Below are 63,197 nucleotides of genomic sequence, written 5' to 3'. Positions count from 1 at the left end.
AAAGTTTGTCCATGATAAACGGAATGAAGCAATTGATAATACACCACTCACATGTCTCAACTTTAGAAATAACAGCATGTAAATCGTCTTCCAGTTTCAAATTTATAAACACAACAAAAATAGTATTGGCAATCACGTAATTTTCATAAGAAAAACGTCGAAAATAGTTTCGGGAAATGTAATTTAAGGTAAACTCTTTAACATTAGTTCAGCCTATATATAGATTAGCGAGCTTTCGACCTATCGACATCGTAAAATAACAGCATCGAGCAACAATGTGAACCTTTTGGGGACAAAAATCGAAAAGAGCCACATAAAAAGAGCCAGCAACGTCCTCAATAATGGAAGTTCAACAACAGTGATAATAAATGTTCTTTAAATGATGGGGATAATTAAATTTTCGTTTTTCCTGTTAAAACATTTGTATATAACTGGTCTTTTTTTTTCTGTTAGACTTAAATTGTAATTAAATGAGAAGCGTTATAGCTAAGTATAAATCGAATATATATAAAGTCCAAAGTCAAGGTAAAAGTTTAAATTTTGTATAGTAGAAAGAAATATAGATAGACAAGACAATATATTTTAGAGTCCTATCATGTTTATTTATATATGTATAATTATTTAATTGGTTATTTTAAACAAAATATTTTAAGAACTCATATCATTTGAAAATTAAAAAAAACTATCTAAGGGTATGCATGATATGGTATGAGGAGAAGAAAATAATGTATCTCGTAATTGAATTCACATTAATATACATTTTTTTTAGGGCATGTCACTTAGATATATACATGATATATGATGACCAAAAGCCATAACAACAACAAAAATAGAAGAATGGTTTTTGAACGGTGATGGTGTTGTTTAGGACTGAATGTTGGCTCAACATGGGTAGGCGAAATAAATAGAACCCCTTAGTTTGCATAAACGTTTAATTTGGCGTTCGGAGATCTTTCTAAAGGATGTCTTAATTTTTAAAAACATTCAAGCGATAAATAATCGTACAATTTGCGTTATCAAATCAAACATGTAAATGTTTTCCTGTTCCCACACCAGAAGGATGCGCTACGGATACTATATTGTAAAATATCATATCATATACATAAACAACACGTGTAAATTAATGGAGAAAATCCGGACATGTTTAGGTCAGTTGTGGGTGGAAAGTTTTAATCTAAACTGGTACAACTGTAATTCACTTTACGACCATGAATTGATTTCAATAAGTGTATTTTTTTTAAAGAGTTAAGCTGGCTAATGGTAAAAGTTTATAGCGTAACTATTTGTCCCTATGTGAAGGATTTGATGAATACAAGCCCCATATTTATCACTGCAATATGTAGGCTAACTGAAACAACTATTTCCGTACTTAAATGTATACCTTTCTACAAAGTTTATTAATTTAACTGTATGCATTAATTTCTTTGGCGGTATTTTGTTCAAGATTATGGTTGTCTTCCTGATATTGTTTGACATCTAACTTCCTTGTTTAATAAATTAGCATTTACCTTGTGTCATAACTCAAATTAATTCGGTCAGATTATAGATATAGGAAGATATGGTATGAGTGCCAATGAGGCAACCCTCCATCCAAATAGCAATTTATAAAAGTATACCATTATAGGTCAAGGTACGACCTTCAACACAGAGACTTGGCTTACACCGAACAACAAGATATAAAGGGCCCAACATTATATTCATGTGTCTTTTGTAATATATCATTTGATTGAGTAATGCCATTTCGATTGATATTATAAAGTGTGTCTTTCTATGTTGGGAATTTACACTATTGTTTCATATAAGATGAAGGTTGGAGCCTATCGAAATTATTAGATCCGCTTCATTCATATTTTGACTGTCCCTTTGGTATCTTTCGTCCCTCTTTTCTTTTGTCACATTAGGACTCATACCACTCCTTCTTATATCGAAGGATTTTAAAAGTCTCGCAATGTTTTCTTTTGCAGAGAGTAGCTACTAGTAATATGTATACCTCAAATTTAATGATGGTCGAGCCGAAGCTATTTACATGACCAAAAACATGATAAAAACTTCGCAGACCTGATAAAACCATATTTCATATCTTTGTATTTAAGGAACGAATAAAAAAACTCTCCGAAGAAAATTCAAAAGGGAAAGACCTTAATCAAATGGAAAATCAAATTCCTATACACATCAAACGAATGTATTATACCGTAGACAAAACGAACTTATATTACATTTGGTTTGATTTTTCTTGTTTCTCATTGGTTTACTTGGTCACGTATTAACCACTATATGTTTTGTATCAGGACTTTCAATCGGTCAATATGTTATATATGGACCTTTAGATTATATTAAACCTGAGACCTTGTATTCGATAAATATTATTTGAACAGGTCCATTTATAATGCATTGACCTCGTCAAAAGTCTATAATTGATAAATATAAATACTTTAAACAATTTCTATGTGTGTGAGATAGGGGTTGACTCTGTAGTAGTTCGTTTAAAAATATGAACAAGATATACTCTAAGGACAACTCAATATTAGATGAAAATAATCGCTCTAATATATGTATAAATTTATCTTACCTCCTATAGATTAATAGAGATATGATTGGTTAAAGGACTACACGTAGAGACTATGTAGATTTGGTATAGGGCGCCCTTAAAAATACATGGTTAGTTACCATATAGGGTAAGCATACTTCCAATTTCTATGTAAAACCTGCTAGGATAAAATAACGGGACAATACAGGGATTCTAGTTTATCATTATATGTTCCAATCCTCGGAAATTGACTTCAAAAAGATAGACGAAAGTTATCATAGGGTGATTTAAACTCATAAGTGATCCGTAAAAAAACTCGAACCCCACCAAAAACTAGAGGTGATCTTAGGTGCATCAGCAGGATAAGCAAGTAGTGCTCCGTGTATGACAGTTTAATCATTTATTTGGCCTTAACACATTGTTTAAATCTGTATTATAAAAACATTGGAACAACAAAAAACACTGTGTCACAGGAACTATTCACTTATCTGCCCTAGACAAGGTGTGTAAATCTGTGTTACCAAAGATACCAGACTGACAGTCAAACTCATAAATCGAAATTAAACTGACAACGCCATGGCTTAAAATGAAAAAGACAAACAGACAAACAATAGTTCACATGACATAACATAGAAAACTATAGAATAAGCAACACGAACTCCACCAAAAACTAGGGATGATCTCAGGTGCTCGGGAAGGGTAAGCATAGGCCCATTAATGTTTTCATTCTGAATTCTATTTAAGTTCTGATTGAAGGGTAATTGGAGAAATAAAGCAAAAGCAAATAACTGCAACGCTTTAAATATCATTTCAGAAAAAATGCTCAAAGTATATTCTTACATCAATCTGTAATTGGCTTATGAACTTTAAAAAACAAGTTGTGCTAAGGCATACATAGTAATATACTGCTATGTATGGTAATTTTGTTTTGTTTATTTCATTTGGTGGATGGTAGTTGTCGGGGCTGTTTAATTAATTGTTTGCCAATTTCTGTGTACTTCAGTGTCCTCTTGGCTTATTGTATATGTAAACTACCACTACCAGTTTTGGCTTGAAGCCTCATTTCATATATTGATTATCAATAAATGAGTTACCACTTTATCAGAGTCACGTGTAAGAAATTAAAATATGCGTTACAAGTTAGTCGAAGTCACGTGCAAGAAGGAAAACATTTTCCGGTGGACGTGTATAAAAAGAGGCGATATAATAAAAGTATGTATAACGCGTCTAGTTTTCATAAGTGAGACTGACAAGTCTGACAGAATGAGGCTCGTGTTTATATTCATAACTGTTTGCATTGTGACTGCATATGGCAGCACGTTAAAGTTTGAATCCTCTCCCTCTTCAGTCGATGATGAAAACGAGGTCGAGGCTCCGATGCCAGATGTAGCCCCCTCTTCAGTCGATGATGAGAACGAGGTCGAGGCTCCGAAGCCAGATGTTACCCCCTCTTCAGTCGATGACATGGAGGACGATGTCGATGATCCGAAGCCAGATGTAACCCCCTCTTCAGTCGATGATGAGAACGAGGTCGATGATATGGAGGACGATGTCGAGGCTCTGAACCCAGATGGTGCCAACTTTGAGTCAAAAGGTGAAACGGAGAATGAGTTTCAGGCTCTGAAATCAGAAGTATCTATGTTGGAGACAGAAATGAAAGAAGGTAAGTTGATTTTTTATTGAACGAAGACCCTTTTTTAAACATATATTGTTGTATTTGTCATTTTTTTCAAAGATCGGTAACTTCCAATTTATGTTTTCGTAGTTTTATCATATTTTTTCAGTTAAATGTTATCATGATTATTTTGTACTATGTATATTGATGCGTGTATATATGTATATTGATGCATGTTAGTGTGTGTGTATATAAATATACACTTGTATGTGTGATAAAATAATACAATAGTATTTGTTTTACTTATTTCAATCTTATTGAATGCTTAAATATAGTTACATAATATGTGCACCAAAATCAAATTTTATTTCTTTTTTCAGTCCGACGTCGTCATAATCACCGTCGCAATGCTTGTAAGTGTTTATTTATCATCAAGTCTGTTTACATTTAAAGAACTATACTTTAGTCAGTATTTGTATCAATAATTTCTTCTGTTTTCGGATTAAGAATCATCCGGTCCATTTATCGCCGAAGAACAAATACACGGGTCCTATAAATGATTACAGAAAACAAAAAAAGAAGTTATAAAGAATTATCTTTCATTTTTTTTTAAATAAATAATTATGTTAGAGAGAGAAATGACAGAAGGTAAGTTGATTTTTTATTGAACGAAGACCTTTTTTAAACGTATATGGTTGTATTTGTCATTTTAACGTACTTTTTTTCAAAGATCGTTAACTTCCAATTTATGTTTACGTAGTTTTATCATATTTTTTTCAGTTAAATGTTATTATGATTATTTTGGACAATGTATATTTATGCGTGTATATATGTATATAAATATGTATTTGTTTTCCTTCTTTCGATCTAATTGAATGCTTAAATATAGTTACATAATAAATGAACAAAATTTAAATTTGAATTTTATTTCAGTCCGACGTCACCGTCGTCATCATCATCGTCGTCATTATCACCGTCGCCATGGTTGTAAGTGTTTATTTATCATCAAGTTTGTTTGTATTTAAAGAACTTTACTTCAGTCCGTATTTGTATCAATAATTTCTTCTGTTTTCGGATTAAGAATCATCCGGTCCATTTATCGCCGAAGAACAAATATACGGGATCATAAATGATAATAGAAAACAAAAAAGAAGTTAAAGAATTGGCCGTTTCAGAATCTTAAGCATCATGGGTAATTTCATTGTTCGTACCCCAAAATGAAAATAACGTCACGTCATTGGTTAAATTTCCATTTGTTTCGGACACATTTAACCAATCAAGATGTTCTGGTGTACACTTTTGAGTGGGTAATGCTTATTTGTTTAAACCGATGTAGAAGCACCTACATGTCGCTCAATATTTTAGTTTTTTATGTTGTGTTTTCAGGCCTTGTGCGAGTTTTTTTGGAAGAAACTGTTTTTTTTGCTTGGCATTGTCATTTTGTCTAGATTGTTGAGTATGACTATCCCTTAGGTGTATTTTGTATCTCTTTTGTTAGAACCCGTTGTCAAAATCATAAACATATCAACAGATTTTCACCTCATATATACTAACGACTTAATTACAAACATTTATAATACATAAGCGGTTTAAAGTATACTTAATTTTTATTAATGCACGTACCATCTTATTCGGGATGGTCTTTTTCTGTATATTAAACATCAATTTTTCGATTCTCCAAAATATTTATCACAAGAAACGGTAATTTCAGGATGGTGAATTGGATAATAATTCATTTCTAAACAGGAAAGTTACGGGAACGCCTTTCACTTCTAAGCGTGCTATTGAAGTTTTCCCACTCAGTATGGATTATAACACCGACTTGAAGTGCGATGTTTTGAGTCTGTTAGGGTATATAATATGTTATGTCATTGGACATTATCAAAACAATCTCATAGATTTTAACACATTTTATTCTTCTCGGTGACATAAAAAAATATTTCATAATTTACCTACGCTGACCACCAGTAAATATAACCCGTCACTAAAAGTATTAGAATGAATGTTGTGTAATCTATGTTTGAGATCACTGCTATATATCTTGTCATAATCAGCCGTAAGAAAGATAAGTACACTACACAGCTACTTTTGGATAGGTACTACTTCTGTACCAAAAATCTGTAGTACTGGAAATCTACTTTTGATGTTCAGCACTATTTTGTTACTGTTAAAGAATTATTGTAGTATTTAGGTACCTGTATTTTACAGTATCTGATTTGTACTTGAAATTTAAGTACTACAGATTTTTGGTTGCACGGTTACATTTTCAGCAATTTAAAAGTTTGTCCATTTCAAATATCTTAAAGTTATGATGTTCCACCATGGAATACTGTGATAATTTTTTTGTGGTATTATAACAAATCAAGTACTGGAAAATACAAGTACCTGAATATTACAATAATATAAGTAAAGAAATAATACTAAATGTTAAAGGTTAATTTCCAGTACTATAGAATTTCAGTACAGAAATAGTACCTATGCAAAAGTAGCTGTGTAGATATTAAATTAGTAAATGTAGAATAGACTGAAAATAATCAAAAGTCGTTGATTTTATTACCAATGTACACTAGTTTTTCACTCTGATAAACTTTATTCATTTTACTGCTTGTAGGCGTATCTGGAACTGCACAGCTTGGGTATTCGGGTAGACGAAACAAACAGCGAGTTATGTACATACGATTTCGTAGACCTTTCCGCAGGACACCGGCTTTAGTGGTTGGAATGACCTCACTGGATACCTACAGGGGAAAGAATGTGAGGATAACTACGAATGTACTCCATCTGTCCAATCATGGATTCATTTTGCATATTAAAACCTGGGGCGGCTCGATTACCTACAATGTTGTTTACACTTGGATGGCTTGTCCCAAGTAGACTTTCACATAATCATAGTTGTACCTATTCCTCTATGAGTGTTTTCCAATTGTAACTTTCTACAAACCTCCTGTTTCGTTCTTTTTATTTCTTCAGAATAATAAAACTTCAAACAAAAGTCTTTTAAATCTTTGTTAATTAGTTACTATCGGTAGAAGAAAAAAAAATAGTAAACTATTAACAATTACTAGTGCCATGCTGAATTGTTTTCTTCGTGTATTTGCAAAAATATGCAAATTGAATGCAAATGAGGTTTATTCTGCTGGTAAAGCATACTGATTCCTTTTATTTTAAGGGAGGGGAACACGCGGTGGTGTAGTTGGGGTGAGGAGGCGGGGATACATGGTGGGAATTATCCCCAAAGTTGGTCATCAGGTGCAAAAAGCGTCATTTGAACGATTTTTTTGTTCTATTCATTGACACCAAAGACCGAGGGATGCTGATATATGTATCCATCTGTAGTCTGCATGTAGAGTGAACCTCAGTTAACACATAAATCCCGAAGAGACCTTAAGTCGGAGTAAAATTTATCTAGGTTTAGCAGTCTAAAGAAAGTCATTTAGACCCAGCAAGACGGAATTTTAAGATTCTTTTTCGATTTTTGACTTCGACTGGACCCGAAACAGGAAGTAGTTGTTTCCTATGCGTATTTCAATAATAAAAACGATCAGAATTTATATGGCTGCTAGTTTACATGAATTTTGTGGTGTATCAGCTTATCATTAGAATATCGCATCTGACCTGATTTATACCATACTTTTCTTAAATTCGCTGTTCAAGAAATGAATTTGACTATTCTCTTAAGCTCAGTGTAGTTCCTAATGATTGTACTTTTTTCATCAATTCATTTATTTTATTAAAATCTACAGCTCAAACACATTAAATAAAGGCAACAGTAGTTTACCGATGTTCAAAACTCATAAATCGATAGAAAAAACACAAATCCGGGTCACAAACCAAAACCGAGGGAAACGCATTAAATATAAGAGAATGACGACACAACATTAAAATATAACACACACAGAAACGAACTAAGCATTAGACAAAATCCAATGAGAATAACAAATATAACATCAAAACTAAATACATGAATTTGGGATAGAAAAGTACTGTGACACGTCTTATAATAATGTAAATTCACACTCAAATATAAGAGGAAACAAACGACACAAAAGAAACACAACGTTAAAATATAACACACACAGAAACGAACTATAATATAACAATGACCATATTCCTGACTTGGTACAGGACATTTTTTTAAGAAAAAAATGGTGGTTTAAACCTGGTTTTGTGCCAAACCTCCCTCTTTTATGGCCATGTTAAATATAACATTAAAATGACAACACAACATTTCATGACAACAATACAAATAAATAGAAGAACACAATTGACAAAGAAACACACGAATAATAGCTAACAAAAGGCACCAGGTTTAAAAGTTAATACGCCAGAAGTGCGTTTTGTCTACACAAGACGTACTAGTGACGTCCAGATACAAAAGTTTGAAAGCCAAAACAAGTACAAAGGTGAACAGCATCGAGGACCAAAAGTTCAAAAAAGTTGTGCTAAAAACGGCAAGGGTATGGATAACAACTGTCATGTTTCTGAGTTAGTACAGGCATTTTCTGATAAAGAATAGTGAATTGAACCTGATGAAATAACTAGCTTAACCTCTTACTGATGTGACAGTCGTATACAGTTTCATTGTATTGACACTAATGTGTGAACGAAACAAACAGTGATAATAGAAAATAATAAAAACATAAAAAAGTACCCAAAAAATAAACGTTGTTTGGCAAACACTTTTTTTTAAGAAAGTTCGTAGAAAAGTGTTTCAAGAAATTTAATTTGTAGTTAAACTCTTAAACATTCTTCAGCGATATGTACAAATCATCGAGCTTTTGACCTATTGACCTACTAAAATATCAACCTCGATCCACAATGTGAACATTTTTGGGACAAAATCTAGAAGACCAGTTACGTTTGATAATTTCTAAAGTTAAAATAAGTAAGAGGTCTATTATCAAATGCTATATTCCGTTGATTATGAACTAACTTTTTGATCTGAAAAGACATGGCGGTACGTTTGGGGTGCTTTTTTGTTTCAATATGTAGTTAGTTTATAGTCATATCATTAACTGACCATATGCTTGGGAAATGAATTATTGTAATAAATCTAACTTTGAAGAACGCATGGACGAATAAGCTTCAAGATACAATGTCATTCTGACTAATCAACCTGGTAAAATAGCTGTATTAGGCAAAAACCTTTAGAAAGTTTTGGTCATCCATGTTCTTCAAGTTCGTACATCATTTGGCCTTTTTAGTTTTTCATGTTTCAAGCGTCACTGACGATTCTTTAGTAGACTAAACGCGCGTTTGGTGCAAATACAAAATATCAATCCTGGTAACTATAATGAGATTATTCATTTTTGAAATTGCAAAAACGTATTGAATGGCCAGCAATGTCCCCAAGAATGGAAGTTCAACCATAGGGGTGATATTGTTTTTGTTCAATCATTGGGACAATAAAACACGTGATTTTCCATTTAAAAACATGTGTAGATAACTGATCTTTTTTTGTAAGATTCAAATTGTTATCTGATGAGAAGTGTCATAGCTGAATATTAAAAATATATATTTGTCCAACGTATGTATGTACGTAGATTCCTCCGTTTTTGGAGCACCCCTCAACAGCTTCAAGAGTACAGTAGAATCCGTGTACACTCCCTTTCGGGAATAATTGAGAGTCAAAGTGAAAGTTAAATGATTGAGAAGTAATATGGAAAAATATAAATTTAGAATTGTGTATCTTGGTTATTTTAAAAACAAAATATTTTAAGAATTCTTATCCTTTGAATGATTTATGTTTTTCATCTTTAAGAGTATACATGATATAATACGAGGAGAAAAAAGTGTGTCTCGTATTTTTAATGAAACTTATATACAGTTTCCTGTGTGTTATAGTATGTCACCTAAATATATATATTGACCAAAAGCTTTGCCATTATTCATAAACACAAAACTTTGATAGTTCTAAAACATTTCCAAAAAGGAAGGATAATATTTATTTTATGATGATGGTTTACTTTCAGAATGAAAGTTGGCTCAATATGGACAGGCAATATAAATTAAAGTTTTCATAAATAAAGGTAACAGTAGAATACCGCTGTTCGAAAGTCATAAATCGATTGAGAGAAAACAAATCCGGATTACAAACTAAAACTAAAGGAAACATATAAACTATAAGAGGAAAACAACGAAACGACAGAAATACTGAAGTGCAACAATAAACTAAACGACAATGCAACACACAAAGAAACGAACTAGAAGATAAAAACTGCCATTTTCCTGACTTGGCACAGAACATTTTTAAGAAAAAAATGGTGGGTTGAACCTGGTTTGTGTCTAGCAAAACATCGAGCTTTTATAGCAATAATAAATATAACACTACAATGAGAACATTACATGACAGGACTACAGTACAAATAAATTAAAGAAATTCAGGACAGTGAAATACATAAATAAGCAAGACAATACAATAGTTTATTTCGAGATGCTAATAGTTATCAAAGGTACCAGGCTTATAATTTAATACGCCAGACGCGTGTAACGTTTACAGAAGACTCATCAGTGACGCTCAGGTCAAATAGTAATGAAAGCTAAATAAAGTCGAAGAGCATTGATGACCTAAAATTCCAAAAACAATCGTGACAAATACGGCTAAGGTCATCTGCCTCGGATAAGAATATCTTAACTACATAGAATAATTCATACATTTGCAAACAGTAAACATATAAAATTGACCATAGGATAATATACATGTCAATACCGAAGTGGTCACTAACCACAGAATAAAAAGAAACACGTAAAGCAACCTAGGTCAGCACAACAAACAGCTAAGCAGAAACACGCATTGTCTGCCACACGACTGGATCGACGCACAAAAGTGACGTCACAGGTATTTTTTTTTTAATTTCTAGAAATTAGATATAGTTCAAGATGAGGTTTGTAATTATGATGTTCGATGTTATTTAATAACAATAACAATTACAGTACTATTGAAATAGTAGAGGGGTTAGTAATAAGATAACAAATTGTTATATCTAGCTATGTCGATATTTCTTCTTTATCAAACTTAAACAAATACATCGTTTACACTTAGTTGCTTAAATTTTTTAATTTGACGTCTATAGATCCTTCAAAAGGATAACTCCTATTTAAAAACACGCAAGCGATTAACAATCATTCAATTTGCGTTACTTAATCAAACATGCAATTGTTTTCCTGTTCCCCCACAATAGGATGCGTTACGGATACTGTATTGTGAACTACCGTATTATATACGGAAATAATATATGTAAATTAGTGGGGGGAATCCAGACATTTTTAGGTCAGTTGTGGGTGGAAAGGTTGTAATCTGAACTCGTACAACTGTAATTTACTTTACGACCATGAATTGATTTCAATAAATACAACTCGTTTTTATATAGTTCTACTGACTTATGCTAACACTTTATAATGTAATTTTGTAAAAGGTACCCTACTATGGGAAATTAATCAGACATTAACATTAGGTAAACTACCCTCCTTTAAGAGACGACTAGTCCGACAATCTCTCTGTCTCTTGGATGATGCTACTTCGAAAGGAGGATAGTATAACTGACCTAATAATGATTTCACGGTTTAGCTAACCAGCAATCTAACCAAAGATATCACCTTTGCCTGCACACTCAATGAAATCGACTGTAACTCACGAGTAAGAAATGACCTAAAACCGTAATGGCTGAAATTTAAAAACGAAAAACAGACAGAAACCGTACATAATGCACAACATATAAAAATAAAGACTGAGCAACACAAACCCCCGCAAAAACTAAGTCTGATCACAGGTGTTCATGAAGTGCTCAAAAATATGACGCAGGTTGTGTTGCTGACGTAAGTATAAAACTGGTGATAAGTCTAATGCTATATGTCACATTCGGGGGTAAAAAGGGATAGGATTGTTGTTACGACAAGGTTTCTGGTATTTAAGATGTCTAAGCAATACTGATCCACATGTTGTGCCTAATGTGTTGTTCATGTAAGTATAAATGCAGATAAAAAAAACTAACAAAAACATACCAAATTATGTATTTTTAGCAAGAACTATGAGGAATCAGAGGCAAACTTTTCAGGGTTTCCCATATTTGAATACTAAAAACAGTGTATTGCTTTGATATTTACAAAAAAAACAGTTGTTTGAAAAATATTAAAAAAAGTCATGCATTAGTTATATCACTTTCAAATATTAACTCTCAAATAGGTACTTCACTTTAAGTATACCACAATGCGATTGTACTAACTGAATATTTTACCCTGTGCACTTAATAGATATGTATTGAGTAAAGATGTATCATGTTTATGCTACTTGCTTTATTTTTTTTAAATTGACTTCTTCTTCTTCATTAGTCCGTATTTATACAAATAAACTAGTATTAATACATTTGTTAAAAACTGTTGAGCATGGAAAAAAAATATAACTTACATATACCCAAGTCTTACAAAGCGGAGCGCAAGAAAACCACTTTTGAATTACGAAATTGGTCTGTAATGAATTTTACTTTTAATCCTTTCATCTGTATACATGTCTTATAGGGAAAGTTCAATGAACAAATATGGGACAACTAAAAATATGTAAAATCTCATCTCAAAGTATTATCCAATGTAAATCTGTTATTTGGTTAATAAATTAACGAGTTAATGCTAAGGCGTACATTTTGATATATTGCTGTTGTATTCGTTTTTTTTGTGGGTAATGGCTGTTTATTTACTTATTTGTCCATTCTAGTGTATGTCTACGTTCTCTGTAAATATATTCTAAATGCAATTTTTAAACTCACACTACCAGTTTAAGCTTGAAGTCTCGTTTCATACATTGGTCAATAGAACTTGCGTTACCAGTTTGTTGAAGTCGTGTGTAGGAAAATAGAATATGCGTTACCAGTTTGTCAAAGTCACGTACAAGAAGGAAAACAATTTTCGGTTGACGTGTATAAAAGAGAGGCGATATAACAATAGTAATTATAACGCGTCTAGTTTTCATAGAACAGCCTCAGAAGCTTGACACAATGAAGTTTGTGTTTATATTCATCACTATGTGCATCTTGTCTGCAGTTGGCGGGAGTGTGGAGTTTGAATCCTCTCCTTCTTTAGTCGATGATATAAAGAACAAGATCGAGGCTCCGAAGCCAGATGTTGCCCCCTCTTCAGTCAATGATATGGAGAACGAGGTCGAGGCTCCAAAATCAGAAGAAACCAAGTTGCAGTCAAAAGATCATATGGAGACTGAGTTTCAGGCACTGAAATCAGAGGTATCCGATTTGGAGACAGAAGGTACGTGTACTTTTCGTTGAACTCAGACACACTTTTTAACATCCATCGTTTTATTTGTCATTTTAACGTACTATTTCAAAGGTCGGTAAACCTCAATTTATGTTTACCTATACGTATTTGTCATATTTTATTTTCTCAGTTAGGTGCTTATCATTGTTATTTTGTTAATATTAATAAATGTATATATGTGAATATTGGTTGTTTAACAATACATTATTATTTATTCTCCTTCCTTCAATTTCATTTAATGCTTTATATTGTAACATAATATGTGCAATTAAAATGTTATTCTTTCAATTTATTTCAGTCCGACACCGACATTACCGCCGCCATGGTTGTAAGTATTTATCTATTAGTTTTTTTTGCATTTAAAATATACTTAAGGTGGGTTTGAGATGGGGGTCTTAGCTTGGGGGCAGTTACTGTTGTATTGGCTTAAGTCACTCAAATGTGGTTTTTTGCTTTGATAAGTTTAAAGTATTTCATTTTACTGTTTGTAGGCATTTCAGGAACTGCACAGCTTGGGTATTCGAGTAGACGAAACAAACATCGAATTATGTACATACCATTTCGTAGACCTTTCCGCAGGAGACCTGCTTTAGTGGTTGGAATGACCTCACTGGATACCTACAGGGGAAAAAATGTGAGGATAAAAGCGACAGTACACCATCTTTCTGGACATGGATTCATGTTCAAAATTGTATCTTGGGGCGGCTCGATTACCTACGAAGTTATCTACACGTGGATGGCGTGTCCCAAGTAGACCTACAAAGAATCAGATTTGTACCTATTTCTCTATGCGTGTATTCCAATTGTGACTTTCTACAAACTCCTTGTTTTTATCTTGTTATGTCTTTAAAATAATAAAGTTTTTCTCAAATACTTTTAAATTTTGTAAATCAATTTCTATCGGAAGACAACATATTAAATATTACAAACATTTCGTGACGCAAGCGATTTGTATTTTGCGAATTTCGCAAAAAAAAAAACGTAAATATAAATCGTTGAAATATAGAAAACTTTAATCTTTCTTGATTTCAAAAAATCAAGTAAATTTGAAAATTGCAAAATCAAATCGCCGTTAAGTGGTCTATGAGCATCAAACATGAAATGAGGTGTGAACAACAGTATGCAGAGTTTATCAACTAATTATCATTTTATCGCTTCGGACCTGATTAATGCCGTACTTTTCTTGAATTTTGTGTTCGTAAATTAAGAAATGACACTGACCATACTGTGGATTCAGTTGTTTTCGTAGGTACCAATTTTCGTTGATGCAGTAAAACTTGCATATTCGTGGATATTTAATTTAGTGAGTTTGCCAAAGTCTGTATATCAGTTGGAACAAATTTGTTATTCGTTGAACATTTAATTTCGTTGTTCACCTTTACCAACGAAATCCACTAAAATTGGTACTCCACGAATAATAATAATGAATCCAAAGTAAAAGAATTTGGCTACTTTTCAATATCACTTTATGACATGTACTTCCCTATGTTTCTACTTACTACAATTTGATCGTCCTTGCCTTTCAAAATCTTTAAGATTTAAGATTCCTGATTGAGATATATCTAACTGTGTTATATCTTTTATTACAAGTTGAAGATATATGGAGGTAAACAAAGTTTCAGATATTTAACCTAAATACGCATGTGTAACCTATTAGAGGAACTGTGCACTGATACAAAATTAGCAAGAGGAAAAGGGGGAGGTAAATAAACTCAACCAATCTAGAAGAACTAAAAAGTAATAGGTTAACTTTAGGCTGAAGAACTATCACATTTTCTATCTGCAAACGTTATTTTTTAGTTTAAACATATTTTATTTGCCTAAGTATGCAAAAGGGATTGGACACAATTTATTCAAACTTATATACTAGTAGTCATATATACGTTAAATATAAATGCATATGGTAAAACAAACCATTATAGGTCAAGGTACGGTCTTCAACACGGAGCATAGTCTCACACCGAACAACAAGTTATAAAGGCCTAAAAAATTACTAGTGTAAAACCAATCAAACGGGAAAACCAACGGTATAATAAATAAAAAAAACGAGAAACGAGAAACACTTATGAACCACATAAACAAACGACAACCACTGAACATCATATTCCTGACTTAGAACAGGTGCAAACAATTGCAGCGGGATTAAACGTTTTAATTATAGAAAACCTTCTCTCTTTTCTGAAACAGTAATATAACATCACAACATAGAAAGACAAGTCTGTACAAAACCACAATCAACCGCGGAGTGAACCTTTATTGGAATGACAGTCCTCTGTACCTAAGTTCTATCTGATACGGAGTGGTCCCTTTTGGATTGACAGTCCACTTGTAATTACATGCAAATGGCAGATATGGAGATACAACATTCTCGCTTTGCAGGTGGGGAAGAAGACGACGGTGAATTATCTTCTGGGTTGGGTTCTAAATGGTTTACTTACATGATATGAACAATTCAGACTTGGGCATACTTACATGATATTAACCAATCAGAATTGGGATTACTTACATATGAACCAATCAGAATTGGATATACCTACATGATATGAACCAATTAGAATTGGGTTTACTTACGTGATATTAACTAATCAGAATTGGGTTTACTTACATGATATTAACCAATCAGAATTGGGTTTACTTACATGATATGAACCAATCAGTTTGTTATGTTTATTACGTAGAGTACCTAAAATTGTTTTACATGGATTTCGATTTTCACCTAATAGAGCTGATCAGTATTAAGATTATTATTGCACCCTTGTAGATTTAATTTTCGAAAATTTGTCAGATTATGGTTTCAAATCAACTAATGTACAGCTGACAAGACAATAACTCAGTATTTGGAATGAAATATGCCGAAACTGTTGACTTTTCCGCAGTTCATATGTTATACTTAGTTGTTTGAAAGGTGTTTATGATCTGTTTGTGTAGTTTGTGACTGTCCGTTGTATGTCTTCGTGTGTTTTCGTCTGTTCTTTTTCGACTGGGAGTTTTTTTATTAGTTCGTGTATTCTTTAATTTAACCAGATATTTTCAAAATTTAATTTATAAAAGTTATAATCATGTTCAGTGATTATGGTGGACAGTATTTTTCGTTGCCAATGTTTTATGCACACCCCGACGGGAACATAATGATTTGATGTAAAGATGAACCATACTTTGTTTACTAGACTGACATGGTGAGCATGATTTTTACGTCATATTTACCAATTAACAGTGAATTTTTGGAATATTAATGCTTTTCTACCCCATGAATATATTACCTTAGCCGTACTTGTCAAAACATTAAGAATTTTTGTCCTCAAAGCTCTTCCTTCAACTTCGTACTTTTTTTAGGCCTTGTCAACTTTTTTGGATTAGAGCGTCACTGATGAGTCTTTTGTAGACGGAACGCGCGTCTTGCGTAAATACAATATTTAATCCTGGTATCTATGATTAGTTTATTGACAAAAAGAAATATTTCACTACTTGGTCAATTTATCCATCCGACAAAGTTTTTAGTTTTCTTCTATAAAAAAATCAAATCATAAATAAAATGCAAACATATACATTGCATACATTAGTATAAAAGTCAAGTATGACAATAATGCTCAATACAATTTTTTAAAAATAACCGTAATGACATAATCAGTTTTCACTATTTTTATCAACAGGTTGACAGACTAAGTCGTTTTAATCATTTAATGTCACGTCATTATCAAGTTTTGAATTAGTGATAACCAATTTAGAAAAAGCTCACCAACATGTTGAAAATAATAAATAGAGGTTTTTTTTCCGTGAAAAAGAAAATTAATTTTTTGCTGTTAGAATGGTCCTCATTTATTCCATATTTCTTCAAATTACGGTAATACAGTCCTTAATTTATAAATTGCATATTGCTTAGTATTAGTATTTCTTATTCAAAGTATTACAAAAATGTATTTGTTTACTTTATAGTGTGTAAATTCATGCATTACATTCCATTGTAATTAGTTTTGATGTTGTTAGGATTTTTTTCCAACGGCGTTGACAGTGTCGCGTCGGCTTATAAGTTTAAAATGTACCTTAGTATCTCCCGCTCTTTTTTTCCACATAATTTGTATATCTATCAGACTGAGTGTCGTTTAAGACGTAATTATCATGATTTTGTTTAGGAAACACCATGCTGTGCTTTGATCGCACATGTTGAAACCTTTTTTTATAACTAGAATGTTTTGTGTAATATTTTTTTTTTGTCGATTGACTTACACTTGACATCTGCTTTCATTTCTGTTAATGAATAAAGGCAACAGTAGTATAACGCTGTTCAAAATTCATGAAAGAGGGGCAAAATATACCAGAGAGCCATTCAAACTCATAGATCGAAAATAAACTGAAAATGCAATGGTAAAAAAAGAAAAAGACAGATAAACAATAAAACACAACACACAGCATATAAAACTAAACACTAAACAACACGAACCCCACCAAAAACTAGGTTCATCTCAGGTTCTTATGATTGGTAAAAGTCATTTATAAAGCTCTAAAACGCAACAGATTATGCCAAATTGTCTCGTTATTCCAAAGAGACTATCTATATATCTGCAATAACCAATAAATTATTTATTGGACTGATAAAAGAGGGACGAAAGATACCAAAGGGACAGTCAAACTCATAAATCTAAAACAAACTGACAACGCCATGGCTAAAAATGAAAAAGACAAACAAACAACAGCACACACGACACAACATAGAAAACTAAAGAATAAACAACACGAACCTCACCAAAAAACTAGGGGTGATCTCAAGTGCTCCAGAAGGGTAAGCAGATCCTGCTCCAAATGCGGCACCCGTCGTGTTGCTTATGTGATAACAAATCCGGTAAATAGTCTAATTCGGTAGGTCACATTCATGAAAGGGAAGGGGATTGTAATTACGACGTAAGGAACATATCCGATATCATTTGTGAAACGGTTATTCCATAACGGTCAACCAACTCGTGATGGCGTCCGTAAAATTTACGAAGGGATGATTTCTACTTCACCATTTGGAAATCTTGGTTTAATAGCTTCCTTGTGAGCAGCAACCCTCTATCAAGAAAATCATGATAGGAAATGCAAGCACGGGAATATCGTATCAATTGGGAGATATATACCCCGTATGCAGGTGCTGCTGGAATGTTGCTACTTAGAAATGGAAAGTTCACAATTGGAAAGCTGAAATCATCTCTTTTGTCGTAAAGTTTTGTTTTCAACCGACCCTCATTGTCAATTTTTAGATGTAAGTCAAAATATGAGGCCGACTTAACTGTATCTGTAGTATCCTTTATCTCTAGCTCGATTGTATAGATGCGTTCCACATAGTCACCAAATTTTGCATTATTTAGTGAAAGAACATCATCTATATAGCGAAAAGTAGAGTTAAAGGATATTGCTAACTTCTTATCTTTCTTCCTAAGAAGTTCCTGCATGAAGTCAGCCTCATAATAATAAAGAAACAAGTCGGCAAGTAGAGAGGCACAGTTTGTTCCCATTGGAATGCCGACAGTCTGTTGAAAAACACGTCCTCCGAACGTAACAATTATGTTGTCAATCAAGAAATATAATATCAGTTTCAGAGAATTTTTTGTTCGAATCAGAGTGATCCTTTACAAAGTAGGATTTATCCCTTCCTAAGACAAGATACTTGTATCTACGTTGGCCATTCTTTTTTACGAAGCAAAGCGATAAAAATACCATGACAATACTTTGAATGATTTATGAAATGACGTAATCTCGTTGTCAATAAAAGAACATATTTGACAGACCAAAACCATATTTCTGATAAGTAAAAATAACGTCACTTCATTGGTTGAATTTCCTAATGTTTTAACTAATTACAAAATGTAAGTGTACTATTTTGAAAATACTACCCCGTATGCATCAGATCATGAAATAGCGAATTTTATATTTCCTAACTTTTGTGTTGAGTTGTTTTGCTTCAATACTGCAGATTGGTTCAATTTTTGTGTGTGTAATTATTGTGCTTTTATTTTGTGCTTTTATGCTTTGTAACTTAAGAAGGCGACTACTTAGATTAAAGTCAAAGTTTTACATTTGATTATACATAGTTTTTTGTATGATTGTAATTGTCGGGTTGGCTTTGCAGCGGTCAGCAAACTACATATCACGTCCATCAGGACACCACATTATGGGTTAAAGGATAAAATCTTCAATGGCTGGGACATTCAACAACAATTAAAAGTCGATATTATATTGAGATGTTATTCTCTATTTTTAATTGATACAGGATTATCTTTTTTTCGATCAAAATTGTTCTCTGTCTGTCTGTCTGTATCACTTTCTCTCAACATTTAAATCTTTGACATTCACAACACTGAGGCAATTTAAACCATCTGCGACTGAATCCTTTTCCTGGACAATAGGTCCATGCTACGTAGCCCTTGTAGTTCGATGGTGTACATCGGTAGTTTTTAGCAGGACATGGTAGGCCTTGGCATGATTTTGTTCTACAAATATACAGTAAAGAATAATGTAAATTACGTTTTATTTCCGTAGGGAATTGATGCAGATATATATAAGAAAATACAAAAACAAATGTTAAAAAGGTTCATTTCCTACAGCTTAAACTTCTTAGTTATAAATCTTTTATCTGTACAAATTTATTCTATCAACAAATCGAAACGATAATTTATTGCATTATTCAATTACGCAGTTCAAACAATATATTTTGAGGTTTTTATTTCTTGTAAATACGGCCTGTACTTAAAATTAAAAGTAATTTAAATGGGGGGTAAAACGACTGACACCAGTTGTGTGTGTAGATATACATCGGTTGTCTTCTCCTGCATGAAAACCTTTTAATAAACTATCCGTCATATTTGTACTTATGCACAAACAGCGTATGAACTCGGAGTATTTTAATACATTTTTATTATGTTTGTACTTACGCGCAAACAGCATATGACGGCGGAGTATTTTAATAAAATTTCTATCATATTTGTACTTGTGCGCAAACAGCGTATGAATGCGGAGTATTTTGATAAAGTTTCTACCATAATTGTACTTACGGGCACACAGCGTATGAGAGTGGGGTATTCCACCATCTATTGAGAATCCAACACTTTCCCAGACTACTGTTTAGGAAATGCCATCCTCTTGGATAGACTGTGACAAATGTGTGAGGGCAAAGGGATGACGACAAATGCGAACTGAAAAATAACATTGCATGAAATCAATTTTTTACTTTGCTTTTTGTACTGAAAAAAATAGCATGGATGAACGATGGGCTGATTTTTTTAAATGTTATGCTCTTTGATAGATTGTGACAAATTTGTGAGGGCAAATTATGTAATGTATAATATAACATTGATAAACTATGAGCTGACATTATACGATTGAAATTAAGAGATTCAACGAAACACTAAGACAAGCAAAGGTCACACATACAATTGTTCTAATTAAAATATTCCTTTTTTATATCATTCTTCCTTTTAATAGCTTTGATCTTCATTGTTAACTATCTTATTTTTTATTGTTTCATTTACATACACTACGACACAGTCAAAGTGTATAAGTCTTTGACCTGTTTAGCGATAGTTTATCGGATTTAGAGAAACAGTTTATATACAGCTTTATGCAATGAAGCTCACTTTCAAATATACTGGATCCTCCCCTGTTCCTGTCTACGCCGTTGCTTAGCAGGTAAATTGCTTTGATTTTGTCTGATTTTGGTAAGACTATACTTGACAATTATTCATGAAATTGAAACTTCATTAGCCGAGACAGAAAGGATGAATGAGAAAACTGGTGATAAATGAAAGAGGAACATATGGATTTTTAAAGATTGAAAAGAGTAAAGGTTAGTACTTACACAGGCAGGAAGTCGTTTTTACTCAAAGTTGCCATTTCACCGGCATCTTTATCGATCAGTGCTTTTGTGTCCCGGTCTAACTTCTCATATGCACCTTCTATTTCAGCTCTGAAAAGTGTAAAAAGCAAGTGGGTTTTCATTAAAATAAGCTCCTGTTGAACTTTGATGTATCAATTTAGCATTTGCCTTTGTGCGTGTTTGTGAATTCAAAAGCAAGACAAATTCAATGTTTGTAACGTCCAGTATTACACCAAAATGGTGTTTAATTAATGTATTTGTGGTCCTGTATGGCTACGATATCATATTTTTTTTTTAATACAAGAAGTTTGCTTCAATAAAAAAAAGCTTCTGAAAGACGTAAATAAGCAAACGACATTTGCAACAATGGATATGTGTTTCTGCAATATTTCATAAGCCTAGCCCAAGGAATTATAAATACTGTGGATTCATTTTTTCTTGGGTATCAATTTTCATGAATTGAGGAAAACTTGCATTTTCGTGGCTACAAGAATTCATGCAGTAAATTTAATTAATTGCAACAATATTACCCTTCCCTCCCAAAAGAAATAGAATTAAAACAAACACCAAACGAATATCAATTTCAGAAAGATTTTTGTTGTTTTATATCGTTATAATGTTTTTCAACTTACTTTGGATAGCCCCTTTCATCTTCTAATTTTCCTTGAAATGGATCTTCAGTTTTTGCATCTGATGCACAAATCTGGCAGTTGACAACAGCAATAAAACACATCACAATCCCCTATAATAAAAATACTTAATTTCAATGACCGGCCGAAGAACCAATAAGTGGTTGAACGGTAAGAAACAATAATTATTATTCTAAATAAACTTATCATCGATACCAGAATTAAATTTTGTATTTACGCAAGACGACCGTTTCGTCTACAAAAGACTCATAAGTGACGCAAGAATAAAAAAAAGTTTAAAAGGCCAAATAAAGTACGAAGAAGAGCAATGAGTACCAATATCCATTATACATAAAAATAATAATAAAAAAAATCTCCTTGTAGTTAAGAACAATTCAATGTAATGCTACAGTAGAAACATTCTGCTTTGAATCATTTATTATCATTTTATAGTCATTTTTGCCGCCTACGAATCATATTCTTTTTGTAAACACAATGCCTTAATATATAATATGTGATTTAATCAAAATTGTTCTTCATTGATATGCATATTTTCGTTTCATTAAACGTTAAAAAAAACAATCAATTAATATATTATTTCAATTTAACAGTTAAAGATTGTCGAGCATTAGCAACGGCTAAAGAAGGAACGATGCCTTTTTTTAATTTACTATTGAATAAATAATTTCACACGAAAACAGTTCCAATTTCTAAATAGTTATTTGGCTGTACTAAAACGTTTGATTTGAACAAAAGCAAGTGTCGAAAAATTTCAGAAACTCAATTCTAAAATTCCCAAATTTTATTCCGATCAGGTCACCAGAGAAAAATTATAAGACAACTTATTTTTTTAAATAATGATAAAATCATAAGTATTTGAAAAAATATTCAGTTAATTGAGTATATATCTATTTATTAATTTCTAAATCTAAGTACATGGTTAGTCATATTTTAAAGTTTAGAAAATATCCAATTACTTACCAAAATTCTTAGAACAGCCATATCTGTGATTTCTATTCTTGAATGAGTCGAGTGTTGTATGATTTGAACTTCGCGGTGCCTTGCCTTTATATCGAAGTAAGCTTAATTTCATTGGATAAAGTATCAACAAATGGAAATTTATGTAAATAATTTAATGTTTTGTCATCGGACCATAAGAAAAGAAATCGACATTACAAAGGAGTGTAGATAATATCAGTATACAAGTTAATGGATAATAAGTATGACATGCGCCATCAGGCATGAACTTCTTTATTGAATATATACGTCAGTAAAGCAAAACTGATTTTGTTTCCGTAAATAATCCTGGTTGTAAAAAAAATACATATTGCTTCAGCAGACTCCATAGGGAAATACATTTGCATCTACCTAACCTATAAAATGTGTTAATTGAAGATCAAAAGAATCTCAAATAAATTTACAAAACTATGGTAAACAGGATCAATTAAAATTAAAACGAAATGTGTGTAGGATTGGAAGATTCGCATGTGTTTTCTTTTTCACTTGTTTAGCAATGTTCACAGTACTTCCATTTTTTTTAATTTTTTTTGGCATATCATACTTTACTAAATACAGATGACGCTTACATTTATTATATATTAACACAAGTAATTCTCATTAAATGATTAAATAAAATAATTAAATACATACTTTTCAGTATAATCACGAGAATAAAAATGATTTTTTTAAACAGTTGGTGGGACAAAAAGTGTCAACATAAAACATATATATGTCGTCTAAAATATGCTTTTCATTAAAAAAAAAAAAAAAAAAGCTGTTTTCAAACAAATAGAAAATGCATACTTTTGCTGCAAGTGTGTTCACAATGAAGTAATACTCAATATGAGTCTAACTACGACTACAATTTTACAATATTAACCTTTAATTATTGCGCTATCACTTCGTCGGTTTGTATCTATATAAAACGGGTATTCATTGCTTGGATTACTTCACCATTTAATTACGGACTTTTCGTTTTGAATTTTCTTCGGAGTCCGATATTTGTGTTATTTAACTTTATGAAATTTATGAACTTCACGTTTGTCTTACATACTGCTATGTTCAACAATCAAAATTACATTAATACTTTAAAACAAAAGGAAGCGGAAGATACCAAAGGTATACAATCTCCCATACAGACATCAATCTTGAGGAGGAAAGGACGACACCTCAGTCTGTATGGGAGATTGGAAGGTACATTTAAAACTTAAAAGTAGACGAACAATTGCCACTTTGGCAATAAATGATCAAGCACAAAGGACGAACTAATCAACAAAAAATACGATGACCTATAGCTGTTAATTTCTGTCGTTTTTTAGTATCTTGTGTAGAGTTGTCTCATTGGCAATCGTACTGCATCTTCTTTTTTTATAGATACCTGACAATATTTGTGTGTAAGCAAGAAAGAGACAATGGATATCAAAGGGACGATATAAATTCATAAGCCGAAGATAGACCAAACAAAAACCCATACCAAAAGAAAAATAGAAATAATGAATGGAGCATCAATAGTTAACAATACACTACATAGATATCTAAACATTAAGCAACACGAACCCAGGAGAAAAAAGAGTGTCGAAATAAAAAAACGTGTCGAATAGAAAAAAAAAGAGTGTCGAATAGAAAAAAAAGAGTGTCGAATAGATAAAAGAGTGTCGAATAGAAAAAAAGTAGACGAATTCTTAATTAGAACCAAAAACATTTTTTTGTCATAAATGATGGAAAGGATATAAAGGACATAAACCATTACCGAAAAAGTGTTTTTGTCCTAAAGTTCATTGACGAAACATTCTAAGTCATTTTAAGGGTTCACTTTTTGGTATTTAATAAAGGAAAACAAATTGATGTTGTATCGTCTTTTATCTTATCATTTTCATTAAAAAAAAAAAAACGAAAAAGAAAGGAATACTTTTATTTACTTTTTTTTCAAGATGATTTAATTTACAACAATAAAGATAAATTATTGTTTTAAGAAAGCAAATTAAAAAAAAAAAGTTTTGTCAGATGAACATAACTTTTATTGCTGCATACTTAAAATGTTTTAACAATGTCTCTACATAAAAACAAACTGTTTACAAATATATGCATGATTATCTGATAATGAAATAGCATTGAAATAAAATAAAACTCTTAAAACCATAGTATGTTAACCAAGCCCTATTGACTTCACTGGACCGTTAATATTCGTATACTTTTACTGTCAGTAGTATTAATTGGATACATGTCCACCAATCAAAATTCTCTATCTCATTTTTCTGACAAGTATTTTACACAATATTTTTGTTTTAAGAGAACCAAATAATGATAATGCATAGTTTAATACATGCTTGTCTAATGCTTAGTTCGTGTCTGTGTGTGTGTTACATTTTAATGTTGTGTCGTTATTGTCCTCTTATATTTAATGCGTTTCCCTCAGTTTTAGTTTGTAACCCGGATTTGTATTTTTTATCCTTTTATGAGTTTCGAACAGCGGTATACTACTGTTGCCTTTATTAATCTTAACAATATTTTATAAGCTATTGAAAATAAACAATTTCCATTTTATAATATTGGAGCTTATATTTGAATTCACAAAATAAAAAAAAAAGAGTTAAGTATTCGCGTGAAAATGTATATGCTTTTAAAATTATATAACATGAGAATGTGAAGTATAAGTGCCCACGAAAGATAACTATCCCCCAAAAAATAACTGCAAGCATTGAAGGAACGAAATGGCAATGTCCATGAGAAGCTCTGCGAGATGTAATTTGGGTTTTATTTTCTATTCACAAGTTTGTATGAACATTTTACGCATGCTCCTGGGTGAAATCCCGAAAAAAAAAATACAAGATAATGTGTTCAACTTCAGTCATAAAAGAATTACTTTTTTTTGAAAATATGAAATGCTGATATAGTTTCTGTTTTGGGACAATCAGTTTAAGTGCTAGTCTTTGTAAGAATCAGGAAAATTAAAAGAATTTTAAAAAAAATGGCCGAAAAAAAGCAACGACCCAGCCATCCTAGAGTTATTGGTATCCTGAAATGTTGTGTGTGCATTGTACATGGCAAGGGTAAACTTTGCTTCGTGCTATTGTTGTTTTTTTTTTAATTCAGACAAATGCAATACGCACAATATGAAATATTCCATTTTTAGAATACACTTCGAAATTTATACTCTTCCAAATATGTTTTACATGTAGCGATGTACAATTTATAAAGTATATTACTACTTTCAAGTCTATTCTTGTTATGTTTGATTGATTTATTTTTGTTTTAATTTTTTAAAAATCGACGCAGAGCATAATGCATATACAACTTAAACAAAAAATAACCTAAACTTTGAAAATATGGTGTAGTCATTGGACAAAAGTGAGTTCCCACTAAAAAAAAGTCCTATCATTTCAACTAAAATCGATTTAGAAAAAATTGTTCAAAGTGACTTTTTGAATGATTTTCATATAATAGATACCATAAGATGAAGAAATGTCGGAAGTTTTATCTTTTATTTTGTCATTATTTTTGTGAGGGATGTTATAATTAACTTATGGGTAAAACACAAATGCAAATTTACGGTTTTGATTTGGTTGAATACATAGCAAACTTTTCCAGAAATATTTTTCTCTGAGGTCACCTCGTCAGAAAATAAAGATGAGCCTGAATAATTACAGGGCCAAATTAACAATTAAACTTCAAACATTTCTACATATTCTTTCATATAAATCATTGGTGTAGTTACTATGAAATCTGTTTTTGAAAAATATTGATTTTAGTTGACATTTATTGTGTGAGAACCCACTTTTGTCCAATGACTGTACTCTTTTAGGGGGAAAAAAGTACTACATAATTCAAATTAAAGAGGCGAAAGATACCCATTGGATAATAAAAAATTATAAACTGACAAACCATTTTAAAAAGCATAAAGCAATGAACAGTATACAAAATACTACATAGAAAAAAAATTGATCAACAAGAACTTTACCAAAAATCAGAGTCGAACAGAAAAAATTTGCTTTTTTTTTAAGTTTGTTTTCATATATGATTGAAAGAAAAGGATAACAAAAACTATTTATGTACTTAAAAAGCTTTATTTTTTAAAATTTATATTTGAAGCATCAGCTGAAAAACATAATATTTGGTGAATCCTTTGATTACATTAAACTTAAACAAAAAATAAATTTATCCATATTTTCATCATTTTATTTGCAAAATAAGAAAAAGAAAATACTTTAGTTAAAATGCACTTAAGTTTGTAGTTTTAATGTATTCTGCATTTATTAACAACAGTAAAAATTAAATATGTTTTGAAGGAATCATCTTACAAAAGAAAACATTAGGTATTTTTTATTGGCACTCTAATATTTTGTTAGATGAAGATAATTGTTATTGCTACATACTTAAAATGTGTTTTAATAAAGTCTCTACATAAACAAAAACTGTTGACAAATATATGCATGATAATCTGATAATGAAATAGCATTGAAATAAATTCTACATGTTCTAAGAACTCCTAAAACCATATTTTGTTAACCAAGCTCTACTGACTTCACTGGACCGTTGATATTCGTATACTTTTTCTGTAATATTAATTGGATACATGTCCACCAATCAAAATTCTCTATCTCATTTTTCTGAGTATTTTACACAATATTTGTTAAGAGCACCAAATAATGATAATGTATAGTTTAATCATAAAAATCTTTATAAACTATTGAAAATATACAATTTCCATTTTATAATATTGGAGCTCAATTTGAATTCACAAAATTTAAAGGTTTTTCCCAAAGAATTAAGATTTCGCGTTATTATGTGAAAATGTATATACTTTTTAAAATTATATAACATAATATTGTGAAGTAAGATTGCCCATGAAAGATAACTATCCCCCGAAGACTAGCTGCAAGCATTGAAGGAACGAAATAACAATGCCCATGAGAATCCATTCGAGACGTTATTTTGGGTTTTATTTTCTATTCACAAGTTTGTATGAATGTTTTACGCATGATCCCGGGTGAAATTCCGAAAATTAAATAGAAGATAAGGTGTTCAACATCAATCATAAAAAACAAAATGTTTAAATATGAAATGCTTATATAGTTTCTGATTTTGGACAATCGGTTTAACTGCTAGTCTTTGTAAGAATCAGGAAAATTAGAAGAATTTCAAAAAAATGGCCGAAAACAAGCAACGACCCAGCCATCCTAGAGTTATTGGTATCCTGAAAAAAAAATGTATGCATTGTACATGGCAAGGGTAAACTTTACTAAGTGCTATTGTTGTTTTTTTAATTCAGACAAATGCAATACGCACATTAATGAACTATTCTAGTTTTAGAATACACTTCAAATTAATACCCTTCCAAATATGTTTTACATGTAGCGATGAAAATTCACAAAGTATATTAACTTACTACTTTCAAGTCTATTCTTGTTAGTTTTTTTATTTATTTATTTTAATTTTGATTATTTGAAAATCGGCGGAGAGCATGATGCATATACAACTTAAACAAAACATAACCTAAACTTTGAAAATATTGTGTACAGTCGTAGGACAATAGTGAGTTCCCACTCCAAAAAAGTCCTATCATCTCAACTAAAATCGATTTGAAAAAAAAATTCAAAGCGACTTTTTGAATTATTTTCATATAAAAGATACCATAAGATGTAGAAATGTCGGAAGTTTTATCGTTTATTTTGTCATAACTTTTGTGAGGGATGTTATCATTATCTAATGGGTAAAACACAAATGCAAATTTTACGATTTTATTTTGGTTAGAATACATGGCAAACTTTTCCAATTTGTTTTTCTCTGAGTTCACCTCGTCAGAAAATAAATATGAGCCTGAATAATAACAGGGCCAAATTGCCAATTAAACTTCAAACATTTCTACATATTATGGTGTTGATTTCATATAAATCATTGGTGTAGTTACTATGAAATCTGTTTTTGAAAAATATTGATTTTAGTTGACATTTATTGTGTGAGAACCCACTTTTGTCCACTGACTGTACTCTTTTAGGGGAAAAAAAGTACTACATAATTTAAATTAAAGAGGCGAAAAATACTCATTGGATAATAGAAAATTATAAACTGACAAACCATTTTAAAAAGCATAAAGCAAATGAACAGTATACAAAATACTACATAGGAAAAAAATTGATCAACAAGAACATTTCCAAAAATCAGAGTCGAACAGAAAAATTTGCTTTTTTTTAAATTTGTTTTCATATACATGATATATGATTGAACGAAAAGGATAACAAAAACTATTTATGTACTTAAAAAGCTTTATTATTTAAAATATATATTTGAAGCATCAGCTGAAAAACATAATATTTGGTGAATCCTTTGATTACATTAAACTTAAACAAAAAATAAATTTATCCATATTTTCATCTTTTTATTTGCAAAATAAGAAAAAGAAAATACTTTAGTTTACATGCACTTAAGTTTGCAGTTTTAATGTATTCTGCATTTATTAACAACAGTAAAAATTAAATATGTTTTAAAGGAAGCAACTTACAAAAGAAAACACTAGGTATTTTTTATTGGCACCCTAATATTTTGTTAGATGAAGATAATTGTTATTGCTACATACTTAAAATGTGTTTTAATAAAGTCTCTACATAAACAAAAACTGTTGACAAATATATGCATGATAATCTGATAATGAAATAGCATTGAAATAAATTCTAAGAACTCCTAAAACCATATTTTGTTAACCAAGCCCCACTGACTTCACTGGACCGTTGATATTCGTATACTTTTTCTGTAATATTAATTGGATACATGTCCACCAATCAAAATTCTCTATCTCATTTTTCTGACAAGTATTTTACACAATATTTGTTAAGAGCACCAAATAATGATAATGTATAGTTTAATCATAAAAATCTTTATAAACTATTGAAAATATACAATTTCCATTTTATAATATTGGAGCTCAATTTGAATTCACAAAATTTAAAGGTTTTTCCCAAAGAATTAAGTTTTCGCGTTATTATGTGAAAATGTATATACTTTTTAAAATTATATAACATAATATTGTGAAGTAAGATTGCCCATGAAAGATAACTATCCCCCGAAGACTAGCTGCAAGCATTGAAGGAACGAAATAACAATGCCCATGAGAATCCATTCGCGACGTTATTTTGGGTTTTATTTTCTATTCACAAGTTTGTATGAATGTTTTACGCATGATCCCGGGTGAAATTCCGAAAATTAAATAGAAGATAAGGTGTTCAACATCAATCATAAAAAACAAAATGTTTAAATATGAAATGCTGATATAGTTTCTGATTTTGGACAATCGGTTTAACTGCTAGTCTTTGTTAGAATCAGGAAAATTAGAAGAATTTCAAAAAAATGGCCGAAAACAAGCAACGACCCAGCCATCCTAGAGTTTAATCGAAAATAAACTGACAACGCCATGGCTAAAAATGAAAAAGACAAACTGACAAACAATAGTACACATGTTGTGAAAAAAAACAGTCGGAAGATATCAAAAGGACAATAAGAATTCAATAGACTGATAAAACCATGACAAAACAAGGAGAAACGACGAAAAGACAGTATACAAAACACTAAAGAGAAAACTAAAGATCAGGCACCACGAATTTGAAGTAAATGTTATCTACACTTTTATTTCATGCATAACATTGTTGTTTTCATAAATGATGAAAATGATGCGATTATAAACAATTCCAATATCAAAGAGGTTTTACGTCTTTATAACGAAATTTGTTTTGCATTAGACAAAATATTATACTCTTTTTTCAATTATAAATTTTAGTATTTACTTTAAACTTTAATAAAAAAAAAAAAAAGTTTTCTTATTTTTATCATTTTCTTAAAAAGAAAAAGATACAGTTTGATAAAAATGCACTAAATTATTATTTTAAGGAAACAACTTTTAACAAATATGTTTTTGTCTGCCGAAAACAATTTACTTCGCGACTCGTTTGAATACTTTTTTTTAGTAATAAAATTAATTTGTTGACAAAATTTACGAATGATCGCCTGATAATGAAATCTTAAAAATAGCATTAAAATACACATAAAAGACATTTAATAAAAACATAGCCCTTCTGACATGAATTAACATAACAACAGTTAAAATCTTTTCAACATTTTGCTTCAGTGGACAATTAAAATCCGCAAACGCTCACTCTTATTTTAATTGGATATAATAGCCAACAATCACAATTCTCCATCCAGTATAAATACAACGAACGGCGCTTAATTCAAATTATCAACATATTTAGCAGCAACGATATTGATCCAAGATGAAAATATTAAGAACATTGGTACGTATCTATTTCTATTTTAATTTATATATTATCCTATATAAATTATTTTTAAAGTTATAACTGATTTTTAAATATGATATTTGAACATTGATTAATTATATATACTAGTGCCTCTAATTCTCACGTTCAAAATGGTTCTCCATAAGTATTTCATTTATTCATTTTTATTTTTATGTTTTTTTTTTTCAGTATGTATTGACCTCTCGTTTACTTGATAATGCAATTATTTTCTTATACTATTTATTTATATCTTTATTTTTGTATTTTTCAATTATTTTTGTATTTTTCAATTATTTTTTTCACCATTTATATACTTTGATTATTTATCTATGTATCTATACCATCATCTTTAAATGGTAAGCAATCAAGCAAGGGACATTTAAAAACTAATGATCATTTGTCAAGTTCCATTTGCAATGTTTGATCTAATTCAGATATGGTATCTTATTCATATTCATTGTTTGTGGGAAAAAAAGCAATACGACACTTAGATTCATATCTTTTAAAAAACTAAAAATCGTCCGTCGACATCCATTGGAACATTGAATTGTCATAAAACTAAAGTTAAGTTTTTTTCATGTTTTTTTTTTCTTTTCTTTGATGGTTTCACATTTATGCTCTGAAAAAAAGGTGCACACTAATTAGTAAACTGTATTTGATAAATGCATATTAAAATGCAGGTGCTTGTTGACATAATTGATTTGTATTATCAATACCTTCTATTTTTAGGTATTCTTCTGTGTCTTGGCATATGGCTTCTGCCAAGAAGAAGACCAATGTGATTCTCAGTATAATGATGATATTCTAGCAGGATTTGATTTCGATGATGCAGATAAATACCCTGAGTGAGTTAGCTTCACCTCATCTTCGCTAGTCAAGGGTTACGATCCACTCCCTTTCTCTTCACGTGAAGAGAACGGGAGTGGATCGTAACTCTTGGCTAGCGAAGATGGCTTCACCTATGATGTTTTGTCTTATCGTATGGCGTTTATATAATTTTTATTAGTTATTCTTTGTTTCTTTAAAATGTTCTTAGTCTTATCAATTTTACTTCAAGAAACTAATTCATAAATGATTTGGTATATATATCATATTTTATAAATTAAAGTAATTCCGAGAATCCCGTATCACGATGAAATTTTTTTTTATCTCTTTTATCTACCATTTTCTACATACGAATGCAAATGAATTTCAAACAATTTATGATTTTTTTTATAAATGAATGCACGGTCTTCCATTTTCTACATAAGAAAATGCTACCAAGTCAGAAATATGACAGCTTTTTTTCATTCGTTTGATGTTTTTGAGCTTTGATTTTGCCATTTCCGTTTTGAATTTTCCTCGGAGTTCGGTATTTATGTTATTGTAAAGCTAGCATGAAATAATTCCATGCTGATATATTTGTGATGTTGATTAAGCTTAATTACTCTTAATCTTATTCTATTGTAGGGGTGAAATAGCTGGGGCGGAGAAAGAACTCTCTAAACAGAATGCAAGAGATTATGAGCAGTTAAAGAGTGACAAAGACGCTGCACAAAACCTCATTTCTTTAAATTCAAAAGAGCCGTGGATCGCACCACCGTAAGATAAATATATTACCATATGCATCATTTTAATTGATTTTCACATTCATGCTTCACCCTTGACCACATGTTTATGCCCCTACTACGATAGTAGAGGGGTGTTATGTTTTCTGGTCTGTGCGTCCGTTCGATCGTCCGTCTGTCCACTTCATGTTCACGTTTTTTTTTATCAAGGTAGTTTTTGAGGTAGTTGACGTCCGAACAGCTTGAAACTTAGTACACAATGCATGCTCCCTATGATAGGAATTTTAATGACAAATAAGAGTTTTTATCCCAATTTCACGGTCCATTGAACATAGAAAATGATAGTGCGAGTGGGCATCCGTGTACTTTGCACACATTTTTGTTTTGAATTTTTACCTGGAAGTGTCTTCGTTCTTGTATTGTTTTATTAATGACATAAATCGCTGACAGAACACAAAATAGTTCTGCTATTAAAAGCTCAAAATCATTGCTTTCAATGGTAGGTACACGCTGTATCTGGCAAAACTTTTAGGAAATTTTGGTCCTCTTTGCTCTTCAACTTCGTACTTTTTTTGCCCTTATAAAGTTTTTTTTATTCGAGGGTCACTGATAAGTCTTTTGAATACAAACCGTGCGTCTCGTTAAGTACTAAATTTCAATCCTGGTATATATGACGAGTTTCTTTACATCATATAAATATATGTATATATGAATTATAGACATAAAAACTCTATAAAAGAGAGGCAAAATGTACCAAAATTATATTAAACTCAAAAGTCGAAATCAAACCGACATTACTATGGCCAAACACAACTGTCACACACAAAAAAAACGACTAGCAAACAAACAACAGTACACAAAAACAATAAAGAAAACTAAAGACTGAGCAACAGGAACCCCACCAATATATGAGTGCTGCTTCATTGTTTCTTCCAGACTTTCAAAATTGGTCAAACAGCTTCTAATTTTTAACAAAAACAACTTGTACTGTATTATTATTATGTTCCTTTTTCAGTGATCTATATTTCACAATTCCTCGGGCTTTATATTTATAAATATATTTTATATCTATCAGAAAGTTGTCTCATTGGCATTCATATCAACTCTCCTTATTTTTATATTTAATTTTTTCAGACAACCTGCTAACGCATCGATGTGTGAGTCTAAGTTCAGATCATTGAATATTGGTAAAACATTTTGGTATTATGGAAAAAAGTGTTACGTGTTGAAACCTTGGTGGAATACTCTATTTACAGCTATAACGTATGCTGACTGCAAGTAAGTTATTCTTTGCCATAACACTTCAAATAAGGAAGCAGATTTAAAATTAGACGTATAACTCTTAGAAATCATGCACTGGTTCGTTTTTTCTAACCACAAGTTAAATGTAATTGATTTCAAAATATCCATTTCTGAAATGAAAAGTTGTCTTTCTGTATCCTGTTGTAACCCTTGAAAGTTTTTAAACACATCTAATGTTGGTTTGAAAAATTGTCATTATTATTGCAGGACATCCTGAACCAATTGGCCTTTTCAGAATCTAAAGCATCATGGGTAAATTCATTGTTCGTACCAAGTCATTGGTTAAAATTCCATTGTTTATGAAAATTTTAACCAATCAGGACGTTGGTGTACACTTTTGAAAAAATTACCCAGGATGCATCAGATTCTGCAACGTTATGATGTATTAATAACAATTTTTCACAGAATGCTTTCATAAATACAAACTACTTGACCCATAGTTGTTAACATACATTGTGACTTGGATGGAGAGTTGTCTCATTGGCATTCATATCACATCTTCTTATTCATACTTCTTCATTTCAGACCACAATATTGTAAGAATGTTCCTTGCATGTCCTGGATGTTCCCATACAGATATAGGTGTGTACAAAGCAACTACAAAATCTTCAACATTTGGCTATTCTGTCCACAACCATTCCCACGTATACACAGACTACAACTGAGAGCTCCACAATGTTGTGAATGTAGGAAATTCAAAGCACCTTGGATTGCATTGGAGGATTTAACCAAAGGGTAGATAGCTGAGCATGTACATAAAGTTTGAATCAGACACTTAAAGCTACAAGAAATTCAACTGCATATTGTGACGAAGACATTATTTTCGGATATTGTTTTTAAAACATGTTATTTTCCTTCACTTATATCAATGTTTTATAGATTAAAGGATTTCCCTTCAATTATACTGTACTGGAAACTGTTATTGTTGAAATTACCACTTAACGCCCCCTAGTATATTTTGCCTGATTATACCACCTTTGCACTTCAAAGCAAAATTCCTTGGTACCAACCTTATTGCATTTCATGAACTAATATAGAAGAACATTTCACTATTTTTTCAAGTATTTCAATTAGATTTTTTTTATATAATTTCATGTATGTTTGTATGTAATTATCATTGTTTTAACACGAATAAAGTTCTTTTAAATCTGGTATATGCTGTCATGTTTAATTTGTCTCTAAAAAAAGCATCTTATTATCTTAAATTTGCCATCACGAAAACGTTTCCTGAATTTATAAACTGTTTATAAAACGAAAGAGAAGATCACAAAGAACCAAAAGTTAAATAAAATCGTAATACACTATGACCAAAATGAAGAACGTCGGGTTTCTTATGAACACTGCAACTAAAGATTGAAAAACACGAATCCAACCAAAACAGAGGGGTTTCCTTTCGACTGTTATCAAAGTGAGAGGGTTAGCGCTATAAAACCAGGTTTAATCGACCATTTTCTACATTTGAAAATGCCTGTACCAAGTCAGGAATATGACAGATCTTGTCCATTCGTTTTTGATGCGTTTTGTTATTGATTTTGCCATGTGATTATGGACTTTCCGAATTTATTTTCCTCTAAGTTCAGTATTTTTCTGATTTTACTTTTTTCAACACTACACACGAAACTATAAACATTGAGAAACTCAGTGATGAATTCCTGTTCTTCTGCAGGAAGTTGCAGTTCTTGTTCCATTAGTGATATTTAGTAAAAGAGAGGCGAAAGATACAAGAGGAACATTCAAACTCATAAGTAGAATATAAACTGACAACGCCATTGTTAAAAAAAAACCAACAGACAATTAATAGTACACAAAACATAGAATAGAAACTAAAGACCGAGCAGCGCGAACATTATCACAAACTAGGGTTGAACTCATGTGCTCCGGAAGGGTAAGCAGATCATGCTCCATGGCATATGTGGCACCCGTCGTGCCACTCATGTTTATACAAAGTACTAAATATAATTCGGGAGGTCAGATTTGTGAAAAGTAAATACAATGTATGCCGTCTATACCTGCGTATGGCGCTCGTGTGTAACTGAACGAATCCATTGTTCTCTCGTAGAACTGCTGTATTAAAGTGGTTTTTTTTATATTATTTGCACTTTTTTTATCAAAAGAAGCAGTTTCTATCACAAATGATAACGTGTCTTATATATTTATTTCAAGCCTAGAATTTTTTATTCTTTTTTAAATTGAAGATCATCTTTATGTGGAAAAAAACAGGTCTCATTCGATTTTTTTTTATCCATGCATAAACATATTTATAATTCCGTCTCATTATTGTTGTGTCGGTCTAACGGTAGAAGTATTGTATTAAAACGGTACTCCAGTTTCCGGATCAACAGATGGTTGAGTGAAATAAAAGAGTCCATTTTTTTCTGATTCTTTTTCTGTACTCATTTTTTTCTGTTTGATTAAATCAAAGACAACAACATAAAGCCGGGAACATATAGTCCAGTAGTTCACGTTACTTGCTAAATGCCTGGTACAAGTAAAAAGTTGAACAGAACCGAGGACCAAAAGTTTTTTTCTATTTTTTGATATCATTAGCTTACGAAGGGTAGCTGGTTTACTTTAGTGAAGTGTTCCACGTTTTGTTATTAAGGGGCCTTTTATAGCTTATCATACGGTAAATGTTTTGCCAGTTGTCGAAGATCGTGTTAATTATAATTGCAGATTCATCCTTACACCGGACAATTGATTGGTCGATTGATCGTTGCGTCCAGTGGCAAATATTTCATGAATGGTCAGGCCGAGAAAAAATCAACTACAATTATATAAGGTATCGATATAATGGTCGATCGTAATAAAGGGCAGTATCTGGACTTTTACTTGACCACAGCTGTCATTCGGTAGAAAAATCGTCGTGAAAGAATACAGTTACGGTGGTCAATAGAAATTAAATATAATTCAACTGCAAAACCTTGGGTTGAGTTCAATTTCGTAGCAGCTACGTAGATTTTGACTATTGAACGTGTAGCTATAGACTAGTTGCTACATAGATATTGATAGCAGCTAACGATATTGAATTCAACATTGGTAAATTCACATTCAATTTGTATTATCAAAAGGCGGAATAATCATAAGAAAGAAATTAAACTGTCAATTGTTCTTGAACAATTGAGAGGTCTTTCCTTTTTTAATGTAAAATACATGTTCCAACAGACGTAGAATGTATTGAAAAGGTCAAGGTCAACCTTAAAAAGCTCGAAAACACACTGAAAATCCTTCAAATAAGGTCAAAAACACATAATTCGCTATATTGGACATGACCTTGACCTTTGACCTTTTGACCTTTGTCAAGGTCATTAGTCCCCAATGTCATTGCTGAAGACCCCATGGGTCTAGGACCTTTGATTATATAGCAAAAGCTGAATTTGTCTTTTCAGAAACCTAAAACAGGCTTTATGCCCCTTAAAAAAAGGTCAAATCTCTTCGGTCAAAATGTAACAAAGTTGCGCCGTAATGACCCAATCATTTTCCACTATTTGAATCCTCTGTAAGTATTAAGGTTGCTTAGATTATACCATAACAAGGTGTTAGGTCAAAGGTCAAGGTCAACATACACATTTGACCTTGAGGTATTTTTCATAGTAACATGAATTGATGATGAATGGTGAAGATCCTAGGTGTCTACGACTTACGGTTTCTGAGTTTTGGTGGCCAACCGACACCGGTTAATTTTGATAGGGGCATAACCCTACCAATGAGTCGTTGAATCTTTTCGATCCAAATGTAACGAAGAACCGGGGTCTGTTCCTGAACAAATTCCACCCTTTGGTTTTTTTCTACCTATTATGGTTATGGAGTTTGAATGATAACAAGGTTTTTGGGTTTCGGAGGGATTACTCCGAACCGACAAAATATTTCGACTCACAGGGTGAGTTCTGGATAGGTATACATGACACCGATACAAAGTGTGAACATGAAAGCGACACGTCTTACGGTTACGGAGGCTAACTTCATCAAAGTTTGGCGGAACAAAAAGAATAATAATTAAAAACCAATTGTTCAGAGAACAATTGAAGGTCTTTCCATCAAAACAATGTATTTTGATATGAAAAGTTGTGAAACTATGTTTAAAATGTCATTTCAATCGTCAAATGATAGCTCCTAGTAAGCTGATTCCAAAAATATATTGTTTCCATACATTTTTTTTAAATAAGGGAGATAATTTGTTACTTCCGGTTTGAAAAATGTTACTTCCGATTATATTTGAATATTTACTTGACACTAATTCCAAAAATATCTGGTTCTATATACTTTTATATTAATAAAGTACCAAAAAATAGCTACTTCCGGTTTACAAAAGGTCACTTCCGGTTGTTTTTTTCAAGGTTAAATGGTTTGATACCTTTTTCTAAAAGTTGTATATCTTTATCATGTACACATATTGAATAAAAGCAAAGGTCAAAATCTAGAACGTCAAATTAAGCTATGACCTTGAGATCAATTTCAAGGTCATAAACCAAGGACCTCAAATCAAAAGACCATAGGTCTTAATTATATTTAGTTAATGAGTTATATCACCAAACGCGTATTTTTAAATACAAGAGGGGAGAAAACTCCCTTTTACATTCAGCGTGCGCTTACAATCAAAATTTACACCTTACGACATGTCGTAACTAACAATTTAGTAAAAATAATTTGTTGATATCTTATACAGTCTTTGGATATAAGTGAAAATAAGCCAAATTCAAATATTAGAATATGACCTTGACCTTTGACCTTGACCTAATTTTCATTTTTAGGGACCAAGGACCTCAAATCAAAAGATGCTAGGTCTCTATCACTTATGATTTATAAGATAGAAATTCATATCACTTATATCAGATGCATAAGGGGAAATAACTGTCATATGGAGCGGTCATATCGCTTCGGTCAAAATAGGACAAATCATGCCAAGGATATAATGAGCAATTTTGTAAAATAAATTTGTCATAATCTTTTACGGTTGCGAAGGAGATGCGATAACAAGGAAAACAGTGTTTGGGGAGATAACTCCTACAAAGAAAAGTATTTGTTTACGCAGGGTAAATTTCAAAAGCGCATAAACTGTTCGATATCATATACAAAATATCTAAGCGACATATTGCGAAACAAATGTTTATCGCAAGAACAAAATTAGGCGGAAGAAAAAAAAAAATAATCAGAAGAAAAACAATAGGTCTTTCCACAGAAAAGTGGAAAGACCTAATAATAATTAAACTGTCAATTGTTCTTGAACAATTGAGAGGTCTTTCCTTTTTTAATGTAAAATACATGTTCCAACAGACGTAGAATGTATTGAAAAGGTCAAGGTCAACCTTAAAAAGCTCGAAAACACACTAAAAATCCTTTAAATAAGGTTAAAAACACTAAATTCGCTGTCTTGGACATGACCTTGACATTTGACCTTTTGACCTTTGTCAAGGTCATTGGTCCCCAATGCCATTACTGAAGACCCCAAGGGTCTAGGACCTTTGGTTATATAGTAAAAGCTGATTTTGTCTTTTCAAAAACCTAAAACAGGGGTTATGCCCCTTATATAAAGGTCAAATCTCTTTGGTCAAAATGTAACAAAGTTGCGCCATAATGACCCAAACATTTTCCACCATTTAAAACTTCTGTAAGTATAATGGTTTCTGAGATTATCCCATAACAAGGTGTTAGGTCAAAGGTCAAGGTCAACATACAAATTTGACCTTGAGGTATTTTTTAAAGATACATGAAATGATGATGATTGGTGAAGATCCTATGTGTCTACGACTTACGGTTTCTGAGTTTTGGTGGCCAACCGACACCGGTTAATTTTCATAGGGGCATAACCCTACCAATGAGTCGTTGAATCTTTTCGATCCAAATGTAACGAAGAACCGGGGTCTGGTCCTGAACAAATTTCACCCTTCATTTTTTTTCTACCTATTGCGGTTACGGTGTTGGAACGATAACAAGGTTTTTGGGTTTCGGAGGGATTACTCCGAACCGACAAAATACTTCGACTCACAGGGTGAGTTCCGGATAGGTATTCATGACACCGATACAAAGTGTGAACATGAAATCGACACGTCTTACGGTTACGGAGGGAAATTTTGTCAAAGTTTGGCGGAACAAGAATAATAATAATAATTAAACTGTCAATTGTTCTTGAACAATTGAGAGGTCTATCCTTTTTTAATGTAAAATACATGTTCCAACAGACGTAGAATGTATTGAAAAGGTCAAGGTCAACCTTAAAAAGCTCGAAAACACACTAAAAATCCTTTAAATAAGGTTAAAAACACTAAATTCGCTATCTGGGACATGACCTTGACCTTTGACCTTTTGACCTTTGTCAAGGTCATTGGTCCCCAATGCCATTACTGAAGACCCCAAGGGTCTAGGACCTTTGGTTATATAGTAAAAGCTGATTTTGTCTTTTCAAAAACCTAAAACAGGGGTTATGCCCCTTATAGAAAGGTCAAATCTCTTTGGTCAAAATGTAACAAAGTTGCGCCATAATGACCCAAACATTTTCCACCATTTAAAACTTCTGTCAGTATAATGGTTTCTGAGATTATCCCATAACAAGGTGTTAGGTCAAAGGTCAAGGTCAACATACAAATTTGACCTTGAGGTATTTTTTAAAGATACATGAAATGATGATGATTGGTGAAGATCCTATGTGTCTACGACTTACGGTTTCTGAGTTTTGGTTGCCAACCGACACCGGTTAATTTTCATAGGGGCATAACCCTACCAATGAGTCGTTGAATCTTTTCGATCCAAATGTAACGAAGAACCGGGGTCTGGTCCTGAACAAATTTCACCCTTCATTTTTTTTCTACCTATTACGGTTACGGTGTTGGAACGATAACAAGGTTTTTGGGTTTCGGAGGGATTACTCCGAACCGACAAAATATTTCGACTCACAGGGTGAGTTCCGGATAGGTATTCATGACACCGATACAAAGTGTGAACATGAAAGCGACACGTCTTACGGTTACGGAGGGAAATTTTGTCAAAGTTTGGCGGAACAAGAAGAATAATAATAATAATAATAATAATCAGAAGAAATACAGTAAGGTCTTTCCCTTTAGTAAAAGGAAAGACCTTAATTAAACTGTCAATTGTTCTTGAACAATTGAGAGGTCTTTCCTTTTGTAATGTAAAATACATGTTCAAATAGACGTAGAATGTATTGAAAAGCTTTAAAACACACTGAAAAACCTTTAAATAAGGTTAAAAACACCAAATTCGCTATATGGGACATGACCTTGACCTTTGACCTTTTGACCTTTGTCAAGGTCATTAGTCCCCAATGTCCCCCGAAGACCCAATGGGTCTAGGACCTTTGGTTATATAGTAAAAGATGATTTTGTCTTTCCAGAAACCTAAAACAGGTGTTATGCCCCTTAAAAAAAGGTCAAATCTCTTCGGTCAAAATGTAACAAAGTTGTGCCGTAATGACCCAAACATTTTCCACTATTTAAAACTTCTGTAAGTATAATGGTTTCTGAGATTATCCCATAACAAGGTGTTAGGTCAAAGGTCAAGGTCAACATACAAATTTGACCTTGAGGTATTTTTCAAAGATACATAAATTGATGATGATTGGTGAAGATCCTAGGTGTCTACGACTTACGGTTTCTGAGTTTTGGTGGTCAACCGACACCGGTTAATTTTCATAGGGGCATAACCCTACCAATGAGTCGTTGAATCTTTTCGATCCAAATGTAACGAAGAACCAGGGTCTGGTCCTGAACAAATTTCACCCTTTGTTTTTTTTCTACTTATTACGGTTACGGTGTTGGAACGATAACAAGGTTTTTGGATTTCGGAGGGATTACTCCGAACCGACAAAATATTTCGACTCACAGGGTGAGTTCCGGATAGGTATTCATGACACCGATACAAAGAGTGAACATGAAAGTGACACGTCTTACGGTTACGGAGGCTAACTTCGTCAAAGTTTGGCGGAACAAAAAGAATAATAATTAAAAACCAATTGTTCAGAGAACAATTGAAGGTCTTTCCATCAAAACAATGTATTTTGATATGAAAAGTTGTGAAACTAAGTTTAAAATGTCATTTCAATCGTCAAATGATAGCTCCTAGTAAGCTGATTCCAAAAATATATTGTTTCCATACATTTTTTTTTAAATAAGGGAGATAATTTGTTACTTCCGGTTTGAAAAATGTTACTTCCGATTATATTTGAATATTTACTTGACACTGATTCCAAAAATATCTGGTTCTATATACTTTTATATTAAAAAGTACAAAAAAATAGCTATTTCCGGTTTACAAAAGGTCACTTCCGGTTGTTTTTTACAAGGTTAAATGGTTTGATATCTTTTTCTAAAAGTTGTATATCTTTATCATGTATACATATAGAATAAAAGCAAAGGTCAAAATCTAGAACGTCAAATTAAGCTATGACCTTGAGATCAGTTTCAAGGTCATAAACCAAGGACCTCAAATCAAAAGACCATAGGTCTTTATTATATTTAGTTAATGAGTTATATCACCAAACGCGTATTTTTAAATACAAGAGGGGAGAAAACTCCCTTTTACATTCAACGTACGCTTGCAATCAAAATTTACATCTTACGACATGTCGCAACTAACAATTTAGTAAAAATTATTTGTTGATATCTTATACAGTCTTTGGATATAAGTGAAAATAAGCCAAATTCAAATATTAGAATATGACCTTGACCTTTGACCTTGACCTAATTTTCATTTTTTGGGACCAAGGACCTCAAATCAAAAGATCCTAGGTCTCTATCACTTATGATTTATAAGATAGAAATTCATATCACTTATATCAGATGCATAAGGGGAAATAACTCTCATATGGAGCGGTCATATCGCTTCGGTCAAAATAGGACAAATCATGCGAAGGATATAACGAGCAATTTTGTAAAATAAATTTGTCATAATCTTTTACGGTTGCGAAGGAGATGCGCTAACAAGGAAAACAGTGTTTGGGGAGATAACTCCTACAAAGAAAAGTATTCGTTTACGCAGGGTAAATTTCAAAAGTGCATAAACTGTTCGATATCATATACCAAATATCTAAGCGACATATTGCGAAACAAATGTTTATCGCAAGAACAAAATTAGGCGGAAGAAAAAAAAAAAAAAAATAATCAGAAGAAAAACAATAGGTCTTTCCACAGAAAAGTGGAAAGACCTAATAATAATTAAAAACCAATTGTTCAGAGAACCATTGATGGTCTTTCCACCAGTAATGATTTTTTTTATATGAAAATATTAAAATTTGGTTTTAAATGTCAAGTTCAGCGTCAAATGACAACTTATTGATTCCAAAAATATAAGGTTTCTATACAATAAGATATAAATAAGGGAGATAATTTTTTACTTCCGGTTCAAAATTTGTTACTTCCGGTACTGTTTTAGAGTTTATTTGACGCTGATTCCCAAAATATATGGTTTTACATACTTTTACAATATTTTATTACAAAAATTAGCTACTTCCGGTTTACAAAAGGTCACTTCCGGTTAGCTTTTTCAACGTCATACTGCTTGCAACCTATTGCAAAAAGTCTAATAGCTTTAACATGAATACATATGAGGTAAAAGCAAAGGTCAAAATCTAGAACGTTAAATTAACATATGACCTTGAGCTCAATTTCAAGGTCATGAACCAAGGACCTCAAATCAAAAGACTCTAGGTCTTTACTTTATATTGTTAATGAGTTATATTACCATACAACTGATCTTAGATATAAAAGGGGGAAAAACTCGCAGCAAATGTTTACGTACCCTTTCGACTAAAATTTATGTGTGACTACATGTCGCGACTAACAATATGTGAAAATATTTTGTCGATATCTTATAAGATTTCTGAAAATAAGAGATAACAAGCCAAAATCAAAAATTTAATTATGACCTTGACCTTTGACCTTGACCTCATTTTCATTTTTTTGGACCAAGGACCTTAAATCAAAAGACCCCAGGCCTTTATCACTTATGGTTTTCCAGTTAAAAATGCATATCACTTATATCAAATATAAAAGGGGAAATAACTCTCATATGGAGTCTCTGGATAGCTTCGGTCAAAATAAATCAAATCATCCTGAGGATATAACGAGCAATTTGGTAAAATAAATTTGTCGGTTTCTTATACGGTTGCGAATATTAAGCGATCACAAGAAAAACAGTGTTCGGGGAGATAACTCTTACATTGAAAAGATTTTGGTTACGCGGTGTCAGTTACAAAAGCGTAATAACTGTTCGATATCATATACCATATGTCTAAGCGACATCTTGCGAAACAAAAAACCTGCGAAGGAAAAAAAAGTTGGCGGAAGAAAAAAAATAATAATAATAATAATCAGAAGAAAACCAATAGGTCTTTCCACGGAAAAGTGGAAAGACCTAATAATCAGAAGAAATACAGTAAGGTCTTTCCCTTTAGTAAAAGGAAAGACCTTAATTAAACTGTCAATTGTTCTTGAACAATTGAGAGGTCTTTCCTTTTGTAATGTAAAATACATGTTCCAACAGACGTAGAATGTATTGAAAAGGTCAAGGTCAACCTTAAAAAGCTTGAAAACACACTAAAAATCCCTTAAATAAGGTTAAAAACACTAAATTCGCTATCTGGGACATGACCTTGACCTTTGACCTTTTGACCTTTGTCAAGGTCATTAGTCTAAAATGTCATTGCTGAAGACCCCATGGGTCTAGCAACTTTGGTTTTATAGTAAAAGCGGATTTTGTCTTTCCAGAAACCTAAAATAGGGGTTATGCCCCTTAAAAAAAGGTCAAATCTCTTCGGTCAATATCTAACAAAGTTGGGCCATAATGACCCAAACATTTTCCACTATTTAAAACTTCTGTAAGTACAATAGTTTCTGAGATTATCCCATAACAAGGTGATGGGTCAAAGGTCAAGGTCAACATACAAATTTGACCTTGAGGTATTTTTCAAAGATACATGAATTGATGATGAATGGTGAAGATCCTAGGTGTCTACGACTTACGGTTTCTGAGTTTTGGTGGTCAACCGACACCGGTTAATTTTCATAGGGGCATAACCCTACCAATGAGTCGTTGAATCTTTTCGATCCAAATGTAACGAAGAACCGGGGTCTGGTCCTGAACAAATTTCACCCTTTGTTTTTTTTCTACCTAATTCGGTTACGGTATTGGAACGATAACAAGGTTTTTGGATTTCGGAGGAATTACTCCGAACCGACAAAATATTTCGACTAACAGGGTGAGTTCCGGATAGGTATTCATGACACCGATACAAAGTGAGAACATGAAAGCGACACGTCTTACGGTTTAGGCTGCTAACTTCGTCAAAGTTTGGCGGAAAAAGAATAATAATAAACAGAAGAAATACAGTAAGGTCTTTCCCTTTTGTAAAAGGAAAGACCTTAATAATAATAATCAGAAGAAATACAGTAAGGTCTTTCCCTTTAGTAAAAGGAAAGACCTTAATAATAATAATAATAATAATTAAAAACCAATTGTTCAGAGAACAATTGAAGGTCTTTCCATCAAAACAATGTATTTTGATATGAAAAGTTGTGAAACTTAAGTTTAAAATGTCATTTCAATCGTCAAATGATAGCTCCTAGTAAGCTGATTCCAAAAATATATTGTTTCCATACATTTTTTTTAAATAAGGGAGATAATTTGTTACTTCCGGTTTGAAAAATGTTACTTCCGATTATATTTGAATATTTACTTGACACTGATTCCAAAAATATCTGGTTCTATATACTTTTATATTAAAAAGTACAAAAAAATAGCTATTTCCGGTTTACAAAAGGTCACTTCCGGTTGTTTTTTACAAGGTTAAATGGTTTGATATCTTTTTCTAAAAGTTGTATATCTTTATCATGTATACATATTGAATAAAAGCAAAGGTCAAAATCTAGAACGTCAAATTAAGCTATGACCTTGAGATCAGTTTCAAGGTCATAAACCAAGGACCTCAAATCAAAAGACCATAGGTCTTTATTATATTTAGTTAATGAGTTATATCACCAAACGCGTATTTTTAAATACAAGAGGGGAGAAAACTCCCTTTTACATTCAACGTACGCTTGCAATCAAAATTTACATCTTACGACATGTCGCAACTAACAATTTAGTAAAAATAATTTGTTGATATCTTATACAGTCTTTGGATATAAGTGAAAATAAGCCAAATTCAAATATTAGAATATGACCTTGACCTTTGACCTTGACCTAATTTTCATTTTTTGGGACCAAGGACCTCAAATCAAAAGATCCTAGGTCTCTATCACTTATGATTTATAAGATAGAAATTCATATCACTTATATCAGATGCATAAGGGGAAATAACTCTCATATGGAGCGGTCATATCGCTTCGGTCAAAATAGGACAAATCATGCGAAGGATATAACGAGCAATTTTGTAAAATAAATTTGTCATAATCTTTTACGGTTGCGAAGGAGATGCGCTAACAAGGAAAACAGTGTTTGGGGAGATAACTCCTACAAAGAAAAGTATTCGTTTACGCAGGGTAAATTTCAAAAGTGCATAAACTGTTCGATATCATATACCAAATATCTAAGCGACATATTGCGAAACAAATGTTTATCGCAAGAACAAAATTAGGCGGAAGAAAAAAAAAAAAAAAAAAAATAATCAGAAGAAAAACAATAGGTCTTTCCACAGAAAAGTGGAAAGACCTAATAATAATCAGAAGAAATACAGTAAGGTCTTTCCCTTTAGTAAAAGGAAAGACCTTAAATATGTCTTTGCCACTAAGTTAATGATATACTGTACAAAAAGGTAATGAAAAGAGCGAATCAATAATTAAAGAAACCCTATAAGTCTTGGATCTACAATGGTCACGTTCCATTAATCATGATATATTTAAAACTAAATAGTTTGTTTTTCAGATGGTACATGCACTCGGTAAACTGAAAATAGTGTTAAAACAGTGGAGATCATTTAAAAAGAGAAAAAAACGTGTGAAAGGGTGACGTGTGTTTTTTTTTTTTTATCGTCAAAACTTTGAGAAATTTTTCTAGTTTCATCTTTTAGCACTTAAAAATTTGTTTTCCTAACTATGTATCTTGTTTAACAATGTATCTGTTGTTTTTTTTTTAATCAAATCAAGATATACAATATTCATCCTTGGTGGACATATATTTTTATATAGTTGTCACACTCATCCATTGAAAACTGACAATGTCATTTCAAACAAGGAATGTTGACGAAAAGACAAACAACGGTGCAAAAAAGACAACATCGAAAACTTAAGACTATGCAATACGAAGCACACCTAACACTGGATCTCAGGTGCCCTATAGAAGGGTAAACAGATCCTGCTCCACGTGACGCTCATGTAAGTAAACCTACGGTGATGAGTCAAATTAGGTATGTCAAATTAGAGGAAGAGGAAAGAATTGTGGTGGAAACAATTAATGTCCGTCGTAATCTGTGAAACCGTCAACCAACTCGAAATAGCGCTCTTAAACTTTTCGAAGGGATGCTTGTAATTTCACCACTTGGATCTCTTAGTTGAATAGCTTCCGTGTAAGTAGCAACCTAATTCAAGAAAACTGTGATAGGATCGAAATGCAAGTCGGAAATATTGTAGTAACTGGAGAGACCGGTATAAACTCCATATGCAGGTTTTACTTGAATTTTGCTACATAGAAATGGAAAGCCTACAACTGGGAAGCTAAAATAATCTCCTATGAAGGAATGTTCTCAACCAACCATGTATGTTGCTGTCGATGAATTTGAACGACAAAAATTGTACCTTTTTAACGTGAGCCTCTTGATTGTTTTCCCAACCCAGAGGTCTGGGGTCGCTGGGGGCCTTCATATCACTCGCTGAAGTTCGTGCATACACTTAAGAATAACCTTGCTAAGCCACTGAACGCTGAATAGTTGGGTATGAAGCATATAAAAACTATGTATGTACCGTGCGATTGATTTATCATGATAATAAATGTGGTTACTTAGCACATGATATTAACAATATGCGTCTCTTTTAGCTGTAACAATTTCCGTCTGTTGGATCCACCTTTAAACCCTGCCTCGGAAATGGGGAGTCGAAAAAAAATAGGCAGTGGCTATTTTGCCGGCTTTCTTTAAAATATCAGTCAAGCCTGAAAAATAGCTTATTTCTATAGAAATGGATATTTTACCTGCAACATCAATATTTAGTGAATGTGTTGTCGGCGCTGGAAAATAGAAATTTTCAAAATATGAAATATTATATTATTTCGCTAACATTAGGTAAGCTATTTTGTTTACCATATGCGCAATTCAAATAACTGACTATTATTTCAAAAGTTTATTGATTTAAAACATTTTGGATTTTTGAAGCTATGTGATTGACTTTGAATAATGTTTAGTGAGATTTTAACTTTTATTTCTTAAAATATAACACAGTTGAAAAATATGAGACTTTAATCGTATGTATACATGTAACATTTGACTGCCACTTACATACTGATCTAAGAAATGATATCAACTGCATGTGTAGATATGATTTAACTGCAACAAATGGATGCTTACTATTTTTTTTTTTTTTTTTTTTTTTTTTGTTATAAATTCTTAATAGTTATTTATAATTTTACTGCATGATAAATGTTTGAACTTGACTATTATATTTGTCTCAAATATTTTTAGCTTTTTACTTATTCAGCTACTGATATACAGTAATTATTTGATTCTTCAGTTATCATGGTTGGCAGTTTAAATTTTCATAGGATTTTTTTACATTTTTTTTTGTGAAACTATTCAATTGATTTATTTGATTGTATAATGTTTAAATGAAATTTATATGAGATTTTTAACTTTTGTTTTTCTTCGTACACATTTATCTGTAGACGAAAAATTCCGAGTTTTTTTTTTTAAATGATATCATTCGGCTGCAAAGTTTACAAATGGGGCATGCTGTATGGTTTTCAATAGTTTATTATATGAACTGCGTCGGATATAAATCAACATTATGTAAATAAATATCTATATACAAATTCCCCCAAATCCTTGGGTTAATATATTACCCAAAATATTGCTTAGATAGGGGAAGACTGGGTATATTCGGACACTTTTGTTTTTTGTGTCGGAAAAGCGCCGTTGTGACCACATCCATCACGTGATTGTTCCCCCTTGTGATTTTTTGAAAAGTCACGTTACTTTTAAGCAAAAAATAGAAGAACTTTCATTGGTTCATAGGTTACCGTCTGCCCAGAATAGTGAAAAGTATGGCAATGTCGATTTGGGTATATTCGGACAGATTTGGGTATATTCGGACACCATCAAGGGTATATTCGGACAAAGCATGGTATGTATAAAGGTACATTCGGACATACTAATAACACACTAAATAACTAAGGTATAAGCTGTATTTTAGTGTATTTATGGTTTTTTTTACAGAGTTTTTACCCGGGAGTTTATATCATTTATTTAATGCAATCGGCATTTTAATGGAATTTATATTATCGGTCACACGATGTCGTGTCTTGGTATATAATGAGCACATGAAAATTGTGAATATTTTGTGTTAATAGAAATTTATTATAAATTTGCTTATTCATTGATAAAACCATTGAACTTCAAAAAGGGGGGTGTACGTAAAAAGATTCCTAAATTAATGGAAAAAAGTTCAAGCAGGCGGGACAAAGATAAATATTCAGAATCCATATTTCGCTGATGCCAAAGAGTGTTAAGTTTTGTACAAGATAATTTGATTGATAGCGGTGCTTAAATTAACGTGACAAAATGTCTAACTAAAAAAAAAACGTGACATAACTACCCTCCCCAGAGGTTGATGTAGAGGAGGCCCCCTTTTCTTTAAAAAGAGGATTCATTATAAATGAAGCATGAATGGAACAGGCCACCTCTTAAGCCGTCAGTCGCCCCCACTTGTGAAAAATTCTGGATCCGCAACTACCCCCCCTCCCCCAATTAAATTTAAATGAAGACTTTGCATGTGCTTATAAGTTACAAAGTTACAAAGTATTAATTATACCACTGTGAATATAAACAACTTCAGAACAACATCAGCTTATGCTTATTGATGTTTTACTTGTAATAACTGTCATAATATGTATGTCTCATATGTGTGCTTATGTATCTTAATATATTTGTGTTGTTAATGTTATTAATATTTGCTAAAAGCAATACTAAGCTTAAGTTGGTAGTGTAATCTGAGTGATTAAATAAATTTTCTTATAAACACTTCTCTTCCTCACAGGCAGTGATCGCTGACAGTTTCTTTTTTCTTTTCTTCTTTTTTTTTTGGGGGGGTGGTACATGTACAAAATAGAATACAGTAGTTAAATTTCAATGGAATTAAGAAATGAAAATGGGCTGTATACTGTTTACTAGTAACTTAAAAGTGAAGAATCAATTTTGTTCACAGAAAGTGGGTACTTTAATTTTAAATCTTTCTGTTAGAAAGATTTTAAAAAAGGGGAAAATATATAGGAAAGCTGACTTTCTAGCTGTGTCACAGCCCTCACTTAACATGTAGCTTTAAATTATATAGAAAAAAGTAAAACCAACAATAATGAAATTAGACGAAAATCCAATCGGAAAGTCCCTAATCACTTGGCAAAATCAAATGACAAAACACATCAAAAACGAATGGAGAACAACTGTCATATTCCTTACTTGGTACAGGCATATTCAAATGTAAAATATAGTGGATTAAACCTGGTTTTATAGCGTTAAACCTCTCACTTTGTATGACAGTCTCTAGAAATTAGAGATATTCCTTCAATAAAACATTTTAATATATTAGATTTATTAGTGCTATTCTACTGTGTCAGAGTTACTTTGCAGCTGCTTTCTTTAGGCTAGCTTTGTTTAGTTTTTATTGTTTTGATGACTCTCTTTTCTCCTTTCTGACTCTTTTGTCATTTTCCTTCTTTTCCTTTTCTTCAAACTCCTTTCTTTTCCTATTTATTATTTCGTCACTTGTCAAAAGCCTGTCAGAAGTAATGATTCTACTATTTTTTGGTTTAGGTTTGACATCATTAGTTGACTTAACAGAAAAGATGTTATCCAGATCTTCGTCCATGTTCCTGACCACTTGTTGCTTGACTCAAGTTCAACTATTGCAGGGGCAGTTTGAGAGGAAGACGAATCTGTTAAACTTGCAAGAATCTCGGCTGCATCATTGTCAGATAAAATATCTGGCAAGAAAGGATCGGTGTCTGAGGTAACGTTCACGTCGAAAGAATCATTGAAGTTAACAAGATTTTGATGATCACCAGTGTGTTTAGGACTGTCAAAATATGTTGGAATTACTTGTAAAGAAAGTGTGGAAGCGCCAATAGGGCATGCAATTGATGGTGACACAACAGTAGCTGACAGTATGTTTTGAGTTGATGGAGTGGCAAAATCATGTGTTAGTGTAGTTGCCTGTGAAATAACAGCAGTAGCAGTAGAGACAGTAGTAGCAGTTTGTGAAACAACAGGTTCAGATGAAGCAACAGACTTGACCTTACGGACAACCCATAACAATGGATGGTTGTCACCAGGCAATTCTTTCTCCGACTCGTCCAACTCAATGTCTGGATTGTCAAATGCTGAGGTAGTGGCAAAAGCAGAAACAGGAATAGCCAGCGGATTCCAATCAACAATGCCTGTTGCCTCAAAACCAGACACGATATTTGCTCTCTTGAAAGACTTATCATAAGCTATTTTCATTAGTTTGGCAAAAGAAAGTTTATATACAATGTTGTCTGTATTAGCTGACATAAACTCTGAGCATACAGCATCATACTCCCTTTTAAATGGCCCGAATACACACCGATCAAGAGGACATCAGTAGTGAGTTGTATGTGCTGGGATTGTCATGATCATAATGTTATTTTCTTGAGCCAGTTCAAGGAGACCTAGAGTTTCATGGGAGTGATGGGAATCCAAAATAATAAGTTGGGGCTGTTTGGTACCACAGTTGGGAAGAAAGATTTCCCTAAACCACTCTACTCCTATTGAGTCAATCATCCAACCCTTTGGTTGGTATGTCCATTTTGCACCAGGAGGTCCTTCATGGGTATTGAACGACCTAAAGGATCGCTCAGTTTTCCCTCTTACAATTAATAGAGGCGGAATTTTTTCACCAGCAGCATTTACACATGGAAGGACAGTCACCCCTTCCCTTGTGTTACCGGTTCTACCAGGCACACTCCTGGTACCAACGGATGCCAATACCTTTACTGGACGATGCTCCATGTTGAGGTTTGTCTCATCCATGTTCCAGATTTCTGTAGGAGACATATCTTTACTATATTCATACAAATCTTTAAAATACCTCCCAACCTTAATTGGATTAAGCATTCTAGAGCGGACGGTGGCTAATTTCTCCGGTTTGCGTAACACAAGCACAGGGTGTCTACGACGCAGACCTGCGAGCCAGTCCATTCCAGGGACCCCATCTTTGAAATTGTTCTTCAGTTTAAATTGACTACATACAGTAGCAGCTCTGCCCAACATCTGCCGACGACTAATACCAAATCCTTGTTCCGCGAGACCCATAACCTTCTTTACCATTTGTGTCTCCACATCACCAGGAATGACTGGTTTCTTGCCTTGCTTTGTGTCCACAGAGTATTTCCCGGATACTCGGTCAGCAAGTGTTGACTTGGGCACATCAAAATGGACGCTTGCTTCCCTGATGGACATTTCGCCAGATCTAACGGCTTGAAGGGCATTGACCATCTTTTCAGGACCATATTGACTATATATATGTTTTCCAATCCTAGGCATCTATATATTAAGTTAAGGACAATACATGTACATTGGTTAAAAAAGAAAAGTGGATTCATTTGTTTTGTTTTTTTAATAAAATTTTAAATTCAAAATCAGCTGTTGTCATGGTTGTATAGCATGCATATTGGTTAGTGGTTTGTCTCCACGTATACTCGGAGAGAAAAGAGGGAGGAGGTGACTTCATATGTTCTCTGGTAGGGGTGAGACTCTGGACCATCCAGCACCCCACCCTTAAGATATATACAAAATTTTAAAGAAAACCCTCATCATATACATTAAAAATCGCAACAACCCAGTCATTTCATATACATGTACATGTATTTTAAAGTAATGTCTTGCTGTAGGCAAATTTCCATCGCTATATTTATATATATATATGTTTATAACTATATAAACTACCAAGCCAAAAAAGTTTATGCCAAATTAATTCACAAAAGGTTTAATCGCCATTAAGTACACGGACAGGTTGAAATTCCTGACGTTATCACACATTTTTATCTGAATTTCATACTCTATTCATATATCAGCAGGGCCGTAACTACATTGAGGCAAATGAGGCAAATGCCTCATGTTGGAAATTTCAAAAAAAAAAAAAAAAAAAACTGAAACAAGATTGTCTTAATTCATATCAACCTGAATTGTTTTCACGGAAAGTGTCTTGCAAGAAGCAAGTTCTCTTCACTTTCTGATGTCGCCCCTGCATGTTTTTCGTGATCCATGAGTCATCCATGTTTCTATTTTACTTTTAGTTTTCAGAGTTGATGGTCTATTGTTTGTACTTCTGTGTCCAGGGTTTGTCTTTTGTTCATTTATTGTCCTACTTTATAACTATAGTCTGCAGAGTGTTGATTTTCATTTGTAAAGTGAGGTTTTGCAATGTTGCATGTCCACCGATGTCCAGACATTGTGCGAGAAAATATTTTAAGAATATACAATGCTACTGGACATAGAAAAAAATGTCGTTTCTGCATGGAGAATTGAACTTGATATCAAAGAATACAAAACTGGCTCTTTTTTTTGTAGATAAATCTAGATAGCTGACATGGTTTAAATCAAAGTAAAACAACTAATTTCCCGGTATCAAATCATCTTTAAAAAAAACGTCAATGTATTGCCATATGACCTTTTACATTGAAGGGTTAAACTTGCATGAAGTCGTTTTCAGACCCTTAAACAGAAAATAAAAAAAATATGAATTAAATTAAACGTGCACATGACCTTATCTCACACAAAGTCAATGCATAGAAAAAATACAAATCCTCAATGGCCAAAGTTTTTTTTTCCTGTTCTTCATCTTGATAGTTGGTGGAGGGTCTTCAACAATAAAAGAATCATTAATACCGAAAAACAAGGTCAATATGGTCCTTAGTGTCGACTTAAGCAGTACTAGTACTTAAAGTATAATACTGCACTGTCACTATATTTAAATCTAGTCATAATTAATCACCAAAGTCTCAATTATGCACTGAATACAAGACAAGAACAGACAGACATAATGATTATGAGAATTTCGGTTTTTGCTAAAATATCCTACATATCGGTCTACTTTTAATGTTTTCCCTGTAAAACCTAAAAATCTTAAATACAATGAATCTATGTTTTTGCTTTGAGACAAGAATATTGTCGAAAGAAATAGCTAAAAATTAATTGCGTTTCAATGTAAGAAAGAGTCTGGGAAACGCTCGGAATGCACGATTTTGCGTTATTTTTCTCAGGGCTTCTGGGGGGCCTTCAGCGGCCACCAGACCTCTCGCCAAAAAATTTTCGTACGCTCGGCGAATATCTTTTGCCTCAATATTAAAAGAGGCTAGTTACGGCCCTGATCAGGAATTGTGAAAAGGGGACCTATTGCAGCGGAACATCCGTAGTACATGATAAGCGAGACATAGGAGGTATACTGTTTCTGGCATCAACAATTGTATTAGTTTGTGATTAGGTATAGTTTACGGTGAACCACTTGTTCAATGATATATGGTATGCAGTTGTACAAGTAGTGGAACATCCCATTTGAATAGAAATATTTCGCTCAGTCGTGGTCTATTAACTGTGATATTTTGCTTAGTTTAAATTACATGCATTAGTTTGTGATTGTCAGTTCGAGGGGAAACATTAGTGGTATGACAATGTGAAATTGGTATGCAGTTGTATGAAGATTAGCACAATGACATCTTATTTCCATAGAGATTGTTAAGCCATGTACCGTCAGTCATGGTTTACTTCAAATATTTGCATTACTTGCATTTAAAAATTTTGCTTTTTAATGTCAACAGTTGCATTATCAAAATTGCAAAAAGGCGAGACATATGTCTGTGTTAACAGTTTATGTAGTCGGGGACCTATAATTCAGTGGTTGTCGTTTGTTTATGTGTTACATATTTGTTTTTCATTCATTTTTTTTATATATAAATAAGGCCGTTAGTTTTCCTGTTTGAAGTGTTTTCCATTGTCATTTCGGTTCCTTTTATAGCTGAGTATGCGGTATGAGATTTTCTATTTCACTTTCTAGTTTTAAAACTTGGGTTACATTTGAAATTCCAACTTCTCTCCTCATTAGACCAATCATTATATTGTTTGACATCTGTAATATTTTGTTAAGAAAATACAGCAAGTTGATTTTTCTCTGCTACGCACGTTTACATCTGTCGATCAAATTATACACACTGGAACCGACATGTAGACATTTTTAAGAAGATGGGGCCAATTAAGGGGATGGTTGATCATTTATTTTTAATTTCAATACGTTATCTTTACGTTATCACTGGTTATATATTTCCTGGTTTCTTTTGTTGATCCGCGGTCACTCTATTATTCACAGCAGAAACATGCCATACTATATATAGGACATCACGGTGCATTATGTCATTACAGTACTGTTGATTATATTTTCACATTACAGTTCTGACATTCTATTTTTATTTTGATCTGGAGCACATTGTCAATATGATCTAAAATTAGACCATCTTGCGGAAGTGATTGGAAAGTGAAACTAATACAGGCCACAACAATTTTGTCAGGTTTATTGTCATAATTGTATGGATTGAATTGAAAATTATAAAACCAAAGTGATCGAATGTACCTAGTAAATTTTATTTCATAGAAAGGGTACATTCGGACAGAGTGAAAGGTATTTAATTCCGTTGATAATGATAAGAATGGTTTTAAACAGATATGTTATTGAAAACGGTAATAATTGGCAATACAAAAGGATACATTTCAGGTTAATACTTCTCGGATGTTCTTCAGAAATAATGAAAAAGCAACAGTGATATTTTGAAGTTTCTGTATTCTAAGTTTTTGAAAAATGGCGCCTTGTCACATGATTTTGCATTAGAGCTATTTTGACCAATAATTTGTTCTGTACTGTTACATGTAATTTGGGTGACAGCAAGTAGAAAGGAAAAGACGTATGATTAGCTGTTACAAAAGATTAAACTTCTTTTGATTGGACGAATATCTATTTTTTATTTCTTTAGTAAACAAAATATCCGAATATACCCAGTATTCCATTGCAATTTTTTGTTGTTGTTGGGATTTGTTGTCATTTCGCGTCGGCTGATAAGTTTAAAATGTACCCTTAGTATCTCCCATTCTTTTTCCCACATAATTTGTATATCTATCAGTGTCGTTTGAGACGTAGTTATCATGATGTTTTTAGGAAACACCATTTTATGCTTTGATCGCACATGTTGTAACCTTTTTAGAATATTTTGTGTAATATCTATTTTGGGTCCATTGACCTACACTTTACATCTTCGTTCATTTCTATTAATGAATAAATGTAACAGTAGTATAATGCTGTTAAAAAGTCATAAAAGAGTGGCGAAAGATACCAGAGGGACAATAAAACTCATAGATCGAAAATAAACTAAAAATGCAATGGTTAAAAAAGAAAAAGACAGACAAACAATAAAATCCAGCACACAACATATAAAAACTAAAGACTAACCAACACGAACCACACCAAAAACTGGGTTCATCTCAGGTGCTTATGATTGGTAAAAGTCATTCCATGAGAAAACCATATGTATTTATAAAGCTTTAAATCGCAACGGATTATGCCAAATTGTCTTTATATTCCACTGAGACTATATCTGTATTACCTCTACTCCATGACTAAATATAACTAAAACACAAATTTAAATTTGCCGACAGCCCGTCGAACGTGATAGACGCCGTATTTAATTTGTATCTCAAATAATTATCAGCAGTACACATTTTAACAATTATTAAAATTTCAAATATCAATGTATCCACAGTGTATTCGCTTAAATTTCTGAATGTTTACCCTTCATAGATAGTCAAGGCCGTCCAGGAAAAACCAACAATCGTTCACATGATATATGAATATGAATGGAAACCTGTATCCGTGCTAATGCTCGAGCCTATCTCCGGATAAAAGTGGCGGACCACACCTTTAATTAGCAAATACATATACGAATAAATAAAAACAACTTTAATTGCAATCAGCAATTTAAAAAAAAGGAGCTTACTATGTTGAACGACGGCTAGAAAGTGAAGCGCTTGAAAAACACCAATATATCGTGACACAAAATTCGACTTCTGATTGGTCAATTTTGTCACGCCTGATGAATATTTATGAAAACGTAACGACAATACAATATTTTCCCGCTTTACTATACGAACCGCGGGAAAATCCAAATATCTGCAATATCCAATAAATTATTCATTGGACTGATAAAAATACCATGACAATACTTTGCATGATTTAATAACGTATTCTCATTGTCAATAAAGAAATAAATTTGACAGACTAAAACAATGTTTCTGATAAATAAAAAAATAACGTCACTTCATTGGTTCAATTTCAAAATGTTTTAACTATTTAAATTGCAAAATGTTGGTGTGCTATTTTGAAAATATTACCCAGTATGCATCAGATTCTGAAATGGCGAATTTGTGATACTTAATATCAATGTTGTGTTGTTTTGCTTCTCCACTGCAGTTTTTTTTTTTTTTTTTTTGTGTAATTATTGTGCTTTGATTTTTCATCTGCTCATGTTTTGTCAATTAAGAAGGTACTGTCGAACATATATTTACTTAGATTAAAGTCGAAATTTTACATTTGATTATACATAGTGTTCTTTATGATGGTCATTGTCGGGTTGGCTTTCCAGCGTTCTGCAAGCTTCATATAACGTCTGCAAGGACACTATTTAATGAGTTAAAAATCAAATATTCACTGCATTCGACATTCAAGTAATAATTAAAAGTCTTATTATATTAAGATTTTATTTTCTATTCAACATTTGTAATTGATACATGATTATCAATTGTTCGATCAAAATTGTTTTCTGTCTCTGTCTCTCTTTCTCTCAACATTTAAATCTTTGACATTCACAGCACTGCGGCAATTTAAACCATCTGCGACCGAATCCTTTTCCTGGACAATAGGTCCAAGCTACGTATCCCTTGTAGTTCGATGGTGTACAACGGTAGTTTTTAGCAAGACACGGTAGGCCTACGCATGATTTTGTTCTACAAATATACAATAAAAAATAATGTAAATTACGTTTTATTTCCGTGGGGAATTGATGCAGATATATATAAGAAAATACAAAAACACATGATAGGGTTCATTTCATATAGCTTAAACTTCTTAGTTATAAATCTTTTATCTGTACAAGTTTATTCAATCAACAAATTGAAACGATATTTGTTGAGTTATTCCATTGCGCAGTTCAAACAATATATTCTGAGGTTTTATTTGCTTGTAAAATACGGGCAGTATTTAGATTTAAAAGTAATTCAAACGCGGGGTATAAAGACTGACACCAGTTGTTTGTCTAGATATACACCGGTTGTCTTCTCCTGCATGAAAACCTTTAAATAAAATGTCCATCATATTTGTATTACTAGATTTAGTTCACTTGACTGGGCGGGGTTTAAGAAGTTAGCTTATTTAAGAACAGTCCATCTATAGACAGGAGTTTTAGGAAAAACTCCTCATTAATGAAGTGTTCAGTTATTCGTCCCATATCATACACTCAGTTCATTTGTATATGAGTTTGGTGACACTGACAGGCGATTAGAATTCAATATCAATTAAAACGGCAATCATCCTGATCGCACACATCTTCAAATATACTGTCCTTATGCAATTAAAACATAAGCTCCGTCCGATCAGTTGAAATAACATTGGTAATACTTATGATGCGCAAACAGCGTATGAACTCGGAGTATTTTAATAAAATGTCTATCTTATTTGTTCTTACGCGCAAACAGCGTATGAGAGAGGAGTATTTAAATAAAATTTCTTTCATATTTGTACTTTTTCGCAAACAGTTTATGAGAGCGGAGTGTTTTGATAAATTTTCTACCATATTTGTACTTACGAGCACACAGCGTATGAGAGTGGGGTATTCCACCATCTATTGAGAATCCAACACTTTCCTAGAGTACTGCTTAGAAAATGCCACCCTCTTGGATAGACTGTGACAAATGTGTGAGGGCAAAGGGATGATGAAAATTGCGAACTGAAAAATAAATATGTCTCTTAGCAATAATTTGATTCGCTCTTTGTAATGAAACATACAGCATGAATAAACGATAAACTGACATTCTACTTATGATAACGAAACACTAACACAAGTGAATTACAGGTCTCACATACAATTATTGTAATTAAAAATGTTCTTGTTTTAGGTCATACCTCCTTTAAATGATATAATCTTAATTGTTGACTATTTCACTTTTGATTGTTTCATTTACATACACTACGACACAGTCAAAGTATAAGTCTTTGACCTATTTAGCTATAGTTTATCGGATTTCAGAGTAGCGGTTTATATACAGTTTGATGCAATGAAGCTCACTTTGAAATATACTGTATCCTCCCCAGTTCCTGTCTACGTTGCTTAGCAGGTGAATTGCTTTTATTTTGTCTCTTTTTGGTAAGAATATACTTGACAATTATTCATGAAATCGAAACCATATTAGGTGAGAAAGAAATGATGAATAAGAAAACTAGTGATGAATGAAAGATGAAATAAAAATGGACAAAAAGATTGAAATGAGAAAACATCAGTACTTACACAGGCGGCAAAAAATCCAGTTTACTCAAAGTTGCCATTTCAGCGGCGTCTTTATCGATCAGTGATTTTGTGTCCCGGTCTAACTTCTCATACGCACTTTCTATTTCAGCTCTGGAAAGGGTAAAAAACGAATTAGTTTTCATTTAAAAAAAAAATTTGGATGTATCAATTTAGCATGTATGTTTGACAAATGTCTTTGTGCGTGTTTGTGAATTTAAAATAAAGGAAGCAATAGAAATTCAATGTTTGTAACGTCCAGTATTACACCTAAATGGCGTTTAATGAATGTTACAATGTATTTGTGGTCCTGTAAAGCTACAATATCATATATTTTTTTTAATACCAGAAGTTTGCTTCAATAAAAAAAAAGCTGCTTAAAGACGACATTTGCAACCACAGATGTGTTTCTGCAAAAGGTCAACCTATTTCATGAGCCGAGTCCAAAAAAATATAAATACTGTAGATACATTTGTTCGTGGGTATCAATTTTCGTGGATTGAGGAAAACTTGCATTTTTGTAGCTACTTGAATTCTCGCATTTAGTTTATTAAAATTGCAACAATATGACCCTTCCCCTCCCAAAAGATATATAATAAAAAAAAAAAAAAAAACGAATATCAACTTCAGAAAGATTCTTGTTGTTTTATATTGTCTTTTTTAACTTACTTTGGATAGCCCTTTTCATCTTCTAATTTTCCTTGAAATGGATCTTCAGTTTTAGCCTCTGATGCACAAATCTGACAGTTAACAACAGCAACAAAACAAAACAGAATCCCCTGTAATAAGAATTCATTATTCAATTGAAAGGCCAAAGAACCGATAAGTGCCTGAACGATTAGAAACAATAATTAGTATTCTGAATTTTCATTCTTCAATCGTTTTTAAACTTTTTTAAGAATCTGGTATTCTTAATTCCAGTTAGTATAATTAATGGTTACATTTAGAATTAATAGGAGACATTACGGCTAGATGTATTGCCTGTATAATTACGCACAATTCAATTTAATACTACAGTGAAAACATTTTGCTTTCTATCATTTATTTTCGTTCTACAGTCATACCTACATTTTTACTGCCTTAGAATCAAATGTTTTTGTGAACACAATGCCTTATACAATATATGATTTAAACAAATTTCTTCTTCGTTAACATGCATTTTTTTTTCCATTTGGATTTAAAAAAAACTAGCAATTAATATATTAATACAATTTTAACTTTTTAAGATTGCTGAGCATTAGTTACGGCTAATCAAGGAACGATACCTTTTATTATTTACTATTGAATAAGTACGTATATACGAAACCAGTTCCAATTTCAATATATTTTTGGCGTTACTTAAACTTTTTGAAATTTTGATTTGAACAAATGCAAGGTGTTGAAAAATTTCAGAGACTCGATTCATAAATTCACAAATTTTAGATTTCGATCAGGTCACAAGAAAAAAATTAAAAACAAAGTGAAAATTTATTTAGAATAATTGTTCAAATCAAGAAACTTTATTTTAAATTTAAATAATGATAAAATCAAGAAACTTTATTTTAAATAATAATAAAATCATGAGTATTTGAGAATATCTTTAGTTAATAAAGTATATATCTATTTATTTATTACAAAATCTAAGAACATGGTTAGTCATATTTTAAAGTTTAGAAAATATTCAATTACTTACCAAAATTCTTAGAACAGCCATATCTGTGATTTCTATTCTTAAATGAGTCGAGTGTTGTATGATTTGAACTTCGCGGTGCCTTGCCTTTATATCGAAGTAAGCTTCCATATCATTGGATAAACATCATCAAATGAAAACATACGGATATAATTTAAAGTTTGGTCATCGAACCATAAGAAAAGAAATCGACATTACAAAGGAGTGTAGATAATATCAGCATATAATTTAATGGATAATAAGTATGACACACGCCATAAGGCACGAACTCATATAATGATACATACGTAGGTAAAGTGAAATTGCGGATTGTGTTTCCGTAAAAAAAAACTGGTTGTAAAACAAAGTATTGCCTCAGCAGTCTCCATAAGGAAATACATTTACATTAACCCAACCTTTTAAAAATGTGAATTGACGATCAAAGGAATTCTCAAATAAATTTACAAAACTAAGGTAAACAGGATCAATTAAAATTAAAACGAAATGTGTGTAGGATAGTGCGATTCTTTGTCACTTGATTAGCAGTTTTCACAGTACTTTCAATGAAATACATGAATTTGTGTTTTGCATATCATACTTTACTAAATAAGGAAGACACTGACATTTATTATATATTAACAAAAGGATTTTTCATTAAACAAATAGATGAAATGAATATATACATTCTCTTCAGCATTATCACGAGAATGAATTTTAAAGTCGAAAATTATTTTTTGAAACAGTTGGTAGGAGAAAAAGCTTCAAAATAAAACATACATATGTCAACTAAAATATGCTATTCATCGAAAAACAGTTGGTTGTTTTCAAACAAATAGAAAATGCATATTTTTGCTGTATGTGTGTTCGCAATGAAGTAATGCTCAATATGATTTCAACCACGGCTACAATTTTTATTATAGAATATTCACCTTGAACTATTGTGCTATCACTTCATCATTTTGTATTTGAAAATTGAATGCTTCTTTTTGTAACTTCATTGGGGTGTAAAAGCGTTGACCGAAGTACATTCTAAAAATGTGCGCATGATAATGAAAACACGAATTTTATATTTTTTTTATTTAATTCACCTGTGCGATTTATTGTGGGACCACGTGTTATGATGAATGAAAAGTTTTATTGAGTAATGCAATTGCTTAAGAAATAACATGTGATGTGCAGTTAGCCAATCAGAATAAAGTATTTTAATGAAACATTCATCTAATGTAATTATTTATATATAACAGGTGTTCATTGCTTTGATTAATCCACCATTGTCTACATACAAAAATGCCTGTACTCAGTGAGAGTTATGACAGTTGTTATCCATATATTTCATGAATTTAACTTTTAATCATTGTGAGAAAAACGCCGTTAACTATATGTGACTAGCCACTTCCAGGCTTAGAAGGGTACATTGTCTAAAATTTGCTTTTTGTATATTTATCTAGAATATTCCAAAACAAACTCTCTGTCATGTTATTATGAAATATTTGTTGTAATAGCAATGAAACGAGTCATTACGAATATCGGTATGAAAATGAGACTGTTCTATGACGGCTTTCGTTTATTGAAGGCACTAATTTATAAAATACAAAATTATTGTATTTATTGGCTCTTAGTAATGTTCAATAGCGTATTTGAATAAAATTTCAAAGACTTAAATTTACTACAATACAAGCATTCTTAGCTCTATTTTAGAACATGTAATTTAAACTTGTTGAAATGAAGTTAGTTTAAAACTTGTCAAAGTAAGCTTTAAAAATTCCTTTTTTTTAAA

The 63,197-nt window shown here is 32.2% G+C and overlaps 6 protein-coding genes across 6 annotated transcripts; 3 read left to right on the top strand and 3 right to left on the bottom strand.

Moving 5' to 3' along the window:
- The first annotated feature begins 2,578 nt into the window (after window positions 1–2,578).
- Window positions 2,579–7,137, top strand: LOC139497327 (uncharacterized). Its single transcript, XM_071285517.1, has 4 exons — window positions 2,579–4,190; window positions 4,523–4,555; window positions 5,076–5,129; window positions 6,754–7,137. Exons 1-4 carry the CDS (start codon window positions 3,656–3,658, stop codon window positions 7,014–7,016), a joined length of 885 nt encoding a protein of 294 aa, XP_071141618.1. The 5' UTR covers window positions 2,579–3,655; the 3' UTR covers window positions 7,017–7,137.
- Window positions 7,138–13,076: 5,939 nt separating this feature from the next.
- LOC139497326 (uncharacterized) lies at window positions 13,077–14,284 on the top strand. Its single transcript, XM_071285516.1, has 3 exons — window positions 13,077–13,394; window positions 13,702–13,731; window positions 13,895–14,284. Exons 1-3 carry the CDS (start codon window positions 13,130–13,132, stop codon window positions 14,155–14,157), a joined length of 558 nt encoding a protein of 185 aa, XP_071141617.1. The 5' UTR covers window positions 13,077–13,129; the 3' UTR covers window positions 14,158–14,284.
- A 5,324-nt stretch (window positions 14,285–19,608) lies between these two features.
- LOC139497325 (uncharacterized) lies at window positions 19,609–22,957 on the bottom strand. Its single transcript, XM_071285515.1, has 5 exons — window positions 22,860–22,957; window positions 21,882–21,991; window positions 21,232–21,339; window positions 20,429–20,569; window positions 19,609–19,867 (listed from the first exon to the last, which is right to left on the bottom strand). The coding sequence occupies exons 1-5, from the start codon at window positions 22,878–22,880 to the stop codon at window positions 19,705–19,707; spliced, it is 543 nt and encodes a 180-aa protein (XP_071141616.1). The 5' UTR covers window positions 22,881–22,957; the 3' UTR covers window positions 19,609–19,704.
- Window positions 22,958–31,036: 8,079 nt separating this feature from the next.
- On the top strand, window positions 31,037–35,057 carry LOC139497323 (uncharacterized). Its single transcript, XM_071285513.1, has 5 exons — window positions 31,037–31,159; window positions 31,892–32,007; window positions 32,612–32,743; window positions 33,844–33,987; window positions 34,537–35,057. Exons 1-5 carry the CDS (start codon window positions 31,139–31,141, stop codon window positions 34,748–34,750), a joined length of 627 nt encoding a protein of 208 aa, XP_071141614.1. The 5' UTR covers window positions 31,037–31,138; the 3' UTR covers window positions 34,751–35,057.
- Window positions 35,058–51,775: 16,718 nt separating this feature from the next.
- Window positions 51,776–52,672, bottom strand: LOC139497455 (uncharacterized). The gene has a single exon (XM_071285680.1). The coding sequence runs from the start codon at window positions 52,670–52,672 to the stop codon at window positions 51,776–51,778; it is 897 nt and encodes a 298-aa protein (XP_071141781.1).
- A 5,284-nt stretch (window positions 52,673–57,956) lies between these two features.
- On the bottom strand, window positions 57,957–61,559 carry LOC139497322 (uncharacterized). Its single transcript, XM_071285512.1, has 5 exons — window positions 61,445–61,559; window positions 60,442–60,551; window positions 59,776–59,886; window positions 59,077–59,217; window positions 57,957–58,219 (listed from the first exon to the last, which is right to left on the bottom strand). The coding sequence occupies exons 1-5, from the start codon at window positions 61,550–61,552 to the stop codon at window positions 58,057–58,059; spliced, it is 633 nt and encodes a 210-aa protein (XP_071141613.1). The 5' UTR covers window positions 61,553–61,559; the 3' UTR covers window positions 57,957–58,056.
- Window positions 61,560–63,197: the final 1,638 nt, after the last annotated feature.

Source organism: Mytilus edulis, chromosome 12, assembly GCF_963676685.1.
Source record: "Mytilus edulis chromosome 12, xbMytEdul2.2, whole genome shotgun sequence".
NCBI lineage: Eukaryota > Metazoa > Mollusca > Bivalvia > Mytilida > Mytilidae > Mytilus > Mytilus edulis.
This window is presented reverse-complemented; position numbering and strand designations above follow the sequence as displayed.

Bases quoted from the DNA above. Each gene is read 5' to 3' on its own strand.
- LOC139497325 (XM_071285515.1), bottom strand. From the start codon at position 22,880: ATGGCTGTTCTAAGAATTTTG. The intron at 21,992-22,859 runs GTAAGTAATTGG...TTTTTATTATAG, and splicing joins TGGCTGTTCTAAGAATTTTG to GGGATTGTGATGTGTTTTAT. The intron at 19,868-20,428 runs GTAAGTACAATT...GTATATTTGTAG, and splicing joins CTCTCATACGCTGTGTGCCC to AACAAAATCATGCCAAGGCC.
- LOC139497322 (XM_071285512.1), bottom strand. From the start codon at position 61,552: ATGGAAGCTTACTTCGATATAAAGGCAAGGCACCGCGAAGTTCAAATC. The intron at 59,887-60,441 runs GTAAGTTAAAAA...TACCCTTTCCAG, and splicing joins GATGAAAAGGGCTATCCAAA to AGCTGAAATAGAAAGTGCGT. The intron at 59,218-59,775 runs GTAAGTACTGAT...TTTATTTTTCAG, and splicing joins CTGGATTTTTTGCCGCCTGT to TTCGCAATTTTCATCATCCC.
- LOC139497323 (XM_071285513.1), top strand. From the start codon at position 31,139: ATGAAAATATTAAGAACATTG. The intron at 31,160-31,891 runs GTACGTATCTAT...TTCTATTTTTAG, and splicing joins TGAAAATATTAAGAACATTG to GTATTCTTCTGTGTCTTGGC. The intron at 32,744-33,843 runs GTAAGATAAATA...TAATTTTTTCAG, and splicing joins GAGCCGTGGATCGCACCACC to ACAACCTGCTAACGCATCGA.
- LOC139497455 (XM_071285680.1), bottom strand. From the start codon at position 52,672: ATGGTCAATGCCCTTCAAGCCGTTAGATCTGGCGAAATGTCCATCAGG.
- LOC139497326 (XM_071285516.1), top strand. From the start codon at position 13,130: ATGAAGTTTGTGTTTATATTCATCACTATGTGCATCTTGTCTGCAGTT. The intron at 13,395-13,701 runs GTACGTGTACTT...AATTTATTTCAG, and splicing joins ATCCGATTTGGAGACAGAAG to TCCGACACCGACATTACCGC. The intron at 13,732-13,894 runs GTAAGTATTTAT...TACTGTTTGTAG, and splicing joins ACATTACCGCCGCCATGGTT to GCATTTCAGGAACTGCACAG.
- LOC139497327 (XM_071285517.1), top strand. From the start codon at position 3,656: ATGCGTTACAAGTTAGTCGAAGTCACGTGCAAGAAGGAAAACATTTTC. The intron at 4,191-4,522 runs GTAAGTTGATTT...TTCTTTTTTCAG, and splicing joins GGAGACAGAAATGAAAGAAG to TCCGACGTCGTCATAATCAC. The intron at 4,556-5,075 runs GTAAGTGTTTAT...ATTTTATTTCAG, and splicing joins TAATCACCGTCGCAATGCTT to TCCGACGTCACCGTCGTCAT.